At 44.2% G+C, this 71,395-nt stretch overlaps 2 protein-coding genes across 2 annotated transcripts; both read left to right on the top strand.

The window, feature by feature from the left end:
• The first annotated feature begins 5,453 nt into the window (after nucleotides 1-5,453).
• CCDC112 (coiled-coil domain containing 112) lies at nucleotides 5,454-23,269 on the top strand. The gene is made up of 10 exons (XM_001507510.5): nucleotides 5,454-5,557; nucleotides 7,244-7,365; nucleotides 9,678-9,799; nucleotides 11,350-11,439; nucleotides 12,284-12,359; nucleotides 13,311-13,701; nucleotides 16,670-17,065; nucleotides 20,028-20,123; nucleotides 22,802-22,920; nucleotides 23,013-23,269. The coding sequence occupies exons 1-10, from the start codon at nucleotides 5,534-5,536 to the stop codon at nucleotides 23,050-23,052; spliced, it is 1,476 nt and encodes a 491-aa protein (XP_001507560.3). The 5' UTR covers nucleotides 5,454-5,533; the 3' UTR covers nucleotides 23,053-23,269.
• Nucleotides 23,270-29,041: 5,772 nt separating this feature from the next.
• Nucleotides 29,042-61,963, top strand: PGGT1B (protein geranylgeranyltransferase type I subunit beta). Its single transcript, XM_029055594.2, has 9 exons — nucleotides 29,042-29,193; nucleotides 35,151-35,269; nucleotides 42,587-42,654; nucleotides 43,292-43,443; nucleotides 45,044-45,176; nucleotides 45,494-45,539; nucleotides 53,346-53,530; nucleotides 54,559-54,667; nucleotides 60,087-61,963. Exons 1-9 carry the CDS (start codon nucleotides 29,081-29,083, stop codon nucleotides 60,266-60,268), a joined length of 1,107 nt encoding a protein of 368 aa, XP_028911427.1. The 5' UTR covers nucleotides 29,042-29,080; the 3' UTR covers nucleotides 60,269-61,963.
• Nucleotides 61,964-71,395: the final 9,432 nt, after the last annotated feature.

Genomic DNA, 71,395 nt, shown 5'->3' with positions numbered 1-71,395 from the left:
ACTGAAAACCAATAATGCAGCAGGAAAATGTTCTTTCAAACAACAATTTGGCAATAAAACATCTTTGATCCAGGGCACAGGGTTGGCACCTGCGGTTGTTTTTGTATACTGCAGCTGGAGAAAGCACCAGTCTGTACAATCTCTGGAAATGACAAAGTCACTGTTTGAATAGATGACTTCTATTCTGCAAGGGAAAAAAAAAAAGAAATCAGTCAACTACTTCTGGTGTATTTGACTGGAAAGTTTGCCTTTTCATTGGAGGTGGGGGTAGACTGTGGTGGCTTCCAGAAAAATGGGTTCTGAAATGAAAAATCGGGGTTTCATTTCTGACGGTCCAAATTCAGGCTCCCCCAGGGGGAATAAAAACTAGATCCAGGCACTTGGAGAGGAAGGCATTGTTAATTACTCAATCAATCAATCAATGGTGTTTATTGAGCATTTACTATGTACTCCGAACTTACAGTCTAGAGACTGTCGTAGTCTCCCAGGCTCTTAGTACAGTGCTCTGCACACAATAAGCACTCAATAAATGCCACCGATTGAAGGATTGCTTGGTGGCAGCTCTTCTTCCCCTGGCACTGATCCCGAGTGGGTAATAATAATTGGGGTGTTTGTTAATAATAATAATAGTAATAATAATAATTGTGGTATTTGTAAAGAGCTTACTACATGTCAGGCAGTCTACTAAGTGCCGGAGGGAAATACAAGCAAATCAGGGTGGACACAGTTCCTGTCTCATATAGTCTTAATTCCCATTTTACACATGAGGTAACTGAGGCACAAAGAAGCAAAGTGACTTGCCCAAGCAGTCAAGGGGCAGAGAACCCATGGCAGACTGAATATGTGTGTTGAGTGGGAGAGATGAGTTGAAGATAATGACAAGGTTACAGGCTTGTGAGACAGAAAGGATGGTGGTGCTGTCTACAGTGACAGGAAAGTATCCTTTTTCCCATTTGGGTGGGAAGATGAGGAGTTCTGCTTTGGACATGTTAAGTTTGAGGTGTCGGTGGGACACCCAAGTAGAGATGTCCTGAAGGCAGGAAGAAATGGAAGACTGCGTAGAAGGAGAGAGATCAGGCTGGAGATGTAAATTTGGGAATCCTCAGCATAGAATTGGTAGTTGAAGCCATGGGATAAAGTGAGTTCTTCAAGGCAGTGGGTGTAGGAGCAGAATAAAAGGGAACCCAGAAGTGAATCTTGAGGGAATCCAACAGTTAGGGTTTGGGAAGCAGAGGAGGAGCCCATGAAAGAGACTGAGAATGAGTGGCTAGAGAGATAGGAGGAGAACCCGGAGAGGAGAGTATCAGTGAAGCCGAGGTTGGATAATGTTTCCAGGATAAAAGGGTGGTCGACACTGTTGAAGGCAGCTGAGAGGTCGATGAGGAGTAGGATGGAGTAGAGGCCATTGGATTTGTCAGGAAGGAGATCACTGGTGACCTTTGAGAGGGCAGTTTCTGTGAAGGAGACAGCAGCAAGATTGGAGGGGGTCAAAGAGAGAATTGGAGGAGAGGAACTTGAGACAGTAGCTATAGACAACTCGCTCAAGGAGTTTGGAGAGGAATGCTGGGGGTGGGGGGCAATAACTGGAGGGAGCCGTAGGGCCAAGGGACTCTTTTTTTAGAAGGGGGAGACATGAGCATAATTTGAAAGCAGTGGAAAAGAAGCCATTGGAGGGTGAGCAGTTGAAGATAGCAGTCAGGAAGGAAAGTAGGGAGGGGGCAAGTACTTGGAAAAGATGCAAAGGGATGGGGTTGGAGGCCTGGGTAGAGAGGGAGGATTTTGAGAGAAGTCAGGAGATCTCTTGAGATACTTCTGGAAAAGATGGAAGAGTTGAAAAGAGGGCAGGAGGAGGGAGGAACTGGAGAATTCCTAAAAGTGCTTAACTTACTCCCCTGGGGTGACTATAAGAGTTCGTAGAATACAACAGTTTGATTTGTTTTGAGCAGATAAGATTAAATGATAACTCTGCATTTATATCATTAAAACACATTAACAAATGTTAATATCGAATAACTGTTTCAGTTACCTAAAATCGAACTGTTTCTACCCAATCACAGAGAGTCATGTTTTCAAAATAGTGCAAATTCCTAACACACTATTGTATTTTTCTGATCAGCTGGAGATAAATTAGGCTGGTACATGTTAAATTAGGCTGGCATGTGTTCCATGGACCACTGACTTTTAGTTATCCTTTCTCTGATATAAACTCCTCCAGAGGAAGCTTCATTTGTCATCTCCGAGAGGTGGAATCATGTCAGTTCAGAACATGTGACTCCAGCAGACCAGAACATAAGGAGAATACTTGATTAATACATCTGTGCTTAGTACAGGCATAGCTCATGTTACAACTACCCCACAAAACATGCAACCCAAGTTTACAGGACAGCTGTAGCCACATCTGGGGCCACGGATCTCGGCCTGAAAGCGTAAGTGCTTGTGTGGCTCCATGGGGGTTAGAAAGTTATGGATTCTAATCCCGGCTCTGCCACTTGTCTGTTATGTGACCTTAGGCAAGTCATTTAACTTCTCTGTGCCTCAGTCACCTCATCTGTAAAATGGGGATTGAGACTGTGAGACCCACGTGGGACAGGGACTGTGTCCAACCTGATTTGCTTGGATCTATTCATTCAATAGTATTTATTGAGCGCTTACTATGTGCAGAGCACTGTACTAAGTGCTTGGAATGTACAATTCGATCTACCTCAGTGCTTAGTACAGTGCCCGACACATAATAAGCGCTTAACAAGAAGCATGGCGGCTTAGTGGAAAGAGCACGGGTTTGGGAGACAGAGGTAATGGGTTCTAATCCCGGCTCCACTGCTTGTCAGTGTGTGACTTTGGGCAAGTCACTTAACTTCTCTGGGCCTCAGTGACCTTCATTTGTAAAATGGGGATGAAGACTGTGAGCCCCACGTGGGACAACCTTATCACCTTGTATAATAATGTTGGTTTCTGTTAAGCGCTTACTGTGTGCAGAGTCCTGTTCTAAGCGCTGGGGTAGATACAGGGTAATCAGGTTGTCCCACGTGAGGCTCACAGTCTTCATCCCCATTTTACAGATGAGGTCACTGAGGCCCAGAGAAGTGAAGTGACTTGCCCACAGTCACCCAGCTGACAAGTGGGCAGGGCCGGAATTTGAACCCATAACCTCTGACTCCCAAGCCCGGGTTCTTGGGGAAGCAGCGTGGCTCAGTGGAAAGAGCCTGGGATTTGGAGTCAGAGGTCATGGGTTCGACTCCCGGCTCTGCCACTTGTCAGCTGTGTGACTGTGGGCAAGTGACTTAACTTCTCTATGTCTCAGTTACCTCATCTGTAAAATGGGGATTAACTGTGAGCCTCACGTGGGACAACCTGATTACCTTGTATCTACCCCAGCGCTTAGAACAGTGCTCTGCACACAGTAAACGCTTAACAAATACCAACGTTATTATTATTATTTTCACTGGGCCACGGCTGCCCCCAGCGCTTAGAACAGTGCTTTGCACACAGTAAGCGCTTAACAAATGCCAACGTCATCATCATCCTCATCCTCTGTGCCTCAGTGACCTCATCTGGAAAATGGGGAGGAAGACTGTGAGCCCCACGGGGGACAAGCTGATGACCTTGTATCTCCCCCAGCGCTTAGAGCGGTGCTGGGCACAGAGAAAGCGCTCAAAAAATCTCCTCACTCTAGGCTTCAAGGCTCTCCACCACCTTGCCCCTTCCTACCTCTCCTCCCTTCTCTCTTTCTACCGCCCACCCCGCACGCTCCGCTCCTCTGCCGCCCACCTCCTCGCCGTCCCTCGGTCTCGCCTATCCCGCCGTCGACCCCTGGGTCACGTCCTCCCGCGGTCCTGGAACGCCCTCCCTCCTCACCTCCGCCAAACTGATTCTCTTTCCCTCTTCAAAACCTTACTTAAAAATCACCTCCTCCAAGAGGCCTTCCCAGACTGAGCTCCTCTTCCCCCTCTACTCCCTCTGCCATCCCCCCTTTACCTCTCCGCAGCTAAAGCCTCATTTTCCCTTTTCCCTCTGCTCCTCCACCTCTCCCTTCCCATCCCCACAGCACTGTACCCGTCCGCTCAACTGTATATATTTTCGTTACCCTATTTATTTTGTTAATGAATTGTACATCGCCTTGATTCTATTTAGTTGCCATCGGTTTTTACGAGATGTTCTTCCCCTTGACGCTGTTTAGTGCCATTGTTCTTGTCTGTCCGTCTCCCCCGATTAGACTGTAAGCCCGTCAAACGGCAGGGACTGTCTCTATCTGTTGCCGACTTGTTCATCCCAAGCGCTTAGTACAGTGCTCTGCACATAGTAAGCGCTCAATAAATACTATTGAATGAAAAAATACCAGCATCGTTATGATTATTGTTACCAAATGCCATTTTCGAGAGAGCACTAACAAGGGGCCTTCCCAGACTGAGCTTCCCCTTTTCCCTCTGCTCCCCCTTCACCTCCCTTCAGCTAAGCCAGCGTGGCTCAGTGGAAAGAGCACGGGCTTTGGAGTCAGGGCTCATGAGTTTGAATCCCAGCTCTGCCACTTGTCAGCTGTGTGACTGTGGGCAAGTCACTTCACTTCTCTGCGCCTCAGTTCCCTCGTCTGTAAAATGGGGATGAAGACTGTGAGCCCCACGTGGGACAACCTGATTCCCCTGTGTCTCCCCCAGCGCTTAGAACAGTGCTTGGCACATAGTAAGCGCTAAACAAATACCAACATTATTATTATTATTATTATTAAGCCCCCTTTCCCCCTTTTCCCTCTGTTCCTCCTCCTCTCCCTTCTCCTCCCTTCAGCACTGTGCTCATTTGTATATATTTTTATTCCCTTATTTAGTTTGTTAATGAGGTGTCCATCCCCTTGATTCTATTTATTGCGATTAAGTTGTCTTGTTTTTGTCTGTCTCCCCGGATTAGACTGTAAACCCGTCAATGGGCAGGGATTGTCTCTGTTGCCGACTTGTCCATTCCAAGTGCTTAGTACAGTGTTCTGTACATAGTAAAGGCTCAATAAATACTATTGAATGAATGAATGAATAGTAAGCGCTCAATATATCCCGGCTCTGCTACTTGTCAGCTGTGTGACTGTGGGCAAGTCACTTAACTTCTCTGGGCCTCAGTTACCTCATCTGTAAAATGGGGATTAAGACTGTGAGCCCCATGTGGGACAACCTGATTCCCCTATGTCTACCCCAGCGCTTAGAACAGTGCTCGGCACATAGTAAGCGCTTAACAAATACCAACATTATTATTATTATTATTAATATATAGGAATGAATGGATGGATGAATGGATGGATGGATGAATGATTGAATGAATGAACGAACGAATGAATGAATGAATGAATGAGGCGAGAGCCGTTTCGCTGGGGGCCACACGGGTCCCATTGTCCCCCGTTTGGAGGAACAATAAAGATGTGGTTGTTGAAAGAGGGTTGCTTAGCAACGGCGATGGCGTCATAGGGGGAGGGGCGAGCGGGCTAGGCGGGCGAAGCGGGCAGGTGGCCAGGCACCGTCGGCCAGGCACCGTCGGCCGGGCCGCAGCCTCCCTCATGGCCGGGTCGAGGGCCAACCAGGTAAAAGTCCTTCCTAACTCCCCCCCCCCCACTAATAATAATAATAATTACGGTGATTGCTAAGCACTGTTCTGAGCGCTAGGTGAGATCTGTCGCGTGGCTCAGTGGCAAGAGCCCGGGCTTGGGAGTCAAAGGGCGTGGGTTCTAATCCTGCCGCCACTTATCTGCTGTGTGACCTGAGGCAAGTCATTTAACTTCTCTGGGCCTCAGTTACCTCATCTGTAAAAATGGGAATTAAAAAATGTGAGCCCCATGTGGGACAATCTGACTACCCTGTAGCTACCCCGGCGCTTAGAACAGTGCTCAGCACATAGTAAGCGCTTAACAAATACCATAATTATCTTCCTCTTTTTCCTCCCTCTCTCTCCTGTCCGGTAGCAGTTTACGCCTCTGTCGGGGGCCGTTCTGTCCCGCCCCTTATTCAGTCATTCATTTAAATCGTATTTCTTGAGCGATTACTGTGGGCTAAGCGCTGGGCAGAAGAGAAGTGACGTGGCCTAGGGGAATGAGCCCGGGCTTGGGAGTCAGAGGTCGTGGGTTCTAATCCCCGCCCTGCCGCTTGTCAGCTGGGTGACTTTGGGTTAGTCACTTCACATCTCTGGGCCTTAGTTTCCTCATCTGGAAATTGGGGATGAAGGCCGTAAGCCCCACCTAGGGCAACTTGATGACCTTGTATCTACCCCAGCGCTTAGAACAGTGCTTGACACATAGCGCTTAAGCAATACCATTTGTTTTGGAAATTTCAGAATACTTTCAGATTAGTTTCTCTAGACTGTAAGCTCGTTGTTGATTGATTGATTGGCTAGTCCCACCCCATGAGACTGCCTTGTTTGATGATTTTTTTTTAATCGACTTCTCCTCTTCTGTACAAGAACATCATTATCTTTGTTAGCTATCATTAGCTTTGGATAGAATTGGAGTTTGATTAGATGGGTGACCCAACTGTTCCCCGCCCTGCTTCTGGATGGCCTCTGAGCAAACGTCTGTGTTATGGTTTGTAAAGTACATTCCCGGGAAAGGGTTTTACAGATGTATTAATAGAATGATCCTTTTGAACAACTGAAGGATACGGATATCACAGTACACTCAGTTCTTCTTTAATGCAGACATATTACTTTCCAGGCAGACCTGATGTATAGGAAAACGTGCATCACAGTAGTCATGTCGTCACTGATGCCGTTTATTGTGCACAGCAGTTTCTTCCAAGGTCACATTGTGTTCAATGCAGATAAACACCAATTGTCGGAAGAACATTCCCTAATTCCCTCACAACATTCTCTCCAAAATGCAGAGTAAAAACATGCACTATGGAAAAGCTGAGAACATTATAAAATAAGTTTAGTGTCACAGTTCATATAAGGTGTCATTTGAGATTGCAGTTCATGCAAAATAGTCATTTGACATCAAGAAAACATTTGGTAGAAATGTTTACATTTCTAATATAATATAATTATATTAATATAATATATTATATATATTTTTATATATAATTTATATATATAATATATGATAATATGATTTTAATATAATTTTTATAGCACTTAATATAATTTTTTGCCTTCTTCACATTGAATTTCCTTAGATATTGAAATAATTTGCAATGGTGCCAATTGTAGTGCTGTTGATGGGTGTGTGTTTTTAGAAATGTAGGATGAGCATTTTTAATAACAGATTCTTGCTTTGCAGGGTGATCGCCATTTTCATACTTCAGATGGAGGTCCATCAGTTCTGTTTCAACCTTCTGCTCCCCATTTTGAAAAGGCTGAGAAGATTGAAGCCATGAGAAGGGTGGAAAAACTCAAAGTTCAGTAAGTTAAAAAGTAACTTTTCAACTGACCCACTGGGTTGATTTTTTTTTAAGGTTACTTACAAAGATAAGGATAACATATGATGAATATATTAAATTGCCTTAATACTAGTTTAATTCGTAGTACTAGTTATCTCCAAGAGTATATGGGTAATAGAAGAAGGTCGAGATGGAGGAACTTGAAGAAGAGGGCACAGATTGACATCATCTGGGAGAGGAAGAAAAGGTGATCACTGCCTAATAGACCGCTTGATGGAGGGTAATTATTGGTGCCTTCTGTTATGTCTCTGAATTCCCATACAGTTTCATTAATGATTGCTTATTCAACCACTTCTCATTGCAGCTCCTTAACTGGAATTGCTTCAAATAAAACATTAATTTCCCAATTATAAAAATCTGATGTTTTTGTGACCTTAAGAAACTGAAGCTTCATTATTACACTTACACAGCTTTATTAACTTAAATCCCTATTCCCTTTATCTGCAAAATTGAAAGTCCCAGATTTATCGACTGTCAACACGCCGCTGCTCTCAGGGTTTGGGCTGTTGTTATTGTGTTTCTGTGTCTGTGTGTGTGTGAGTGTTCTGAATGTTAAAATGGACTGAGCAAACGTCTGTGTTATGGTTTGTAAAGTACATTCCCGGGAAAGGGTTTTACAGATGTATTAATAGAATGATCCTTCTGAACAATTGAAGGATATGGATATCACAGTACACTCAGTTCTTCTTTAATGCGGACATATTACTTTCCAGACAGACCTGATGTATAGGAAAACGTGCATCACAGTAGTCATGTCGTCACTGATGCCGTTTATTGTGCACAGCACTGAGGGGGGGGACTGGAGAGAAAAGCGGCAGGGAATGGTAGATTTGCGCTGGGAATGAGTTTGCAAAAGAGTGTGTTCTTGTCACTCACTTTCCTTCCATTTCTGGGTTAGAAACTCTCCATTGAAAAAAGTGACTTCATTGAATGCAGAAGAAGTTAATTCCCCTCACCCCACATCAAAGGAATTGTGGCAGCAGTTAAACAGAACACCATCTTTTGTGCTCACTTAAGATAATTAATGAAGAAAAATACTCTTTGACTTACTTCTTAGGAGGTCGGGGGCTCAGTCTTCCCTCGAAAGGTTACGATGAGAACACAGGTAGAATTACAAATTGACAAAGGATTCTTTATTTTCTAAATCAATCAATGATATTTATGGAGCGCAGAGCATTGTAGTAAGCACTTGGGAGAATACCCCACACTAGAGTGGGTAAACCGGATCTCTGCCCACAAGGAGCTTAGCAGACTAAAGGGGGAGACAGTAAAATCAATTACAGATGGCTATGTCCGTAAGTGCTGGGAAAAGGGTGAATATCAAAGAGCTTAGGAGATACAGACCCCAGTGCATACGAGACAGGGAAGTGGGGAAGTGAAAGACCTCTTGAAAGAGATGCGATTTTTAGAAGTTCTGAAGCAGTTGAAAGAAGCACTACTGAAATAAGTACTGAAGCCACACTTAGATTAAAGTGTTGTTGGGATAACAAAGCACTGTTAAGAGTAAGGTATGCAAAACTTGTATAACCTTTTTTTATTGTTAACCAATAGAGCTCCAATTCCCAGATAAGCCCCACTGACAAGATAAAGGATTTTGCTTTCCTCATTGTCATCGGAGATCTTTGCTTCAGTATTGGTTACAAATTACTTAAAGTTGAATAAAACACCTTTTTTTGGAACGGGGATTTCCACCTCATTTTTCTTCCAGTTAACAATTGAAATCATGTAGATGAGTTTAAAAAAAAAAGGAATGAGCTAATGTGGGAGTATATGGTTTAAATCTTGGAATAGTAGAGATTATTTGTGCTGCCCATCCGGATGTTGAAAGTGAGTCCACGACTAAGAAATAGATGGGTTTCTTTTGGCCAGGTAGTGCAAAATTTGTGGGTAATGTAAAATTTTTTTGCACATTATATAGAGCAAAAAAAAGGCATTGAAATACATTCTATCAGTGGAATGATGAGCCATTATAAATACATTTCATTTTTCTTTTTGTTGTTTACTCACTGATTTGTAAATTGTCTGGAAGTAGAATGTTAAATTTACAAGCCATTCTTGTGATGTGAAACTCTTTGAATATCTTGGACGTCCTGTTGATTGATGAAACTAAGAACTGTATCCAGTCATCATTATCATTCAAAAACATCCACTCTAATAATTACAAATTTAGAGTATTGTAATTTGGTGGCAATAGTGATCGATTCATAATTAAAACCAATTAAAATGAAAATGACCTCAAAGCCATACTCCTGACATGGGTTTCTTTCCTTTCAGACTTGATGCTATAGAAAACAGTTTAAATAGCCATTTCTGCAACAGGAAGAATAACTTGAGGATTGAGCGTAGTAAGATGGCAAAGTTCAACTGGAAATTGACTAACAGAAGGGAACTAGAAAGTAAGTGATGTTTCTGGGCTTATTAAACTTGTCTTGTACTCTGGTGTTTTTTTTTACTGGTCTCTTTTCTTCCCTGGGCATCGGGCCTCCTTCAGGAATAAACTGGGTATTTCTGGAGGCACATTAAATCTTTTGGATTAATGGGGATCCTGATGTTCATTTCTGTACTTTAGTTACCAAAGCATGAGTTCAGACATGGGGGCAGGAGGAGGGGGTATCCAGAAATGCAGCCCCTGAAGCAGCTTGGCAGTCATGGCTGTCTGGAGAAGGTGTGTCACTGAGGGGCCATTAGACTTCTTTACTCAATTCCCCCTGAGATGTCTGCATGGGGGAGCTGGGTAACTGAAACAGATATTAAAACAGAGAAGCAGTGTGGCCTAGTAGAAAGAGCAGGGGCTTGGGAGTCAGAGGACCTGGGTTCCAATTCCAGCTCTGCCACTTGTCTACTGTGTGATCTTAGGCAAATCACTTCACTTCTCTGTTACCTCATCTGTAAAATGGGGGTGAAGACCACGAGCCCCTTACAGGGCATGGACTGTGTCCAACCCAATTAGCTTGTATCTACCCCAGCGCTTAATACAGTGCCTGGCACTTAGTAAGCACTTAAATACCATTTAAAAACTAAAAAACGACAAAAAACCTGGATATGTATTCTACACAGCCAACAGTTGGAGGAGACCTCATCTAATCATTTGGAAAAGTGGCAGTCGGAGGTTGTATCTTCTGTTGTGCGATCTCCTTATCTGCTTCGTAGGCTTTTTATGGCCCAGTTGATGGGCTTAAAAAGCTATTTTAACTGGTTCCTAGCAGATGCCCATCCTAGGTTAAAGCATGATTTTCCAGCTGGAGAGATAGGAAATTTACCCCTCGGTTTGAATGCCCATCTCTTAGGGGGTAATCCCAGGTGGTCAGATGCCCTACCCAGAAGTAAAGACTTATTACCCTATTTATTTTGTTAATGAGGTGTATATCTCCATGATTCTATTTATCTTTATGATGTTTTGTTTTGTTCTCTTTTGCTTTGCTGTCTGTCTCCCCCGTTTAAACTGCAAGCCTGTTATTGGGCAGAGATTGTCTCTCTCTGTTGCCGAATTGTACATTCCAAGCGCTTACTATGGGGCTCTGCACATAGTAAGCGCTCAATAAATACGATTGAATGAATGAAGACAACACCAGTGGGAGTGAAAACTCTTCAAACCATCATGGGAGTCAAGCCCTGGGAGTTGGGCTGGGCAAAGCTAACATAGGGGCACCCGATCACAGGGGATAAGCCCGGGAAAGTGACAGCGTAGTCAGAGTTGGCAGATTGAGTTGTGCCATTTGGGGTGACCAGTGAGGCAGATGCCTAGTGGCCTGGGAGTCAGAAGGACCTGAGATCTAATCCGTACTCCACACACGTATGCAAGTAATCCAACCTGATTACCTTGGATCTACCCCCAGTGCTTAGAACAGTGCCTGGCACAGAATAAGCATTTAACAAATATCACTTTTTTAAAAAGTAGTAAATTTTACGGTTTTGGGGATTGAATTTACTGTCTTTTCTCTCTTAGGAACTTCACTGCTCCAACAGTTGGCCAAAATACATATCAATGTAATTAACATTCAAAATCAGCTAAAAGATGGCAAACCTACACCCAAACGTGAGTAAACACGAATGCCCTCATGAAGAGTGAATATTTAACGTACCCTCTAGACTAACACAGTTGAGATCTTCCCACTAGAGGGCTCTATTTTCTTATATTCAATAAGAAAATTCAATAAAAGCTCATCATCTTTGGCGGTGGGGTCAATGACAAAAAATTATGGAAGAAAGATATTTTGTTCTTTAAACAGTTTAATTCAAAGATACTAAGCCTTCATTTCCTCTTCTCCCACTCCCTTCTGCATCCTTGCACTTGCACCCTTTCTTCACAACCTCCCTCAGCCCCACAGGATTTATGTGCATATCCATAATTTATTTCGGTGTCTGCTGCAAGCTTGCTGTGGGCAGGGAATGTACCTACCGACTCTGTTATATTGCAATCTCACAAGTGCTCAGTAGAAGCAGCGTGGCTAGGTGGAAAGAGCCCGGGCTTGGGAGTCAGAGGTCATGGGTTCAAATTCCGGCTCAGTCACTTGTCAGCTGTGGGACTTTGGGCAAGTCACTTAACTTCCCTGTGCCTCAGTTATCCCATCTGTAAAATGGGGATTAAGACTGATAGCCCCACGTGGGACAACCTGATCCAACCTGACAACCTTGTATCCTCCCCAGCGCTTAGAACAGTGCTTTGTGCATAGTAAGCGCTTAACAAATGCCATCATTATTATCATTACGGTGTTCTGCACACAGTAAGAGCTCAATAAATATCATTGATTGAATACAACAAATGCTGTTATTGATCAATGTAAAGAATTTGGATAATTAAAAAAGGCAGATATTAGCATCTCTTATATTAGTGTGATTGAAATCCAAGCAAGGGATAACTCTTTCCTACTTATTTGCAGATGTGGAAAAGGTCAGAATAATTATGACAGATATTGAAAATGCAATAGATGCTTTCAAAGAAAAGCAGCAAATCAGGTATGTTTTTTATACACTTTGTGCTCTAGACTGTAAGCCCGTTACAGGCAGGGAACTTGCCCACCAATTCTGTTGTATCGACCTCTCCCAAATGCTTAGTACAGTTCTCTGCACGTAGTAAGCGCTCAGTAAATACCATGGATTGGTTGACTGATATTTCCTCACAAAGGGAATTGTAGAACTGAGAGGGATCTTGGTAGGTTCTCTGGTCCTTTAGGCAGCTCAGTGACTAAATGATCCATGTCAGATGGATGTCTTCTTAAAAATCTTTGTGGATGGAGACTTCATAACCTGCCTTGGTGGCCCTTTCCAGTGTTTGATCACTCGAGGATCAAGAAATTCTTCCTTAGGGCCAATCAAAATATCTGCTACTTTAATTTTTCCCCTACTTTCTCCCGCTTGATTATCTGAGGGGATCATCCAATTCCTTGTTAAAAAAAAAAAAAAAAAAAATCCCTTCAGAATCCTGGCCAGCCCTTATCCTTCTCTTCCGCCTGAAATGTACGGCCTAATTTTCCATCCATTTAATCATTTCTGTTGCTCTCCTCCAGGCCTTTTTCTAGGGTTTTTTTTTTCATTTTTTTAAGAAAAATTGCAGAGACCCAATAGCCTAGTAAGGATCTGAACATGGCAGAGTATAGGAGCTTTGTGATTGACCCTCTAAACAGATCTCAGCCATCCTGATTGGCATTTTTGGATTTGGAATATGCTGCAGGGAGCTACACGGATTGAGCAGCAGCTACTTCTCTGATTGCGTGGGGGGGAGGGAAGGAGTATATTTTAGATACCATCTTTCCCTTTCTCCTCCCTGCCCCAAACCCTTAGAGGCATTAGTGGTGAGCCTTTACAGCCATAAACTTTGAGTTAAAACTTCTGGAGAGACCCAAGGTAACTTCATATTTGGAGAAGTGACAGAGATGTGTTTTTAAAAATTCTCATTCTTTCTTTTAGATATGAAGATCTTAGTAGGGAGGAGAAAAAACTTACTAAAGAGCTCGATGTTTTAAAGAGAAAAATTGAGATGTGGTCATTGGGTGATTCAGGAACAGGGAGAGCTTCGAGGGGGCCATTGTGCAAAGTTGTCATCGATAAAGGGATGCAGAGTAATCTGTCCAAAGAAGTGGTGAAGTTTGAAAAATTCCTCCAGCATACAGGCGGCCGACAAGGGGGATGGGATGTTGATGATCATCAGACTTTTTTGAAAGTGAAAACCAAATATCGAAGAAAGCCATCCTACATAGAAGAGATCCTCGAGTATTTCCCAGGAAAGACCAAAGAAGATGTCCAACAGCATGACACTTGGTATCAAGAATATCTGCTATTAGAAAAAAGGAAAAAAGAGGTAAAATAGAAAAAACACGTTTTGGTAGAACGGAGCACGTTTTAAAAATGAAACCACAATGAATGCTTTAGGCACCTACGAAATATGATGACAGCTTAAGGAGACTGTAAACATCAAGTAGGGTCCAGGTAGCAATCAGCCCAAATTCACAATAGATGTTATAGAGGGTGTAGGGGGAATCCTTTTAACGGTTGAAGGTGCTCCAAAATGAGTGCTTGTTTCATTTGGTATTCAGGGGCTTTGATATTTGGGTGTAGGTTGGACAGTCCCAAACTAGTGTCTGATGGCAACTAAACATTTTTATGTTAGAGAATTTATGAGGGCCAGCCAGTAATGTATGAAAACTTTATTAATAAAGACAATTGTATTTGTTGAGCGCTTACTACGTGCCAGGCATCGTACTAAGTGTTGGGCTGGATACAAGCTAACTGGGTTGGACACAGTCCCTGTCCCACACAGGGGTTAGAGTCTTAATCCCCATTTTTCTGATGAGGTAACTGAGGCTCAGAGAAGTGAAAGGACTTGCCCCAGGTCACACAGGAGACAAATGGCAGAGCCGGGATTAAAACCCAAGTCCTTCCGACTCCCAGGCCTGTGCTCTATCAACTAGGCCATGTTGCTTATCACTAAGGCATGCTTGTTTCCTGGCGTCGTCGGAGACAGATGGCACTGGTTAGTCAGTTTTTCCAGATAGTTAAGTGTCGAGACTGCTATACAAGAGGTGTTGCATCGTCACACACAGAGGACTCCTGTAAAGCCCCACTGGAAGCCAGCCAGAAAGGAGCCCGATAACTTTATAGGGAAGCAGTGTGGCCTAATGGATAAAGCATGGACCCGGGAGCCAGAGGATCTGGGTTCTAATCCCGGTTCCACCACTCGCTTGCTGTGTGACCTTGGGCAAATCACTTCACTTCTCTGTGCCTCAGTTTCCTCCACTGCAAAATGGGGATTCAGTACCTGTTCCCTTTCCTACTTAAACTGTGAGCTCCATGTGGGTCAGGGACCATGTCCGACTTGATTAACTTGCATCTACCCCAGTGTTTAGGACAGTGCTTGACACATAATGAGTGCTTAACAAATACTACTAAAAAGAAATAAAATCAAAGCTCCTACTAGTAGTTGAAATTCTCTGGCTTCATCTCTCAAAGATGACTCAGTTTTCATTTCAGCACAATTAGCCTGGTTCTGGTGCTTTTTAGAACAGCTATTGAAATGCCTCTCTTTTGATTCTTGACCTGACATCAGGTTAGAGGTCTGTCCTCCTAGGAAGTAGTGTGGCCTAGAGGATAGAGCACAGCATGGCAGTAAGAAGGACCTGGGTCCTAATTCCGGTTCTGCCGCTTGTCTGCCATGCTATGCCTTGGGCCAGTCACTTCACTTCTCTGTGCCTCAGTTCCCTCATCTGTAAAATGGGAATTAAGACTGTGAGCCCCATGTGGGACAGGGACTGTGTAAGATCTTATCTTGTATCTACCCTTCAATGCCTGGCACATAGTAAGCACTTAACAAATACCGTAAAAAAAAGTAATATGTAGCTGTGAGATGTGGGAAGCTGGAGGAATTGAAGAAGTCTCTTGAGGAGAAATTAAGATTGGGATTGGTGTGGTGGTGGAAGTAAACTAGAAAACATCATTTCAAAAATGAGAGGCATAACAGCCTTTCTGGTGCCCATTATTGGGAAGCATCGAGCCTCACTTCACCAGGGCCGCATCGTACTTCACGCTGACGTGAGCAGGGAAATGCAAGGCGTTGGCTCAGGTTGGCGACCAAGGGTAGCACAGGTACACTGGAGTACTCTCTGCTCCCACAGCCAGCCTGACGTGAGTCCGGGTGGAAATGCCACACTGAAGGAGGGGTCTGCTCTCTGGGGTGACATGCGAGGATGAAGCATTGATGGCGGAGGGGAGATGGGCTGGAGGTAGTGTTAGGAGTTCAAGGTGGTGCTGGATGGAGCCTCCCTGGCATGGTCTGGTTCAGCCCGGCCCCTCAGTCTCCATTTTGTCATCCTCCCTGCTCAGGTATCAAGCCCATTGCTGTTCTCCACCACCCACCCCTTCCTAAGCCTTAAACCTGTTAGTCATGTTGGTTTTTTTTGGAGCGGGGGCGGGTGCAAAGGAAGGGACAGCCTCCTCATGAACTCCCTCTGCCTGCCTGCCCTCCCTCCCAGGAACTGGGGTAGAGGGCATTCAGGAAGGAGGTGATCAGACGAATATGGGGAGGAGGAGAGAGCCCTTAGGTGTGAGTGGAAAGGGGCAGACCAACTCTCCAGCCCTTGTATGACCCCAGACTGTGGGCCGGTGCTCCAATCAGGGAGTGGAAAGAGCTGCTCCAGTTGTAGAGAAGAAGAACTTGAAGAAGAATAGCCCCGTCCTAGGCTTCCATTCATTCAGTCGTATTTATTGAGCGCTTACTGTGTGCAAAGCACTGTACTAAGCGTTTGGGAGAGTACAGTATAACAACAGACACAAAGAGCTCACAATGAGCTCACTGTCTAGAGGGGGACAGGTGGGAGGCTAGAGGTGGGGTGCCCCCTCTCCTCTTTTAATTTTTGCCCTTGCGTTGATCTGGCTCAATCTGTTATGTCATCACACTATGCTGCATGCCTGGCAAAGCATGTGTATGAGGGGATGTAGGCTCTGGCAAAATGGGATATGGTACATCCTAATGGATAAGTATGGGTGATTAGGAAAGAGTACATTTGTGGAGGAAGGGTGACCAAAGAGCACACCCCCTTTTGATTCAGTACTGAAATTGTAATGTTCTCCTTTCTCAAAGGTTAGGGAAAAATAGTGTCTATAAAAAAATATTTCAAATGAAAATCTTAACCCAACCCCCACCAGAAAAACTCTGAAGGATCCCGGTGGAGAGGCAGGACAAGAACTATTTTTTCTAGTTTTAAGTGTGTGTGACCTCTTGAAACTCATTATCCACAACAATTGAGATGCTTTCTCCTTCCCTCACATTGTAGTCTATTCAGAAGTGGAAAGCTGAGAAACAGCTAAAAAGAGAAGAAATCTTAAAACCCAAGCCGGTACTTAAGATGGGTAAAACCTGGCAAGAATTAGTTCAGAAAGAAAAAAAGGAGGCGAGAGAAAAACAAAAAATGGCACTTGAAGCTTGGAAAATCAAAAAAATGATAGAAATGGCTGTGAAACGTGACCTTAGGTTAAAAGAAGAAGAGGAGCACAAGAGAAAGCAGCAGAAAGAACAGCAGCACCAGCTTCAAGTAAAACAACTCTTGGAAAGTTATATTCAAAAGAAGAAGCAACAGGAATTTCTGAGACAAGAGAAAATGAGGGAGGATTCTGAAAAAGAAACAAAGAGAAGATCATCCGTAGATGAAATTTCCAAGTTTCAAGAGAGAGTGAGTAACTCTAGTTCTGAGCGATTTCACAGAAAAAGTTATTGTGGGGTTTGCTGTGGGAAAGTGGTGGGCAGTTGGCTAAGAAATTGATGTGTGACGTTCACCTTGGCCCAACGTAAGATTTCCACGTTTTCTAACCCATGTGGAGATGGCTAGTACAAACAGTAAAAATGTAATGTTGCACTGCTACTGCTCATCCCCTAAGGTGGAAGATTAAAATGAAATAAGTGCTTTGGGGAAACAATTCAACATAGTTCATTCATTCATTCAATAGTATTTATTGAGCGCTTACTATGTGCAGAGCACTGTACTAAGCGCTTGGAATGAACAAGTCGGCAACAGATAGAGACAGTCCCTGCCATTTGACGGGCTTACAGTCTAATCGGGGGAGACAGACAGACAAGAACAATGGCAATAAATAGAGTCAAGGTAGACACGTTCCCTGCCCACAAGGAGCTTAGAGTCTAGAGGGATGTGGGACAGATCCTCTTTCCTTGTCAGCAACTGCCTTGTGCGAAAGTGCATTTTTGCAACATTGAAAGCTGAATTAATGTTTGCAGGCCTCTGGAGAAGCACTTAGTGAATAGGAACTGCAATTTATAGTTGGAGACAAAATTTGCTCGCTGCAACTTATAGCACATTTGTCTCTAGAGGGCTGGAGGATTAGTAAGAAGATGAAGCTCTTTGAGGGCAGGGAATATGTCTTCTACTTCTATAACATTGTCATGATCATCAGTATTTACTGAGCACCTAGTCTGTACAGAGCACTGTACTATTTCCTTGGGAGCATACAATAAAAGTAGAAGACATGGTCCCTGACCTTGGGGAGTTTACAGTGTAATAGGGGACCAGGCAGACACAAACACATACACGCACATCCAGGAATGGAAGTTAAAACAGACACCGTTGTTAGCAAGAAAAGTAAGCAAAAAGTGAATAAATGGAATGAATAAGCCAAGATACGTGTTGAATGGAAGATGGAATGACCTGACCAGGGAGGTGAGGATTAGATGAGGAATGCCTCCTGTAGGAAGTGGTCTTTAGGAGGGCTTTGACGAAAAGGAGGAATGTTATTTGGCATGTTAGAGAAAAGGGAGAAGGGAATGTGCAACCGACTAGAGACTGAGAGTTAAGTTACAGCTAGGAGGTTATCTCGGGAGGAGCGAATTACGTAAACTAGAATGCAGCGGGAGAAGAGGGGAAGGGGAAGGAGACAGCTGGAAGAGGGCATTGAATCCATTGGGTGGTCATGGTTTTTGTGTGGTGCGGAAAGAATTGGGTAGTCATTGGAGGTTTTGGAGGAGGTGTGGGGTGGTTCTGTTCTGAGTAGCATTTTAGGAGAGTCATTGAATGAGTGAAGGATAAATTAAGCAGGGGAGAATTGGAGCCAGGAGGATGAGCAAATTCCCAACATTTAGTATGTTATGGGCAGGGAATGTGCCTACCAGCTCTGTTATATTGTATTTATCACTTATAAGTGATAGCACTTACCCTGTCCCACCTTGATTACTGTATCAATCTCTTTGCTGACTTCCCTGCCTCCTGTCTCTCCCCTCTCCAGTCCATACTTCATTCGGCCACCCAGATCATTTTTCTACAGAAATGTTCAGTCCACATTTCCCCACTCCTCAGGAACCTCTAGTGGTTGCCCATCCACCTCCACATCAAACACAAACTCCTTACCATCGGCCTTAAAGCACTCAATCACCTTGCCCCCTCCTACCTAACCTCGCCTCGCTACTGTCCTACTACAATCCAGCCCGCACACTACGCTCTCTAATGCCAACCTACTCACTGTACCTCGATCTCGTCCATCTCGCCACTGGCCTCTCGCCCACGTCCTGCCTCTGGCCTGGAACCCCATCCCTCTTCATATCCGACAATCACTCTCCCCCCTTCAAAGCCTTATTGAAAGCAGTCTCCTCCAAGAGGGCTTCCCTGACTAAGCCCTCATTTCCTCTTTTCCCACTCTCTTCTATGTCACCCTGACTTGCTCCCTTTATTCCCCACCCCAGCCCCGCAGCACTTATGTCTGTATCTGTAATTTATATTAATGTCTGCCTCCTCTAGACTGTAAACTTGTGGGCAGGGAATGTGTCTGTTACATTATTGTGTCGTACTCTCCCAAGTGCTTAGTACAGTGTCCTGCACACAGTAAGCACTCAATAAATACAGTTGATCGATACTCTCCCATCATTTAGTACAGTGCTCTGCACACAGTGCTCAGTAAATATAGCTATCACAGTGTTCTGCCCACAGTAGTTGCAATATTAATACTAGAGTGGGGAAATTGGGACAAGAAGAGCAGGCCCCAGTCCAGTGGCTCTCCAAGAAAATAGTCTCGGGCAACATTTTGGCAGCTAAAACTTTTTAAAATGAGACAAATCATGAGAAACTAGCAGCAACCTGTGAGGCGTTCACAGCTGATGAAAAGACTGTAAGCCCATTGTGGGCAGGGATTGTCTCCCCTTATTGCTATATTGTAATTTCCAAGTGCTTAGTACAGTGCTCTGTACACAGTAAGAGTTCAATAAATATGATCAAATGAATGGACATGTCACTAATATCAGACTTTCTGTCTTTATCTCAGTCTTTCAAGACTAGGTAGAAATCCCTCTGGTGGCTATTTGCAGCCGTGGTGACCACGTTGGAGAAACACTATACCAGACTGCCTGTGTCCATCTTAAAGGGATTTCAATTTGAAGCATGCTGTTTTTGTTAGTGACTGTAATTTAGATGGGGCCTGAGAGGCTTTAAAGAGTTAATGCACTTCCTAGTATGCCTAGACTCACTTCTAGAGCCTGGCTAGTTAGAAATAATGGACTGTAGCCTCGTCATACAATTAAATATTAACATCTGAAGTCCAGAAGCCATTGTTCATCCTTGGAAACCAACTGTATGTGCAGTTTACTTTGTCTTTTGAATGTGCTTTCTCATTTTCCATTTGGGGCTTGTGTTTCAGGATCTACATAAACTTGAATTAAAATTGTTAGTCAAACGAGCAAAAGAAGAGGAAAGGGCAGAAAGAGAAAGAAGACTTTCAAAATTAAAAGAGAAGGTAACCTTTTCTCAGGAGCCATTTAATTAACTTTCGGTACTTAAAAGAATGCCCCATTAGTATATGGGTTAATTCGAGGGAAGGAAGAGAAACTTAAAAGGAGACTGCTAATTCTGTAATGATTCTTCTCAAGCGACATGCCTAATGCTAACCTGAGGGTACCAGTGCCTGAGCCTTGCAGCCAAATCAATCCACTTCCCTTCCCCTTCCTCCCTGGCAGCATATACATAAACTGCAAATCATAAACTGCCATGGAGTTCATCTCCCATAAACATGACTTTTGTTCCCCTGGACTCTGGATTTTTATTCCTTAGTTTGAAAGATGACTCTCAACAGTAAGCTTTTGTTTTTCTCCAGTCAACCACCTCCTGTTTTTCTGGTTGTCTTAACTCATTTACAGTTCCCCAACTCCTCCTCATTTAGAGGGATCTTCGTATAGTGGACAAAGCATGGTATACCTTTCTCTGTTCCTGGCTCTGTCACTGCTTTCTGGCTTAACCATGGTTTCAGAGTATGCCATAAATAGTATTTCTGAATATCTCTTTTAATAAATGGATTCAGTCCTTTTTCATAACCTGTGGGGGAACAAAGCAGGGATACCAACTCAAAGGGGCCAGGGAGGCCATGACCCCCATGAGATCAGCACCATAATTTCACCTCCACAGTTTTTAGGGCATGGAGGACTGTCATGGCTAGCATTCCTTTCGGAGCTGGTTTGGGGCCGGAGGTTGAGCCAAGATGATGGCATTTGTTGAGCGCTTACTATGTGCCGAGCACTGTTCTAAGCGCTGGCGGGGGTGGGGGCGAATACAAGGTAATCAGACTGTCCCACGTGGGCCTCACATTTTTACAGTTGAGGTAACTGAGGCACTCAGAGAAGTGAAGTGACTTGCCCAAAGTCACACAGCTGACAAGCGGCGGAGCCAGGATTAGAACCCATGACCTCTGACTCCCAGGCCTGTGCTCTTTCCACTGAGCAATGCTGCTTCTCTATGTCAGCTTCATCTTCCCCGCCACCAGTGACCTTGGCCCTCGGTTTGACCCCGCAACATGGTGGGAGCTCTAGGGAGCGAGCCAGAGGTCCGTCTCGCACTGGTCCTGGCTAGATAACCCGATGGGACACTGGGTAAACTGGGGCCTTTTTTTCGTGGGCAGGAGCTAGAATCTTGTCACGTGCAAGTAAGTGCATCAAGGTCTAATGGATAGAGCACAGGCCTGGGAGTCAGAGGACCTGAGTTCTAATCCCATCTTTACCACTTGTCTACTGTGTGGCCTTGGGCAAGTCATTTCATTTCTCTGTGCCTCAGTGACCTCATCTGTAAAATGGAGGTTAAGACTGTGAGCCCCATGTGGGACAGGGATTGTTTTCCAACCCCATTTGCTTGTATCTACCCCAGCACTTAGAACAGTGCCTGGCACATAGAGCTGAACAAATATGACAGTTATTATTATTAATAATTTTATTCCTCCTGAGAGGACAGCCTTCAATTTGAGAGGACCTAGGGGACCAAACTAAAATAAGTGTATTCCTCCCGAGAAGGAAGTTCAATTCATCCGGTAGAATAAATTTTGCATGACTCTGCCTTTATGACTGTGGTCTCTCTCACTTTTGCCATGTCGATCCTCAAACCCGTCCCTGAACGACGGGGGACGTGAAGGGTGGCAAAGTTGGGATAGGCGACTGGCGATGGAGAGCCACGGAGTCTGCCAACCTCCCATGTGATTCCCAACTCTGTGATTGTTGGGAAGCCTCCAGGGCCAAGTAGGGGCTGGGAAAGAATGCCCTCTTTGATCTCCTCGTAACGGCACTACAGGCCGCTACACGGGACCGAGAAGGGGTGGCAGGAGGAGAAGCAAGACCTGGAGGCGAAACTAACAGAGTGCAACACAAAATGCCTCATGCTGCAGACAGCGACCGAGGTAAAAACGTTAGCGCTCTCGGCAGCTAAGGAAGCTGGCAGCGAGCGGAGGAAGTTCCCGGTCAAAAACAGGAGATCAGACGACTCATATCATTCATTCATTCATTCGACCGTATTTGAGTGCTTACCATGTGCAGAGCACTGTACTAAGTGCTTGGGAGAGTACAACAATAAACAGACACATTTCCTGCCCACAACGAACTTACGGCCTAGCTTACAGTGCCAGTTTGTGGTTGAGTATGCTTCCACTCACAAACACCTGTCCAACCGGGGAATATGTGCTACAGTTAAATAGTACTGGGAAAGAGCCGTTATTTAAAACTTTATCAATTGCGTATGCTACTGGGTCCTTCTCTGCCTTCACGATTCTGTGGGACACATTGGCTTCCAGATGGGTCCAGTGATGGGATCATCGCTAAACTGACTCCTGGAGAGCCTTTCTTCAGTCCGAGCCATGATGTGACAACATCAGAGCAAAGGACGTGTTCCCACCTGATCACCTGGTTCAGCGTGACCCATGACCCTCACCTCGTGTTTCCTGGAGATCACACCCCTCAAATCCTCTCCCCTGAGTTCAGAATGAAAGATTTCCATTTTTGGAACAGAGGGATGGGGATAGTCTTGTGGTTTTATTAATCTTTAGTCAATATTATGATTCTCTCTGGCACTTTCCCCTCCAACCTACGGGATTAACTAATATCTTGTTCAAATTTGAATTAGTAATTTAACCAGTAATGAGAAATTAAATCCTATTGACAGGTTGAAGTTAATGTTAGAAGAGATCCATCTAGGGTGCACAGACCAACCAAAGGATGGGAAGAAAAGATCAAAGGGAGAAGACCAGTTAGTGAGGGACAACTTATGAGTATCCCACACAGGTAAAAAAAAAAATATATATTGTTATTTTTATAGTCTTTTTCCACATGTTTGTAACCACTTTGTTTTGTTTTTCCCCTCCCTCCCCCAATAGGGCTCTTCCAAGCTGGAGACAAGGCTTATCAAGAAGATAATATATGGAAAGTAGAAACAGTTTGTGTTTTACCACCATTTTCTTTACCCAAATTGAAGACTACAGACAAATACTGAAATTGTCATTATGTAATGAGTTCCAAGTTCTGAAGCATGTGGTTGCCAAATGTTGAGATCTGTATTTGCAACCTGATACTAGAAGTATTAGCAATGTGGCAACGTTTTACTTTAAAAATAAAAAAATATATAAATTAAATTGAAGTTTTAATATTTCGAAGAAGTATTTCCCAGAACAAACACTGGCCTTAGTTTTTTGAGTTTTTTAAAATCTTTTCCTGCCCGTTGTCATAAGGAACTAGTAATTTGGGGGAGGCAAAAGTAAGATATTTTCTTCAGCAAAATGTCATATTGTCGTTTAAAAGTTAGGTCCATTGCTCATGTCTCAGCATTTTGGGCTAGTTTGATTTCTGGAATTAGAACCCGTGTTCTTCTGACTCCCAGGTTTGTGCTGTATCCCCTAGGCTACGCTGCTTCCTTGGGGTGTTCAACAGTATTTATTGAGCGCTTACTATGTGCAGAGCACTGTACTAAGCGCTTGGAATGTACAATTCGGTAACAGAGACAATCCCTACCCATTGACGGGCTTACAGTCTAATCACGGTATACATCCCAGCGCTCAGTATAGTGCACTTAATAAATACCACTAAAACCCCCCAGAAAACTACCTATTTCCCTCCTTTTATTTGTAGGATAGCCCTTTGGGCAAAGGAGACCTGCCTCAAATGCCAATTTGGTCTTATGCTTTTACAATTTGCATGAAGTCACTTTATCATAATTTCATTATATATGCAATGTTAAAATGTATACACCACCCCAGCTGAGTTACTCTATTTCCTAATGCTTTCCAGCCTCTACCGTCGTGCTCAAGGGTAATTGTGGGAAAAACTAGTGAGTATGTTTCATCTTAATAGGGCCCAGCCTGGCCTGCAGCCTTGAAATTTGAAACAAGTAGAATCCCTGAATAATATAACTTGAAGGGCTCTCAGGAAGTCAGTTTGAACAGCCCATCTTCCAGGCAGCTGATTAATGCCGATGTGATTCAACCAAAAGTCTGGGGACTACATGGCTCAGCCGACCTATCTTGCCGCTGACCCCTCACCCACATCCTGCCTCTGGCCTGGAACGCCCTCCCTCTTCATATCCGATAGATCATCACTCGCCCCACCTTCAAAGTCTTATTAGAAGCACCTCTCCTCCAAGAGGCCTTCCACAACTAAATCCTCATTTCCTCTTCTCCCACTCCCTTCTGTGTCACCCTTGCTGTTGGGTTTGCACCCTGTATTCACCCCTCCCCCAGCTCCACAGAACTTATTCACATATCCGTAATTTATTTATATTAATGCCTGTCTCTCCTCTAGACTGTCAGCTCGTTGTGGACAGGGAACCCGTGTATGTTATATTGTACTCTCCCAAGTGCTTAGTACAATGGCCTGCACGCTCTATAAATATGATTGACTGACTGATTATTAATGGCCTGAAACCCATAAAGTTCTCCATCCCTTAATCACACACAATCCCTCCATGCCACCTGAGTTCTGTTCCAGGGAAGGGAGCTTTGGTTATTGGTGAACTGGCTCCAGGCTCTCCCCTTTGCGGTACAGTATATCCTCTATTCACCTGCCTTGATAATCTTCCCAAGACAATTCAGAATACCAAAACCCCAACAAAAATCTCCCCTTCCTACCTGTTTCTGCATCAGACAGAAACTCCTGACCATTGGATTCAAGTCTTTCCATCAGTAGTTTCCTTACCTTTCTCTCTTACTAATAATAATAAGTGGTATTTGTTAAGTGCTTACTATGTGTCAAGGACTATCCTAAGTGCTGGGGTAGGTAGAAGATAATCAGGCACCACAGTCTAAGAAGAAGGAAAAACAGGTATTATTATAATAATTATGGTACTTGTTAAGCACTTACTATGTGCCAAGCACTGTTCTAAGCGCTGGGGTAGATACAAGTTAACCATTTTGCAGATGAGGGGAACTGAGGCACAGAGAAGTTGTCACTTGCCCATCACACAGTAGACAAGTGGAAGTGCTGGGATTAGAACCCAGGACCTCTAGTTCCCAGCCCCATGCTCTTTCCACTAGGCCATGCTGTTATGCTCCCAAGAGTTTAGAGAAGCAGCAAGGCCCCTTTTAGTACAGTGCTCTGCACACAGTAAGTGCTCAATACGATGAATTGACTGCCTGGCACACAGTAAACACTTGAGATACCATTAAAAATAAAAAGATGCTAGTAAGTGCTCTGATTACAGTGCATGCTACTGGACAATTGGAGGGGGTAAGTGTCAGGGAAGAAGTTGTCCCTCCTGTCCCTTTCCTGAGCCCTGGCACCATTTTTAGAATATGGGCTAGGGATTAGAAGTTGCAAATTGTCAGGATTGGGAGTTTGGGGGACCCCAGTTCCTTCCTTGCCCTGGGAAGGAGGGGAGAGCTAGGAAAAGGGGCTAGGAGCTGGGCAATTCTCAGTGAACCAAATAGAGAAGCAGCGTGGCTCAGTGGAAAGACCCCGGGCTTGGGAATCAGAGGTCATGGGTTCTAATCCCGGATCTACTGCTTGTCAGCTGTGCGACCTTGGGCAAGTCACTTCACTTCTCTGGGCCTGTTACCTCATCTGTAAAATGGGGGTGAAGACTGTGAGCCCCACGTGGGGCAACAGGATCACCTTGTATCTACCCCAGCACTTAGAACATTGCTTGGCACATAGTGCTTAACAAATACCAACATTATTATTATTATTATTATTAGCTGGCAAGATCATGGGTCATGCACCAATATTACTCAGAGGCAAAACCTGACCCCCTAAGTATCTTAACCCCACTCACACCCTGAGGCGCGCGAAAGAGGTGTCAGCCACAAGAGCTGGGGTATAAGGCCCCACTGAAGAGTGAACAGAGGAGCTGACAGGTTTGCTCTCGCTTCCTGATCCTCGTGCACCCTGCTCAGCTTCATAGGCTGGAAACTCACCGAAAAGTATCTGTTTGAAACTGACCTTCTGGAGTGTTAGCTTCTCCAGGGCAGGGGACAGGTTCACTGACTATTGTACTTTCCCAAACAGTACAGTGTTCTGCACCTCGCCCCCACCTGCCTCAACTTGCTACTCTCCTACATAAACCCAGCCCACACACTTTGCTCCTCTAATGCTAACCTCGCCGTACCTCCATCTCGTCTATCTTGCCACCGACCTCTAGCCCACGTCCTGCCTCTGGCCTGGAACGCCCTCCCTCCTCAAATCCCACAGACAGTTACTCTCCCCCACGTCAAAACCTTATTGAAGGCACATCTCCTCCAAGAAGCCTTCCCTGACTGAGCCCCCCTTTCCTCTTCTCCCATTCATCCATCCATTCATTCAATCGCATTTATTGGGCGCTTACTGTCGTGACTTAGTGGAAAGAGCACGGGCTTGGGAGTCAGAGGACGTGGGTTCTAATTCCGCCTCTGCCACTTGTCTGCTGTGTGACCTTGGCAAGTCACTTTACTTCCCTGTGCTTCAGTTACCTCATCTGTAAAATAGGAATTAAGCCTAGGAATTGAGCCCTATGTGGACAGGGACTGTTAGCAACCTGATTACCTGGTATCTACCCTAGTGCTTAGAACAGTGCTTGGCACATAGTAAGGGCTTAACAAATACTATAATGATTATTATTACTATATGCAAAGCACTGTACTAAGCGCTTGGGATAAATCAATAAAACAGACACATTGCTTGCCCACAAGGAGCTTCTACTCTCATCTCCCTCCCCCCTCCCAGACTCATAGCACTTATGTACATAGTTGTAATTTTATTTATATTAATGTCTGTCTCTCCCTCTAGACTTTAAGCTCATGGTGGGCAGGGAATGAGTCTGTTATATTGTTATACTGTACTCGCCCAAGCACTTAGTACAGTGTTCTGCAACGTAGGCGCTCAATAAATATGATTGCACAAATTTGAAAAACCACCTCAAAGCAAACAAGCTACTTCTGTGAAGACAAGTACTCATTTTACAACTACTCGCTGAACATTGTGATGTTATGCTAATGATTATTTTAACAATAATAATAATAATGGTATTTGTTAAGTGCCTACTGTGTGTCAAGCACTGCACAACACACTGGGTTAAATACAAGGTTATCAGCTCGGGCACAGTCTGTGTCCCATATGGGGCTCACGGTCTAGGTAGGAGGGAGTAGGATTTAATCCATTTAACGAATAAGGAATGTGAATCTCAGAGAAGTGATGTGACTTAATAATAATGTTGGTATTTGTTAAGCGCTTACTACGTGCAGAGCACTGTTCTAAGCACTGGGGTAGACACAGGGGAATCAGGTTGCTCCACGTGAGGCTCACAGTCTTAATCCCCATTTTACAGATGAGGTAACTGAGGCACAGAGACGTTAAGTGACTTGCCCACAGTCACACAGCTGACAAGTGGCAGAGCTGGGATTCGAACTCATGACCTCTGACTCCAAAGCCCGTGCTCTTTCCACTGAGCCACGGGTGAAACGGCAGAGGGGGCATTGGAACCCACGTCCTCACACTCCAGGCCCATGGTCTTTCCAGTAAACCACGCTGCTTCTCTAGAATGACCCATTAGTTTATTCAGGTGAAAGTGCGGAGCCCCTAAATAAATGTCATATTTTCCCCGAGGTTCGGAGCGGGAAAAAATACCCTCAAATAGAGCCATTAGTGACACGTGTTCTGGGAACACAACGCCGCCGTATCGCTGTCAGTCCGGGGACAGAGAGCGCACAGTAAGCGCTTAATAAATATGATTAAATAATAATAATAATTACGGTATTTGTTAGGTGCTTACTACACGTCAGGCGCTGTACTAAGCGCTGGGATGGATACAAGCAAATTGGGGTGGACATAGTCCCTGTCCCACGTGGGGCTCACAGTCTCAAATCCCCGTTTTACAGATGAGGGAACGGAGGCACGGAGAAGTGAAGTGACTTGGCCAAGGTCACACGGCAGATAAGCCCCCTCCCCCCCCAACCCCGCTCCCGCTTCCTTTGCTCCACCCCACTCCCCGCCCCACAGAACTTTGTGTATATGTACATATTTATAATTATAATTCTATTTTATTGAGAAGCAGCGTGGTTCAGTGGAAAGAGCCCGGGCTTGGGAGTCAGAGGTCATGGGTTCTAATCCCGGATCCGCCGCTTGTCAGCTGTGTGACTTTGGGCAAGTCGCTTCACTTCTCTGGACCTCAGTTACCTCATCTGAAAAATGGGGATGAAGATGAAGCATGAAGATGGTGAGCCCCACGTGGGACAACCTGATCACCTTGTATCCCCCCAGCGCTTAGAACAGTGCTCGGCACATAGTAAGCGCTTAACAAATACCACCATTATTATTTTTATTAATGATGTATGGAGATCTATAATTCCATTTATTTATAATGCTGTATCTGATGGCTGGTTACCTGTTTTGCGGTCTCCTCCCTTCTAGACTGTGAGCCCCTTGTGGGCAGGGATTGACTCTATCTGTTGCCGAATTGTCCCCTCCCAAGCACTTGGTACAGCGCTCTGCGCACAGTAAGCGCTCAGTAAATACGATTGAATGACGTGGCGGAGTCGGGATTAGAACCCATGACCTTCTGCCTCTCAGGCCCGTGCTCGATCCACTGTACCACGCTGCATGACTGCATGACTGACTGAATGGATGAATGACTGACTGACAATAGATGAATGACTGTCTCTATCTGTTACCGATTTGTACATTCCAAGCGCTTAGTACAGTGCTCTGCATATAGTAAGCGCTCAATAAATTAAAAAAAATACTATGAATGACTGACTGAATGGATGACTGAATGACTGAGAGGGTGTACGCGTGCACGGGCACGTGAGCCGCGGAGTCCGCGCGCCGAGTGGCGAGAGCGGAAGTGGGCGGTTCGCGGGGCTCGCCGCCGGAATTGAGGTAGGAGGAGACGGTGCGCGCGCGGGGCGGTGGTTGGTGGAAGATGGCGGCGGCGGCGGAGACGGCGGCGGCTGCCGCTGAGGAGGAGGAGGACAGGGAGAGGTCCATGGCGGACGGGGGTGGGGAGCGGCTCGATTTCCTGCGGGACCGCCACGTCCGTTTCTTCCAGCGTTGTCTTCACGTCCTGCCGGAGCGCTACTCATCGCTGGAGACCAGCAGGTAAGACCGGGGGGGATGACGAGAGCGGCCTTGCCGCGTTTTGTCTGAGGGAGTTGGGAGAGGCTCGGAGCGCTCAACACCCCTCAGCCCCACCTTGAGCCCGTGCTCAACCGTCTCCCCTTCAGCCGTCGCCTTCTGCCGCCCATTCCCCTCCCAGCCTAATGGGCGCCCCCGTGACTTAGTGGCTAGACCACAGGCCTGGGAGGCAGAGGGACCTGGTTTCTAATTCCGACTCCGACATTTGTCTGCTGTGTGACCTTGGGTAAGTCACTGCACTTCTCCGGGCCTCAGATTCCCCCATCTGTAACACGGGAATTAAACCTTATGTGGGATAGGGACCGTGTCCAACCCGATTTGCTTGTATCTACTCCAGCGTTTAGAGCAGTGCTTGGCACAGAGTGAAAGCTCAAATACCATAAAAAAAAAGTGGTCTCTCATATAGCCATTGCCCTGAAGAGGGCTCGTTTTCTGAAGGTTGACATCGGTGTCTGTCGTAGTTTGGGTAGGGACCAAAGTTACATTTGCAAATTTTATATTTAGGTGTTTGGGCGTACCAGCTACTACTGCCTTCTCTGCCATCCTGCCATCCCTATCTTTCGTCCCCTTTTCGGCCTACAGTAACTTTCCATTTCCAAAGTCGTTATTTCCCCCTGGTGACTTTGTGTCTTCCCTCTCCACCTTTTCTTAAGCGTATTTCTTAAGCTTTTACTATGTGCCAGGCACTGTATTAAGCGCTAGGGTAGATATAAGTTAATCAGGTTGGACGCAGTCCCGGGCTCGCTTGGGACTCACAGTCTCAACCCTCCGCTTTTCAGATGAGGAAACTGAGGCACAGAACAGTTAAGTGATTAGCCCAAGGTCACCCAGCAGTCAAGTGGTGGAGCCAGAACCCTATAGCGGTTGCACCGGGGACTCTTTTGTCAACTCTGTTTTTTAACCTTAAAAATTATTTCAGTATCCTATAAGTGTTATCGAAGGGAGCTGTGTGTACTTGTCCCCCTCCCCCCACGTACTTTACATCAGCAAGAAATAGCTGAGTTCCCATAAATTCTGTGGGGCCTGTATTCGCTGCAGTAAGGCTTTTGAAGTTTAAGTAGATTCAGATCACTAGGGATGCAACAGGAATTCAGCATTAATATATAAATGATGAGATACATGCTGAATATCTGCCAGTAAGTGATCGGCACAACATTATCAAAAGCATCAGAAAATTCAGGGTAGGACCTGCCTTCCCAAGATTTGGGTCAGGGAGAGTGAGGTCGCAGCTTTTCACAGAGGTATTTACCTGCCTCCAATTCCCTCTCCAACGACATACAAACTCAGAGAGTCGGGGCCCCTGCCGTGACTTTCACTCTGTAGGACAGAAGCAATGTGGCCTAATGGAAAGAGCCTGGGGCCGGGAATCAGGAGATCTGGGTTCTAATCCTGATGTGCGATCTTGGGTACGTCAGCCTCTCTCTGCCTGTTTCTTCATTTTTTTTTTTTGTAGTATTTAAGTGCTTACTAAGTGCCAAGCATAAGCAATGGGGTAGTTACAATCCCTGCCCCATATGGGGCTCACAGTCTCAATCCCCATTTTACAGATGAGGTAACTGAAGCCCAGAGAAGTTAAGTGACTTACCCAAGGTCACACAGAAGACAAGTTGTGGAGCCCAGGATTAGAACCCAGGTCCTGTGGCTCCCAGTTCTGTACTCTTTCCATAGGCCATACTACTCATCACCTGTAAAATGGGGATTAAATACTGAATCCTCCTCAGATTGTGAGACCCATGTGGGAAATGATCTAGCTGATCTAATTGTATTGTATCTACCCCAGTGCTTGGGATGTAGTAAGTGTTTAATAGATACTGCAAGTATTATTTATTCTACTTGGTGCTAGAAATGTGGAGATTTATATGGGGGGGTTAAATTTAGCCCAGGAAGCCGATGCGATGAAGGGTAAGGACTAGACTATTACAAGCTAAAAAAAAGTTTGAAAAATGCCAGAGTTGTTTCCTTACTGGTGTGTCGCCAGCACCGCACCGACCATGGGTAGGTTAGCTGTTTCACAATAGTTGAATGCTTCTCAAGAAGCTTGAAGCTTCTTATACATGCCCCTTCCACTCCATTTTTGCAAGATACGGGAACATGTATAATTTTTTCTGTTAAAGAAAAATCAAGACCAAGAGAGACAAGCAACTGGCGGGAATCTGAGACAGCATTGGTGACAGAACTAGGACTAAGTCTTGGCCTTCCACTTAGTTCTGATGAAAGGCTCTATATAAGAAAAAAGTTTTTTTTTTTTATTTTGGTTAAAAATTCCCTTGTCAGGACACAGATCATTTTTCTTCCAAGTATTTGTTAAAATGATCTGATTTGAAAATGAGGCAGAGCCATATGGTTCACTGGTCTCATCCCAGCTGACTCTGGGTACTCGTAAACCATCTTTTCGTGCTCTGAGCTCTAACCCCTGCAGAATCCTGAGACGCAAGACTGATGATGATAAAACTGTGGTATTTGTTAAGCGCTTACTTACTGTGTGCCAGGCACTGTTCCTAAGCATTGGAGTAGATACAAGGAAATCAGGTTGGGCATGGTCCCATTCCAACATAGGGGTCATAGGGTTAATCCCCATTTTACAGATAAAGCAGTGGAAGCCCAGAGAAGTTAAGTGACTTGCCCAGGATCACACAGCAGACAAAGGGCAGAGTCAGGATTAGAACCCAAGTCTTTATGACTCCTAAGCCCATGCTGTATTCATTCAGTAGTATTTATAGATGGCAGTGTTGGGAGTCCCTTAAGCCAATGAAGAGTCACCAAAAGGAGTCAGTGGCATAGGGGAAATAATGCCTTTGAGTCCCCATTGGCAGGTTTGTGGCAAACGCTACTATCAAATTAGTTGGATGACGTTTGAAGTGTGGTAAAGGCCATTAAAAAGCATATGAACTCTGGAAACGTTTTTATTTTGTCATTAGGTTAGCCTTGTTTCCCCAGAGATTAGAAGTCTCCTTTATGGGTTCTTGGGCTTACTCTTCTTCTCAGGCACCATTTTTTTCTCTTTCTCTGGTTCTACATTGTTAATATGGCCCCGTTTATCCAGATCCAGTGTACAGTAGTGTACAGTAATTGTGGTTTGCGATTGTTTGCACCATTGCAGGTCATTTCATGGATGTGTGAATCTGAGGGAAGCAGCATGACCTAATGGAAAGAGCACAGGCCTGGGAGACAGAGGCCCTGGGCTCTAATTTGGGCTCTGCCACTTCCCTGCTGTGGGATCTTGGGCAAGTCACTTCACTTCTCTGTGCTTCAGTTCCATCATCTGCAAAATGGGGATTCAATACCTATTCTCCCTCCTCCTCCTTACTCTCCAGGCCATACGTGGGTCCTGATTGTCCTCTAACCCAGCCCTTAGTTCAGTGCTTGGCATATAAGAAGCACTTAAATATTGTTATTATTGTTAGCTCATCCGATAATAAAATGGTCTCATTATGGCTTGGTTATGGTTCTGTGTTTTTTGTGTAGTATTAGAACCCAATTTTTGTTTCATCTGGATTATCAGTGAGTGCCGAGTGGTTTAGACAATGGAACTTCTATTGCGTTTCCACCAATGCAAATAAAACAGTTCTTCCAAGGCAGCAGCTCTTACATGCTAGGTAGGCTACTGAACACAGGGTCACAACTCTGCCTGTTCCCATCTTTATCTCTTCAAGCGAAGCATTAGTTTTATTTGTTTCTCAGATTCTGTCCCCCCAGATGGGAATAAATATTTTCACCCACTTTACTGTTCTGTTGGGTGGATACCTGAGATCATCTATAAGAAGTACGCGAATGGCACAGTAAAATGCAGGGAAAAAAGTAATGTTCTAGTCTTTTGGTTCATTTCATCGTACCTCATCTGTTTCCAAGCTTCATCTAAGAAGTATTTTACTCTGTTGTCTCCTCCTTTACAATTTATCTTTCCCTTCTGTGTTTTTTTTTTTAATGGTATTGGTTAAGCGCTAACTGTGTGTCAAACCCTTTCTAAGCACTGGGATAAATCAAAGTCAAGTCAGGCACAGTCCCTGTCCCACATGGGTCTCACAGTCTAAGTAGGAGGGAGAATCATCATTTTTGAGTTGAGGCAACTGAGGCATTGAGAAGTTAAATGGTTTGCCCAAGGTCAGCCAGCAGTGGAGCCAGGATTAGAACCCAGGTCCTCCGACTCCCAGGTGCATGCTCTTTTCCTTTACTGTTAACTGCTGTTCCCACTTCTGTTAACTACATCAGTATACCAATTGACTCTAAAGTGTGTTTGTAATACCATTTTGATGACAGAAATAACCTACTGTTTAATTCTAGTGCTAATTGTGTGCTTGTGTGGATGGAACAGGCATTTTAGAAGTGGTGAGTGTTTCAGCCACTGGTAGACTACTGACAGGAAATGATATTTATAGGCATTGGACTACAGAAATGGACTAAGATCACTGCTTCCCCTTCTTATTTCACTCATTCAGTCATACTTATTGAGCACTTCGTGCAGAGCACTGTACTAAGGGCTTGGGAAAGTACAGTACACCAGTAGTGACATTTGCTCTAGGACGTAATGCAGTATGTCTTGGACCTCAGTCGTCAAATTAGGGAATGCAACTCCCATCTTCTCCAAGGAGATTGCATGGGAACTGGGAGGAAGTCAGGCTTTATTCAGCCACCCTTCTCGAGTTGGTATGCTGCCATCCCCTCCCAAAGCTGAATGGAGATATATCAAACTCCTCCATCTGGTTCTGCCTCTCCTCCTCAACTAGAGCAGCATTTGGACTACTTACTGAGGAATTTTCTTGGGGGTGGAAGAAGGGTGAGAGAAGCAGGACACGGGTGGAAAAGGTTGAGAACCTTGTCCTCGAGGAAGCAGTTCTTAGTTAAATTAGGAATATTTGAATACAGAACAGAATAAATAGGTTAGCTAGAAAAGCTATTGTTTTGACATTTTAAAACCTAATCTGAAGGAGACCCAACTATTGAAAAAAGAAAATAGGGTTTGAATAGAGTGCAAAACTCTTAGAACTCTTTAAAACAGTTATTCCCAGTTAATTTAGTCATCTTGAAATCTTCTGGAGGAGGGAGCTGGGAATGAGTGCTTTGTAGATGACATGAGGATGGTTTTAGAAATGGTTTTCCCAGAATTTTCCACCTTCAACTCTTGGCACTCTCGAATTGTTTCCCCATTGAACTTCTGGGTGAAATCCAGTTCTCTGCTCAGGTCTCATATATTTTTTCCCCCATTTTCTTGTGTGTGGTGATTTAAATCCGGAATACGGCCTTTTTCCAAAACAAGTTGACAAGGGTGAGACTACGCCTGGGTGTTTTAACTTAGCCAGTCTTGGAGAAGTTCTAAATGCGAGCCCCTGAATTAGGCTATCAACTTCACTAGTTAGCTGGCAGCTGGCCCAGAGGTTCTTGGGTTTGGTCCTGGCTTAGAAACTTAAGTGCAGGCACATGCTTGAGGAGGAAGTGAAATGGTAGGCATGGACGGGACTCTCAGAAGTCAGCCGGTCCATCCTATCCTTACATTCAAGTGATAACTACACTGAAATTCCCTAGGACGGATGTGTGCTCTTTTTAAAACAGTTTCACTCTCCCTAAAGCCTTATTGAAGGCACATCGCTGACTAAGCCCTCATTTCCTCTTCTCCCTCTCCCTTCTGTGTCACCCTTCCTCTTGGATTTGCTCCCTTTATCCACCCCTCCCTCAGCCCCACAGCACTTATGTGCATATCCTTAATTCATTTATATTAATGTCTGTCTCCCTTCTAGACTGTAAGCTCAAGGGCAGGGAATGTGACCAGAGAGAACTTTTTTGGAGTGAAGGAGTATTTGTATCGGTGTATCTGTAAGACTAGATTATTTCTATATATTGGGTGATATCTACACTTTTTCCTCATCCAGGAGGCATTCATCAGTTTGGCAGTATGTTGGACTATTGCTATTTGTTTTTTCTTGTAGGCTGACAATTGCATTTTTTGCACTCTCCGGGCTGGATATGTTGGATTCCTTAGACGTGGTGAACAGAGATGATATTATAGAGTGGATTTATTCCCTGCAGGTTCTTCCCACAGAAGACAGTGAGTGAGTTTTTAGCATTTTGTTCTTGGCATACTTGATGTAATACCTCGGCCCTTGGAGCAAGTTTCTAACTTTGCTTACCGTTTCTAGAAATCCATGGTTTATACTTTTGCTTATGCTTATTGAAAGACGTTCACTGTGAATCGACTGTGTTAGAACAGCTTTATTTGGCGTTTTATTCATATTAGCTAAACCTGGAACTGTGGCCTTCGGGTTGGAACAAGATGAGGACTCAGACATCTTTAATTGTGCTCAAGGCATCCACAAAGACCTTGAGAATTATGAAACCCCGTCTTCTGTAAATCTTGTTATACTCTCCCAAGCGCTTAGTATAAAGTGCTCTGAACACAGAAAGCCCTCAATAAATACCACTGATTGATTGATTTCTAACTTGTCTTTGACATAATCACTTGACACTTTCTGTATATTTTGCTGATGTCCATGCTGCATCGTGGTGTGAGTTAAAATAGGTAGGGTGAAACTTGATTTTGAAGCCCACCAGCAGTTCACAAAATAATGGCCTTCCTGATGGTTTGTTATACTGTTGTACTGTATTAAGTGTGTTTGCTCTTAAGGATTTCAGAATAAGCTCCCCCACCCCAGATTGTAAGCTCATTGTGGACAGGGGACATGTCTCCCAATTCAGTTGTATTGTACAGTGCTCTGGACACAGTAAGTGCTTAATAAATACTGCGACATTGGGCAAGTCACTTAACTTCTCTGTGCCTCAGTTCCCTCATCTGTAAAATGGGGGTTAAGACTGTGAGCCCCACATGGGACAACCTGTTTACCTTGTGTCTACCCCAGCGCTTGGCACATAGTAAGCGCTTAACAAATACCATCATTATTATTATAAGCCTGTAAGGTAGCAGGTTACTATTACCTAGGCTGATCATTCACAGATCCCCAATGCTGAGCCAGCCATCTAGGAGTTTGACACACCTCCACCCCTGCCCAGCACTGTAGGGGTACAGCCAGTTTTCAGACGATGGGGATTCCTACCTTGAGGCATGGGGGGGGGGGGGGGTGTTTGTTTGCCTGCTCTCTGCTGCTGCGTTCCACTTCGGTATATCTGTTTGAATGGACAATTTGAGAGTGAGGCGATGGTGGGAAGGGAGAGCCAGGAAAGGTTGGCTGAGAAGAGACGAGAGGGAGAAGTCTGTTTGCAAAGTACACCAGGTGAAGCCTTGAGGTTATTAGGGATAGTGTGTTGTGTATTCAATCGTATTTATTGAGCGCTTACTGTGTGCAAAGCCCTGTACAGTGCTTTCCCAATAAGTGCTTGGGAAAGTACAATCTAGCATCACATTCCCTGCCCACAATGAGCTTATATATAGTTGCCCTTTGTTTTCGAAGAAGACCCCACTGATGGCGAAGTTCACTTATGAGTGTGTATTGTGTGTACCTTAAGAGATATAGTCCTAGCCATAGGTAAAGCCCTTGGGTAATTGGAGGTGCTGGGAAGGAAGCCAGAGAGGGTTTAAATACAAGGGTGCAGGGAACGTATCTGCTGATCATGTTGTAATGTACTCTCCCAAACACTTAGTACAGTGCTCTGCATGTAGTAAATGCTCAATAAATACCATCAGTTGATTGATTGGATAAGATGGTATGAAACCTTCCAAGACCCGGGATCCGGCAGATTTCTCCTCCCCCTCTGCACCCCAACTTGTAAAAATAATAATTTAAATTTGAATCGGACTGGCTAATTTTCAAAATGGTGGTGCCACAGTATTTTAGAATGTACAGGTCCTTCTGGTTGCCCCAGTCAATAGAGGGAATGTTTTTGTGTAGCATGCAGATCTTTTCTATGTTGTTGAGCAGGACTTCTAGTCCCCTAAATGGACACGTGGAATGCAGCTTCTGGGAAGAGGAAAAGGGCTAAGTGTGAATCTCACTGCTTCCTTTTGGATTCATCTTCCATGGTGCTGAGCTGTGCAAACAGTTCCCCGCTCAGCAAGAGACAGTCAAAACAAAGAATATATAAAATCTGTTTTCCTTCCCCCGCAAGTGCTTGCTGGAACCAGGAGGAAATCCTCTATCTCTAGTTGTGCAGAATTAGGAAGGAATGGGAAGAGCCCCAAATCTCTAGCTGTGCTCACTAGAATTTGAGAAAGAGAGAGAGCAGGAGAAAAAGAACAGCAATACAAGTGTGGTGGGTGGGCAGGTGGAGAGGGAAAGGACCATTCTCTGCACAGTTAAAGCCGTCTAATCCTGTACTCCAGAAATAATGACAACCAGACGCAAGCACTAGTGTCTTTTTTTCTTGTTGCAATGTCTGTCTTCAGGAACTACACAGAGCTGGGATAGAATCTCTGAATGATGAAGTTAATTTTAATGTTTTACAGGAGAATGTGTTTGGAGTGTCTTTCCGAATAGAGCTTATTCCATGTTAAAGGTAGAAAATGCTTTGGACCACAATAGATAGGTAGCTATAGTATTTATGAATAATTAAAGGTGAAGATCTTAAATGATTATCTTTTTTGGTAGATTTTTTCAATCAAAATAAAAATGCACTCCAGTAGGTTTCACTGGATTCCACGGTTTAGACTGCCATGGTTTGTTTTTGTAAATAGTGTGTATATATATTTTAGTCAAGTTGAGCTTAAAGTACACATTTAAAATTCAGTATGCACTCATTTCTGCCACAACGTGTTTTCACTACATGTTTTGGCTAGAACATAGGGAAACAGTGAATAATAATAGCAGTGCTATTTCTTAAGCACTTACTATGTGCCAAGCACTGTACTAAGTGGTGGGGTAGATACAATTTGCTTTGATTTGTTGTCTGTCGCCCCCCCCCCCCTTCTAGACTGTGAGCCCATTGGGTAGGGACTGTCTCTGTTGTCGAATTGTACTTTCCAAGTGCTTAGTACAGTGCTGTGCACACAGTAAGTGCTCAGTAAATACGATTGAATGAATGAATACAAGGTAATTGGGTTGGTCACGGTCCCTGTCCCACATAGGGCTCGCAGTCTTAATCCCCATTTTCCAGATGAGGTAACTGAGGTACAGAGAAGTGAAGTGACTTGCCCATGGTCACACAGCAGACAAGTGGCAGAGCTGAGATTAGAACCCAGGTCCTTCTGATTCCCAGGCCTGTGTTCTATCCATTAGGCCACACTGGTTCTGTACTAGGCCACTTTTGTCAGAAAAATAAACATATTGGAAAGCGGTGCGCTGTAGTGCCGGGACGAGCACTTTGGACATGTGTTCATGAACATGGCTTAGGGTGTGGTGAGTGCTAGAGCACAAGTTTTCCATAGCACACTATTTTCTAAGAATGCAGTTACTGAGTTATGGAATAATTTGGTGCAGCTGGAATCCTGCACGGCCGAGCAGAACCTTTTCCTCTTCCAATTCCAAAATGCCGGTTTGGGGATTTTTGTGTTCTGCGAAAATAAAACGGACCCAGGAGCTGGGAGCAGTCACGGTGGCCCAGATGGGATCTGAGGTGGGGGAGGGAGGGCCCTGGGTACACACAGCCGGTGGCAGAAGGTCAGAACCAGACAGAGAGCAATGAGAGGAAGTTAGCTGGTCAAACAATTTGGCTCCTGCCACTTGAGGCTTTCCTGCTGGTAGTGGTGTACAGCTTGAGTGAGGAGTCACTGGTTTCAAAAAAAAAAATACTGGAGTTCAGTGGGAGGGTGGGGCTGAGTTTGAGGTGCAGAGGGATGCAGAAAAGTCTTCAGGGACAGGAGAGGGGATGAGAACAGGAGGTGGAGAGAGATTGAGACACAGCATGGTTTAAGGGATAGAGCATAGGCCTGGGAGTGAGAATTATCTGGGTTCTAATAATAATGTTGGTGTTTGTTAAGTGCTTACTATGTGCAGAGCAATGTTCTAAGCGTTGGGGTAAATACAGGGTAATCATGTTGTCCCACATGAGGCTCACAGCCTTAATCCCCATTTTACAGATGAGGTAACTGAGGCACAGAGAAGTGAAGTGACTACCCATGGTCACACAGATGACAAGTGGCAGAGCCAGGATTCGAACCCATGACCTCCGACTCCCAAGCCCATGCTCTTTCCACTGAGCCACACTGCTTCTAATCCTGGCTCCGCCACATGTCTGCTTTGTGATCTTGGGCAAGTCACTTTACTTCTCTGGGCCTCAGTTATCTGTAAAATGGGGATTAATACTGTGAGCCCCATGTGGGACAGGGACTAGCTTGTATCTACCCCAGCGCTTAGAACAGTGTCGGGCACATAGTAAGCACTTAAGTAGCATAATAATTATTTGTCGTGCCTGAAGAACCTGGTCGTCATGTTGGTGTGAGGACCCTAAATCTTGTTTGCAGGTACTTAGAGCCCTGGCAAAAGGAGGTTGTAATTTTCATTAGTTACAGCATTTTATTCTGAGGAGTTGTTGCTTACAGCCTCTCAAAGGGTCAGTGTCCATTGGGTTTACTTCAAAAATGTTAACTTATTTATTTTAATTCTCTCTGGCTTCCATTTGCCAGATGCACAGCTTAGCTTTTTTAACATTTAATCATATGGATCAAACTCAAAGTAGGCTTCCTGAAAGAGGAGCATATCACAGTCAAAATAGCCACAGTGTGTTTGAGTAGGATATAATTTTTTCTAAGCTAAAATGGTGATGTGCATCTCTTCTATGGGACCCCAGGGTGTTTTGCATCAAAAGTCATCACCTGGTGGGAATAGAATATTTAATTTTTTACTGAACTTTTACTTTGTGCACACAAGGGCAGTTGTGGATGTTGACATTTATTGGAAGAGGACAAACATGAAAACCAATCTTATAAAATACCTCACTGGTTCAAATGAAATAAATCCAGTCTTCATCCAATAAACCCATATACCACGAATTTGTCCTCAGTTTCGTTTTTGTTGTTTTTTTCCTAAAATGGTTGTTTCCTCAACCCTATATTTAATTTCACTCTGTTATTTTTTCTGTTGCTGGCATAATTGTTGCTCTCCAACCAACATATGCTCAAAATAAAATTTAACCTTTGCACTCAAGTCATGGCCAGGAATCAAACAGTAGATTTTCTTGCTTGGTTTTAATATTTATTCTCCAAAATCTCTTAATCATTGTATAAAACATACTAGTGATGGAATCCCTGTTTACAAAAGATAATTCTACATTAAAAATACTGTACAGTTCCTCACCTGGTGACATTTTATTTTTAGTCAATCAGTTCTATTGAGTGTTTACTGTGTTCAAAGGACTGTACTAACCACTTAGGAGAATACATTATAATAGAGTTGTTAGTCCCATTCCTTGCCCACAATCATTCAATGGCATTTAGGAGCACTTACTATGTGCAGAGCACTGTACTAAGCACACAGGAGAGTACAATACAATAGAATTAGCAGATACATTCCCTGCCCATAATGAGTTTACAGTCTAGAGAGGAAGATTTTTAGTTTTGATTGCCCATCTCTCTTTTCCCCCTTTAATTTTTCTGTTTTACAATAATTATGGCATTTGTTAAGCTCTTACTATGTGCCAGGCATTGTTCTAAGCGCTGGGGGAGATAAAAAGGTAATCAGTTTGGACACAGTCCCTGTCCCATATGGGGCTCACAGTCTTAATCCCCATTTTACAGATGAGGTAACTGAGGCACAGAGAAGTTAAGTGATTTGCCCACGGCCACACAGACAAGTGGCAGAGCCGGGATTAGAACCCATGACCCTCTGACCCCCAGGCCCATGCTTTATCTACCACACCATGTTCTTAAGTAGGTTTAAGGCTTCTTCTGATCTAAATTCAGAGTATTCGAGCTTTAAAGCACACTTTCTGTCTCTAAAGACCAGTGATGCCTTTGCTAAGTACTGTTGAATTTTGTGAGTCTTGATATTTCTGAATGGAAGCACTAGATGGTGCTATTTTATCATTTCCAAAGCTGATTAATCAACATCAGTTATCAGGAATTGCTAAATTAATATGTACTCCTGGGATTACAAAATGCCTTTTAAGATTTTTAGGTCCATTTTTATATAGTTATATCAGTTTTTACATATTTTCCAAAATGTACAGTATGCCTTTCCAGTTTAGGAACATTTTGGGGTTCCTAAATGGCATTCGTTGAACTCTTACCTGATATATGCACTGTACTAAGCAGCAAGGCTCAGTGGAAAGAGCACAGATTTAGGGGTCAGGGATTAGGGGTTCTAATCCCGGCTCCGCCACCTGTCAGCTGTGTGACTTTGGGCAAGTCACTTAGCTTCTCGGTGCCTCAGTTACCTCATCTGTAAAATGGGGATTCTGTCTCTGAGCTCCATGGGTGATGGAATGTGTCCAAACTGATTAGCTTCAATCTTCCTCAGTGCCTGGCACTTAACAAATACCATTAAAAAAAGGGACGTGGCTGAAGATTGAAAATTCTGGTTACGTTCAAATCGTTAGGTCCCAGTAACCTGCATCTGAGCCTGTTTGTAGAGTCAGAAGTTATTTCATAACCCTTTGTGTTTTTGTGAAAACTCATAGAGGACAAGATGAATTGCTGAAAATGGGCAAATGCCTATTTTCAGAAAAGTTGGGGGTCAGGGACTAATCCCCTTAAATTATAGAGTGAATAGTTTAACAGTGACTCATGGAAAGATCTGGAACAAAGCAAACAATTGGCAAACATCTAAAAAAGAAAGATACTGAGTAATTAGACTTTTTGAAGAACATATACTCATAGACTAATTTAGATTTGTTTGTTTTTTTCTATGACCAACTGGCCTTTTTAGACAAGATTGTTAAACATTGCAATGGTTTAGTGAATGATTACCCAAGGAAGCTCCAGGCTCTTTACAGAGGAAAGAAGGAAAAACTTCTCTACCCACCCACATATTTGGCACATTTAAAATTGATCAAACCTTCCAGAATACAGGTCCATTGTCTTGAATGTGCAGTATTAACACAAATATTTGCTAAATTGACTTGAATCATCCTGGTAAATGAAAATGGAGATGTAAATCAACTCAAGTCCATTTTGGCAGTGAAAATGTTAAGAAAAAATATAGCTTTAAAAAATTTAATTGTGGGATTTTAGTTTTTTTCTTCACCTTATTTTTTTTTAAAGCAATTTGAATGGTAGAAATTGGGCAAATCAAGTTAAAACCTACAGAGAGACTAAAAGACATCATGTTTGGACAGAGGCAGATAGTCTCTGAAGACTGATATTTTTTGTTTGGTGGGCTATGCCAACATTTGTTGAACTCTGTTAATCTAAATACTGTCAGTTGTCTTTCACTAAGTGTATGTAGAGTTTCTCCTTGTGAGCATATTTATAAATTTATTTATGTATTTCACAAACCATATTATGTTATTTACAAAGTCAATGTGTGTACTCATTTTTTAGAATCAAATTTAAATCGTTGTGGATTCCGAGGCTCCTCTTACCTGGGAATTCCTTTCAGTCCATCAAAGGTTAGTAGAATCGGTGTTCGTTATTGTATGTGTGGATGATAGAATGGTATTATATGGGAAGCAGCAAGGCCTAGTGAATAGAGCACGGGGCTGGGAGTCAGAAGGACCTGGGTTCTAATTCCGGCTCTGCCATCTGTCTGCTGTGTGACCATGGGCAAGTCACTTCACTTCTCTGTGCCTCAGTTATCTCATCTGTAAAATGGAGATTACGACCGCTTCTTAATGCTTCCTATTTTGTCTTCAACCAACCAGCTAATTGGGCAGTTTTCAAATCTAACGTACACATCAGATGTCATTTAGCATCCCATTCGTATCTACTATGAAAGGGGTACCCATTGAAATCTGAAGCTTACCCAAGTTATTTCACAAGTAGAACAGGAAACTCTGTAATTCTTGCTCATTGTTAAAGTTAACTAATGGAAATTTTAAATTTGTGCAAGTGGCCTGCGTGTATTCAGGCAGTGAAACTGAATAACTGACGTATATAATCAGATGCTTTCCATTCTTACAAATTAGGGTGGAGAAGTTAAACTCAGTTTTGCTTTCGGTTAAAGGTCTACCATGGAAATGTTTGTTTTTTCAGTGCTCTAATCAGGGGTGCCTTCTTGGATTATGTTATGAATTTTTTTCATTTTAGCCTCCTGGTACAGCTCACCCTTATGATAGTGGGCACATAGCAATGACTTATACTGGTCTGTCGTGCCTGGTTATTCTTGGAGATGACTTGAGCCGAGTAAATAAAGAAGCTTGCCTGGCTGGCCTGAGGGCACTTCAGCTGGAAGATGGAAGGTATGAATTCATTCTTTCTCACGGGAGAATCATGATCAATTTAAGAAAAGTCATTCGTGGATTCTTGTTTTTGATTTAGCCCTGTTTTTACCCCCACATGTTCAGGGTTTTTCCCCTGGTTTTTTTCCCCCGGAATTTTGCATTAATCAAATTCAGCCAGTTCTGGCATTTGAAGTTTTGGAACTGGTTCTGTTTTGGAAGACTGAGAAAGGGAAGCAGAGGTGCCCGGGCACTGGGATTCAGGGGGATCCCCAAGAGTCTTTCTTTGGTTCTGTCAAGAGCACCAGATTTGGTCTGGGTGACTTTTGACCGGCTCCAAATCCAGTGTTGCTGGTGACACGGGGGCCCTTGTCTCCATTTCTGACCAAAACCAAATTCTCATATTTACCCAAAAATAGCTCTCCCAGATTTTTCACCCATGCCTCACCCTGTTTGGGTTGGAGTAGGAAATTCTAATAAATGCCTGAGAAAAGTTAAAGACCAAAAACTGAAAATGAACCCAACCCTTCGTAAGTCCATAAGCTATTTGCACTGATTCGGCCGATGGTGGTGGCACTCAAGGGTGCTTAGGAGGATTAGTATCTCTCACCCATTAATTTCTCCAGTTTTGGGAGGTTTTTTTCCAGTTTAAACTCAGTGAAATCGTCTGCCTCCATACCTTACTGTTACATAACAAATTCTGTAACCCTACCATCGGCCCCCAGAGAAGTGAATGATGGAATTATGAACTGCCAGGCAAATGTCAGCTTCCACCAAAATAATAATAATTACTATTATTATTATTGCATTTGTTAAGCACTTACTATGTGCCAGGCACTGTTCTAAGCACCGGGGTGGATACAAGCAAATCAGGTTGGACACAGTCCCTGTCCCACATGGGGCTCACAGTCTCAGTCCCCATTTTATAGATGAGGTAACTGAGACACTGAGGAAGTGAAATGACTTGCCCAAGGTCACACAACCCACACGTGGCAGAGCTGGGATTAGAACCCATGACCTTCTGACTCCCAGGTCCTTGCTGTAACCATTATGCCATGCTGCCTCTCACCACAAACCCTTCTTGTAACCAGTTGTAACTTCAGTGTGTACATTTGGGTCGGTTGCAGATTAGGGAAAGTCACTTAGGTTGCCAAAACAAGTAAAATCCAACAGTTTGAAAAATATCCCTGAAATTCTTAGACGGTCCTGTATTCCATTTTGGTTTTCCCAAAAGGGGGACCTTATCTGTGAAAGCAGTAGTCCTGGGTTGATCGTTATCCCTGAAGTTTGTTTTAGGTTTGGGCGGGGTATGTGTCTGTTCATTGTTATATTGTACTCTCCCAAAAGCTCAGTCCAGTGCTCTGCCCGTAGTAAGCATTCAGTAAATACCGTTAATTGTTTGGGTTACTGTTTCTCAAACTTGTCAGACATGCCATCATGAGCTTGTCATGATAGGTTAGGTTTTTTCTCTTTTCTTTTACACACTGGCCCTCTGGTGGGTGTTGTTTGATGTTTAAAAGGAAGATAAATGGAGGAGGAAAAATACAGAATAAAACGTATTTAAGGCATATATTAAAAGGACTGTTGTGGACAATGCTAAGCATAAAAACTTGTGTTTCAGTTTTTGTGCCGTACCGGAAGGTAGCGAGAACGACATGAGATTTGTGTACTGTGCTTCCTGCATTTGCTACATGCTCAATAACTGGTCAGGCATGGATATGAAGAAAACCATAGACTACATAAGAAGAAGTATGGTGAGTTACGCTGAAGAATATCAGACATTCTTGATTTGGTGATATCTTTGGGCTTGTTAGAAAAAAAAGTTTCCTTTCTTGGTAGACTGAGTTTAATATTGAGTGTCCTTCTATGACACATGAAGTTAAATTCATATATTTTAAGGATACTTATCTTTTTGAATATTGCATGCAATTTTGGGGATGGGGTGCTCGGAAGGAGAGCAGGAGGGAAAGCCAGACCCCCCACATTTGAACACCAGCAAGCGATTTTTAAGAATGACGATGACATTTAATAATGATAATAAAAGTGAGTAATGTTGCTTTTTCTTTTTCAGTCCTATGACAACGGACTGGCGCAGGGAGCTGGACTAGAGTCTCATGGTAAGATAAAATGAATGGGAAGGAACGTTTTGATAAATGCCTCACTGTTCCGTTCCCCTTACCAAACAAACAGGGAATGCATTTGGCAGTACCAGTGAAACACCCTTTAATAGTACCAGTGAAACACCCTTCCACCTTCTTTAAAATGATATGTTGGGGTTTAGAATGGGTAACCACACTTTCTGGCAGTTCGATGAGACAGACCTGAGAAGTTTATCCCATATCATGACATGAACTGCTTTTCGGCTGTCTTGTGCTTCCTCTACGGACCTCAGTTCCTTCTCTCCTTGCATACCGTTTTCTCCACTTGGCGTTGGTTTGCCACCTCCTTTAAAGCCAGCACTGGTGTGGCGTGGATCAGCCTGGTGGATCCAGGAGCTGCCTGGGCCTTGGCTTGGGCTGGAGAGCACTTCTTAACTCCCATTTCTCTCACTCCATGTTCAGAAAACTATCTGATTTTTGTCCTTCAGCATAACATTAAATGGCTGGACATATTGGTGCAAGTTAGCGAGAAGAAACACATTCTTAATGGAGAAACTAAACTCCTTGATCTACTCTCCTCTTAGTCTAAATGTGCCGTCTTCATCAAAAACAGTTCCACACCTACCTGGCGAATTTCACTTCCTGATGAAGTGACTTTGCATGGCATCCATTTTAATGGATTCGCTTGCGACCAGGTAAGTAAGCCTGGCCTCTTCCCCCACCCCCTTTCACCCCGTCTCCCACCCCCAACACTTTGAGTTGCCACCACGATGGATTTTCTGCTATCCTGAACTCAGGGCATCTATCCATTGCCTCCGCAGTGTCCCGACACTCTTCTCCCCTCAAGGCTTTTCTCAACTTTAAAAAAAAAATAAATTAAAAATCAAGAAAAAAATCAGCACTGCTTTTTACTGACCCTTACCTTCCAAGACTGCAAAGGTCGGGGAATGGGCCTGAACTGAACCAGAGTGGAGGAAGTTGGGAGAGGCCTGGGAGGGGACCGCTACTACCTACCTTTCCCACCCCTCCTCCCATTGCATTCCGTCCCAGCCCAGTCTTCCCTGGCTTTGCAGCCCTGGGAAGTGGAGGCTGCAAGCCGGGCAAGGAACTGGTGGAGGCCGTAAGTGCTGGTGCTGAGGTTAAAAAGCAAACAGAAAATGCTGCGGAGATGGGTAGGTGAGTTTGGAGTGCGAAAGGAAGGTTTGCACAGTATGCTTCGTCCTGCAGCACAGCAGAAGTCACTGCGCTGACTGGTTTCTTCAAAGACACTCAAGTACCCCAAGAGCATGATGCTGGGGAAGGTAGACACAACGCCATAGGAACCTCAGGAGTTCTGAACTCAACCCCTTTCCTGTTGAGCGGCCAGAGCTAGCCCTGTCCCAACCTCATACATGGCTTGCCTTCTTCTCCCCCCTCTCTCCTCCAGCATTTTGCTATGGCTACCACCTTACCGTGATAGGGGGAGTTTTCTTCCCTCAACCCTGTCACTAGCATGAGCTCTTCTCCTCCCTCCCCCCCGGCTACAGATGCCGTCGCCCTGGTTGAAAAGCAGGTGCCGCAGCAGTGGAACACTGGGGAGGAGGGAGGGAGGACCCCACCCCCTCCTCCCTCCACCACCAGCCTCGGACCTTCCCCGTGGTACCCCAGCAGTACCAGAAAGGAGGAGTGTCTGCTTCCTGCCCCCTGCTGTCTTACCATCCCACTCCTGAATTTAGAATGGGGGGGCACAGAGGGACCGGGGAGACCAGGGATGGCCCTGGAGTGCAGGAAAGGAGCCAAGAAACCTGCTTGAATGGGCAAGTCTGGGCTAGGAAGGATGGGGCAGAGCTTTACTTCTCTGGCGAATTTGCTGAAGCAGAGATCGGAACAGCTGTCATGTCAAGAAGTCATGGTTTTCTGCTTGACTGATGATGTGGAGGCCCACCTAGCCCTATTCCTGTATCATCTTACAGTCATGTTGCTAAAGGGAGTAATTGTCCCTGAGTAATTGGATACACTGGCCTTTCGGTCTGTGCTTGTGTTCAGGAATAGTTGAACTTTAAATGGAGTCTGTGGAGTAAAGTTTCCCCCACCCCCATGGATTTTGTTAAATACTTTGTGTCAGGCGCTGTACTAAACACTGGGGTAGATACAAGCAAATCAGTTTGGGTGCAATCCATGTCCCACATGGGGCCCAGTCTTATTCCCCATTTTACAGATGAAGGAATTGAGGCACAAAAGGTGAAGTGACTTGCCCAAGGTCACACAGCAAAGTGGCAGACCTGGTATTAGAACCCAAGTCCTTCTGACTCCGAGGCCCGTGCTCTATCCGCTAAGCCACACCGCCTCTCATCCCAGTGGATATTTTGGTGATTCCAAAGCTCCAAGTTAGAAATATATGTCCTTTTTGGAAGGGTATGGGCATATATTTTTGCCACCATGCTATAGAGTAGCAGGGACCTTCTTTAGAGGGATGTGCAGTCGATGCAAAAGGATCCAGTTGTCATTCAGATTATTTCAAATTATTTAAACATGGAAGAAGGTAAAGATATTAACTAAGTGGTGGCTCATTCTGAATCATCTTAAAAATGTATATGCCCTCACATAGATCAACAGACAATGTAAGTGCTGTTTTAGTAGGAAAATTACGGGGTTGGGATTCAAATTCTGCCAAATTGGAAAAATGAGCAAGTGAAGTAAGGTAGGTGTTCACTGGAACTCTGAATTGGGTCATTGTACCTCAGGTAATCCTATCAGTTTTTCTGAGGAATTATTTTGTATTTTTAGAAGGCAGCTTTTTCTTCCTCTTTTAATATTCTTAGGTTTGAGAATTGCATCTTGCCATAAAAGTCTGGCATTTAGCAGCGCAGCAGTACTGCAGCCTACTGTGTACCAGCTCTAGGCAGTGAGCTCGTTGTGGGCAGGGACCGTTTCTCTACTCTCCCAAGCGCTTAGTGCAGTGCTTTGCACACAGCACTCAATAAATATGATTGATTACTGGTGGTCATGACTCAGCCAAGTGACAGAAAAGCCCAAACTCTTTTTTTTAAACTGTGTTGGTTTAGAATTAATTTAAGAAAGGAAGGGTTCATGTTTTTTAACGTGATTTTATAATGTTCTTTTTGCATAATAATTTTTAAAAATCCACGGTTATTTGCAGAAGATTGCTGTGTAGAATTGTAAAGTCTGTACTTGTTAAATGCATATCACTCATTTGTTTTATCCTATCTAGTGTTCAGGTCTGTCTTTTATTTAAAAAGGCCAAAGTATTTTACTGACGATTATGAGTACGGGAAATCCTCAGAATTTCAGCATTCTGAAAAACTGCATCTTAAGTCGGAACCCATTTTCCCATAAGGACCATTGTTATAAGTAGGGGATTGGTTCTTGAATCAAGGTCAGATGCCCTATTTTTACCAAAATAATGTAGCGTCATATGTTCATTCGAGTATAGACGAGTAATGTAGCTACATTAATGTGTGTATATTGTGCATAACAATCATATTGGTGAAAAAATCACTTTTAAAAATTACAGTCCATAAAAATACAGTACAATATTGTACTATACAATGTGTATTTCCTTTATGTACAAATGATATAAAAAGCATAGACAAATCTTAAACTTTTTTTCTATATCAAAAAAAAATAGGGTCCAAGACCAAGCTTGGTATAGGCTTGGGTGAGGTCTCCAAAGAATTTGAAAATAATCTGGAAGGGCGTTTTGAAGGATTCCTGACTGGAGTCTTCTCAGGAGCCTTGATTGTTGTCTTTTTGCATATGGCAGGGATCCACAACAGTGGAGCAGTCTTTTTACTGGAAAACTTGTATGGCTCACTGATGGTGTAGTGAGAAGCAGCATGACATAGTGGATAGAGCACAGGCTTGGGAGTCAGAAGGTCATGGGTTCTAATCCTGCCTCTGCCACTTGTCTGCTGTGTGACCTTGGGCAAGTCACTTAACTTCTCTGGGCCTCAGTTACCTTATCTGTAAAATGGGGATCAAGATTGTGAGCCCCATATGGGACAGGGACTGGGTACAATCCAATTTGCTTGTGTCCACCCCAGAGCTTAATACAGTGCCTGGCACATAGCACTTAACAAACACCATAATTATTATTATTATTCTCTTGTTGCTAGACTGGGTGGTCTTTTTCAGGATTGCCACTTCCACAAGGGGTGAGTTAGAGGGTGGAGCAAGGAGGCAGAAAAAAACAAAGACCGGTTAGGGTCAGTAGCCAGAAGAGGAAGAGTTTCAATGTGTTTAGAGCCTGTCTCATTCATTCATCCGGCTTCACTCTGTGTGTGTGCGTGCGTGTATGTGTGTGTGTGTGTTTTGTGATTAATAAAGAATGAACTTTATTTCTGGTTGTGTGTTTATTCAGGAAGCGGGGAGGGAGAGTCAAAGTTCTAGTGGCCACGCATCAGAGGAACAGTGCAGGGAACGGCATCAAGAAATGGCTTTTGTAGACCTTACAAAAGCATTTGATACCGTCAGTAAATCTGGTCTTTGGCGATTACTTCTCACATTTGGCTGTCCTGAAAAGTTTCTCAGGGTTCAGGGACTACTCCGTCACGGCACGGCTGACTGGATCATATCTGAGGGTGCCTTGTCAGCTCCGTTCCCCATCCCCAGTGGAGCAGAGCAGGGATGTGCAGTAGGTTTAGTCCTTTTTATTTCTATTCAGCCATGCTGGAGGATGCGACGAGAGACCTGGGTGCAGATGTTAGAATGCACTTCCGCCCCTCTGGGAAACTCTTCCAACTCAACAGACTTCAGACCTCATCCACAGTCCTAGAAAGCCACATTCAAGAGATATTATGCGCAGATGATTGCGCGCTAGAGGCCCATACCCAGAAAGACACACAACGGATTGTAAACTGCATTCCTCCATCACCAAGCCTTAGGGATTGTCAATAAATCTAAAGAAAATGAAGTGATGTATCAGCCATGCCCACAATCAAAAATTTATATTGGCCACAAAGAGCTCAATGCTATTGAAGAGTTGGATACCAAGCCAAGACACCGACCAACGGTGCCGTGATAGACAAGGAAGTAGAACGTCGAATCAAGAAGGCCAGCACATCCTTTGGGAGACTCAAGCAGAGGATGGCAGCGGTGCGGTTTTAGGCTACAGCCTAAACTATAGGCCTACAGATAATAATGTTGGTATTTGTTAAGCGCTTACTCTATGCCAAGCACTGTTCTAAGCACTGGGGTAGACACAGGGGAATCGGGTTGTCCCAGTGGAGCTCACAGTCCTAATCCCCATTTTACAGATGAGGTAACTGAGGCACCGAGAAGTTAAGTGAGTTGTAGTGACGTCCAACCACCTCTATGGCTGAGCGATCTGGACGCTACATGAACACCGCCTTCTACCCTTTGAGCAGTTCCATCAATGTCATGATCTGCGTGCAGTGAGGATCACAAAGAAGGAAGTTCTAGGATGAAGCCAGTCTTGCATCGAAGCTCACCTCAACACAGCTACCCTGAGTGGAACACGTGAGGAGACTGGATGTCGGCAGGATAGCCGAACAGCTGCTGAATGGTCAGCCGAAGTCGGGAGGCCAAAAGCAAGGTGGAAGGAGGAAAGTTTTAAGGATGCCATTAAATAAACCCTCAGATAGTGCCGCGTCCTAGCTGGCAGTCATTTGCTGTGGGTGGACCCGCAAACTGTAATCAAGAAATGTGTAGCTCTCTTTGAGCAGAAGCTTTGTAAGGATCAAGAGACGAGGCGGAACCAAACGTCAAAAAGTGCTAGCCCAACAACGGATAGGCTCTTCTTATGCACTGCGTGGGTGGAACCTTGGGTCTCTCGTGTTGGCCTTTTCAGTCACGGTGAATTTTACCATCAGTGGCGTTGGCTTTGAGTGCAGATGATAACTATGCCTAGTCACAGCATTGTCTTTTAGGTGCCACTGCTACATTTTAACTGAACCAAGTAAATTGGCTTGTGTGGCTCACAGTACAGCCACCCGGCTGCAGGGGAAGGGGCTAGGGGAGCGGGGTGGAGGAAGGCAGTGTGCAGTAAATCCCACCTGCCCCTGCTACCACCAGCTCCCTGCCCCATCGTTGCCTTCTTTGGCTCTCTGACTTCAGGAGTGACCTAAAGCAGAGATGGAGTGACCTAAAGCAGGGAGACAGGATGAGCGGGGAGAGCAGGAGGAGAACAAGAAAGCCAGGAGGATGTGGAGGTGAAGAAATGCCAAAAGCAGAGTGTGACTCCAGATGTGTCAAGTGCCATTTGTTGTAAATTGAGGACTTCCTGTATTGTGTTCAGGATAGCTTTCTCTTGGTTCGTAACCACATTACCAAAGGCAGCTCTTCTACCAAGGTCCTGTGCCAGGTAGTTGGACCCCAACTCTTTTGTTGTTACTTGGAAAGCTTTCCAGTCCCTGCATGAGGGCAGGAATAGCAGGGTAACCTAGCTGGTAAATGCTCTCCAAACCATGCCAGAGACCATGAAGTACAAGACCCCCTGACGTGTTCAGGTTGAAAAAAGTATGTGAGTGCAGAGCAATGTATTGAGCCCTTGGAAGGGGACAACAGAATTAGTAGGTGTGATCCCTGCCTTCCTGGGGTGTAAAAGATCAGGCTGGATCTACTCTGGTGAGAGGTGCTACAGCCAGGACAACCCAAGGGCCAGCTGAACCAGTACAGCTTGATGTGCATGAGTAGTTGAAAAAAAAAAAATGAGCCTGTAATGGAATCCTAAGAACTAAGTTCTCAGTTAAAGGAAGGTAAACACTGGCATTTGCTTAATGATAGGTGCCTTCTCCACTCCGGTTTCATTTGGCCATGACTAAAGGCACCTCAGAATTAAATGTAGAACTTCAGCAGCTGTAACTCCACAGTGACCCAAGGAGCCTAAACTGTAGCTTAGAGTTTGTGAGCTCATTATGAGCAGGGAATGTGCCTACCAACTCTGTTGTAGAGTACTCTTCCAAGTGTTTAGTACAGTGCTCTGCACACAGTAAGTGCTCATTAAATGCCATAGATGGATTGATCATTCAGCTCCTCTATGGCCAAAAGGGCTGAAACCAGGAAATGAGATGCAAAGAAATCATGAATCTAAGAGTGAAAAGGAACATATGGGGGGAGAAATGGCTCTCAGCAACAGTTAGTGATATTTATTGAGCACTTACTGTGTGCAAAGCATTGCACTAAGCATTTGGGAGAATACAATATAGTAGGTAGACATGATCCCTGCCCACAAGGACCTTACAGATCTTTTTCGTTTGCTGAGCGGAATAAACAAGGTTGTTAGGAAATAAATTCCAAGGAAGGTTTCTTTCCTATAAAAATGTTCTTTCTACCGTTCACTTTTTGAAAAAAGTCTGACCTACCTTCCATGTGTCTGAATTGATTTTGAATCCACATTTCTCCAAATGTGGCTTTTATCCCCCCACCACCCAAATAATTCTCATTCGTTAAGGGAACTTAGCAGCATCTGGCAAGCTGGTCTGTCTGTCTGTTTAGCTTTGGCACCCTCACTGCAGGCCAACTCCTGGCTTGTTCTCAGTTGGCTTGGGTAGCGCTGCATGTGAAATTAGTCCACAGCAGTGGCCAATTGGACCCAATAAGGAAGGCAAGCGCTGCAGCATAAATGGAATCACTTGCTGAGCACCTTAGGAAAAGTAAGCTTGCAGCTCCTACTGGTGGGTAAAATCAAACAGTGTTTTGAGTCTCAGGGTTTGAAGGTGGCAGCCGGAACAAAAGTTGCCTCTTCAAGTTCAAATCAATCGTTCGCTCTTCCTCTGTGGAATTGTCTGACCACTTTTCTCATAGCCTTTTGCTGCACAGGCCACCAGTGTGAGGCTTGAAGTGTATTGTGGTTATTATTGGCAGGTGGATCCACTTTTTGCGGCATTGCCTCACTCTGTCTGATGGGCAAGCTTGAGGAAGTTTTTACCGAAAAAGAACTGAACAGAATAAAGAGGTGGTGTATAATGAGGCAGCAAAACGGCTATCATGGAAGACCCAACAAGCCTGTTGACACCTGCTACTCCTTTTGGGTGGGAGCAACTCTAAAGGTGAGAAATAAAAATGGGAATAAAACAGCGGGGACAGTGAGCAATCAGTAGTATTTATTAAGCACTCTTTCTATGCAGAGCACTGTGCCAAGTGCTTGGGAGAGTAGTAGAAGGGAGAGTATATGTGGTGATGGTTTGTTTTTTTATGGTATTTGTGAAGCGCTTATTATGTCCTAAGTACTGTTTTAAGCGCTGGGGTAGATACAAGGCAATCAAGTTGTCCCACGTGGGGCTCAGTCTTTATCCCCATTTTCCAGATGAGGTAGCTGAGGCACAGAGAAGTTAAGTGACTTGCCCCAGGTTACAGAGCAGACAGGTGGTGGAGGCAGGATTAGAATCCACGTCCTTTGACTCCAAACCCGTGCTCTTTCCACTAAGCCACAGTGCGTTTTAAATACCCTCTGTCATCCAAGGGTGATCTTCAGGGTTTTCAGGGCAGCTCAGTTACTTCTGACCCTTCATTGTGCTTTCAGATTCTAGAGAAGGTACCCAAACATAGAAGCAGCATTGCCTAGTGGATAGAGCATGGGCCTGGGAGTCAGAAGGACCTGGGTTCTACCTGGGTTGTGCCAGTTGTCTGCTGTGTGACCTTGGGCAAGTCACTTCACTTCTCTGGGCCTCAGTTACCTCATCTGTAAAATGAGGATTGAGTCTGAGTAGTATGTGTGATTATCTTGTATCTACCCCAGTACTTAATACAGTGCCTGGCACAGTGTTAAGTAAGGCCTTAACAAATAGCAAAAAAAAAAAGGTAGTACTACAATTTTGACTAAACCAACAGTACTCAGACTCTTCTTCCTTCTCAAGTGCTTGATACAGTGTTATGCACACAGTAAGAGCTTAGTAAATACGATTGGTTGACAAGAAGCAAGAAAAGAATGTTATCCGGGGAGGTTATGTTAAAGAGTTATGTTTCTCCAGCCCTAGAAACACCAGTCTAAACTGTACTGTAATTAATTTAGAAGTGAAGTTTGTTCCTGAATGATTAATCTCTAAAAGGAAACATCTCCACTGTGCTCTTGTTTCAGCTTCTGAAAATATTCCAATATACAAACTTCGAAAGAAACAGAAATTACATCTTATCGACTCAAGATCGCCTTGTGGGTGGATTTGCCAAATGGCCAGATAGTCACCCAGGTAAATATGGCTTACCCCCAATAGCCGGAAGAGTCTTTTGTGTGTTTCCCCCAGAAAAATAACCAGAAAATACGTCACCCCTCAGCCAGGCTGCTCCCCAGTCTCTTTAGACCTGGTTCCAAAGTTTGGGCCGGTGCCAAATCCATTGCCACCCCTCTGGCAAACCCCCCTCAAGATTAGCAGTAAAGCAAGTTGAATGGAGGCAGGGATGAGAAAGGGAGAGGAGGGGGAAACCACTGGGAGGAAAGAAAGGATTTGGTGGCATGGGTCAGGATGAAGGGGGTCAGAAGAGAAGGTAGATGAGATAGATGTATTAATTGTAATAATAGCATTTTAAGTTCAAATGTAATAAGTGTGGTATTCGTTAAGCACTTACTGTGTGCTAAGCACTGTCCTGGTCTGTCCTGGTCAGACACAGTCCCCATCACACATAGGGCTGATTGTCCCAGGAGGAGAGAGAACAGGTATTTAACCCCCATTTTACAGGAGGCCCAGAAAAGTGTAGTGTCTTGCTGAAGATTACACAACAGACAAGTGGTGAAGCCAGGATTGGAATCCAAGTCTCTGCTCTTTCCACTGGGCAGTCAGTCAGTGGTAGTTATTGTTTACCGCATGCAGAGCAGAGCTTTTGAACTGCTAAAACTATTGCGGGGACTTGTCCCCAGGGCCACCTTTGCCTGTGTGTGTAAGACCGGTTTGCTCCACTGTCGTATTGTCAAAGCCGTGTGTTCCTCCACAGGTCCATTGTAGTATCTCTGAGCCCAGTGATATCAGTTTTGTGAGTTGGGTGGGACAGTATAATAGCCTTTAGAGGAAAATTTTCCAAAGGGTATTTTCAAGAGTATTTCCACTGCCACAAAATGCATTTTCCTGTGAAGCAGGCTTTTTACTGTGTTTAAAAAGTGGGGCATTTTTAAAGCTCAGGTGTAAACAGTATTTTCATGCATTCATTTAAACCCTGTTGGGAAGAAGCCCTTGTCCGGTTTTCTGTTTTTGGTTTTGCATTAAGGAGCCATGTCAGTCAGTGCCCCAAAGAGAAAACTGGAAAAAATTTTGGTCTTGAAGCCAAGATTAATTTTAGGGTGGAGAACTGGAAGAGAGCAGTTGGTTGGAAAGCACATCTGGATAAACAGGCTATAAATATTTTGATGAGTCAAAACAGCTTTTTTCAAAGGAGGTTCTTGAAGCAGAGATTTTTGAGGAGCCGGATGTCCCCCGTCTATATGTTCGTGGGAGTCTCTTCAAGTCCTAAACAGAGCAGGTCTTTGGAAGCTGAATACAGTGCTCTGCACACAGTAAGCACTCAATCCCGTTGTTGGGCAGGGATTGTCTCCATCTCCTGCCGAATTGTACATTCCAAGTGCTTAGTACAGTGCTCTGCAAGCAATAAGAGCTCAATAAATGCGATTGAATGAATATGATTTAATGAATGATTTTCATAATAGGTTAAAGAACAGGATTCTGAAAAATTACTATATCCTTCCCTTTCCTCAATTGGGACAGACCAGCTGAAAGAGGGGAAGGAGTGTGTTGAATTTGCTATAAAAATCACAGAAAAATTCACGTTGAAGTTTGGCTTCAATATTTGTGGCAGCTTTTGGGGAGTTTGTTTCTAGAATAAATTTTCATAGATAAAGAGGAAAGGGTTCTATTTTTGAAAGTCAAATAGTGTACTGTGTATTTTAGTAGAATTACAATTTTGGCCCTACCCATCTTGGTAGCATTTCTCTTTGGGGGAAAGAAGTGGGCTTTTTTAGTAATCATCATCTAAGAAATGTTCCTTTTATTCTTTTTATCTGTTGTGTAAATTAATTGTGGCTTCTCGAGTCTAGAAGTAAAGCTTAATGTTAAATAGCGCCTTTGAAACCTCTGAGTGACTTTGTATTTAATTTGGAGGTCTGTCTTCCCTAAGTGTAAGAAAGGTGAGCTCCCAAATTGTTTTCGGCATAACTTGAACAGAGGTCTTTTAATTCATTCAGTTGTATTTATTGAGCACTTACTGTGTGCAGAGCACTGTACTAAGCACTTGGGAAAGTACAGTACAGCAATAAACAGTGACATTCCCTGCCCACCACAAGCTTATAATCTTCAAACCTCAAAAAGGGCTGATGCCCAGGAGGGCAGCACATTAAGATAAGGGATTCTTAAAAATCACAGTGGAAACAAAAACAAAAATGCGTGACTGCACTACCCTGTTAGAACCCAAGATGCAATATAGCTACACAATTCTACCTCACCTAATATTCTTAAAAATAAGCTTGGTATAATTAAGTAGCCCTGAAATACTTTTCTCAGGGCTGGTCACAGGTTTTGTCTCAAATTCCTGAACTCAAGAAGCCTTTTGACCTTTAATAGCCTTTTAAGCAACAGTGCCTCACTCAATTCAAATAGCAAAAATCATCCTTCTGCCAAATTCTGCTTCGAACATTCTACACTGTTCCCACATGACTGCAATATCTCCTAAGTGAGCATTTCAGATTTTCAAATTTGCCACAGAGAGGCTTGTTTGTCACGTCAGGAACAAGAAAATCACAAATCACATTTAAGGCTGTGGGAAAATGTCTCCCACAGTACAGTGGTTCAGACTACATCCACATTTTCCAGGAACATATTAAGTATGAATCCTGGGGTACCCAGTTATAGCGGTTGGGAAATGGTGTTGGCTCAGAGGACCTAGTGAAATAAGCTTAGTGGCAGGTTTCCTGTCTCTGTGAACAATGGGTATTATTAGTGAACATGGCCTAGAAGAGTGGTTTATGGAATCCTGTTTGATACATTTCTTTAGCTGTCAGGTCAGTTATTTGGAGAAAGCTAAATTCTTAGGAAATCAGATGTGGTACGTTGCACCTTGACTACAAAATGGATTACCAGTCATTTTCTTCCCTACTATCCAGAAGTCATCCATTTTTAGAAGGACTGAGTTGCTCTCTCAACACGTGATGGAAGCAGAAAACCTCAGGGAGATAGAAAAGGAAAGATACCCTAGAGAGTTGTGCGTTACTGTATCCTTTCTGGATATGCAGTTTACAGATTGAAACTACTGGATTCCAAAGGGGAAGAGACAAAATTTCCACTCAATACTTATTCTCACTGGAGGATAAGTATATAATAATAATAACAGTAATGATTAGTAGATACAAAAGAAGCAGATTGGACACAGTCCCTGTCCCACATGGGGCAAAGGAGAGGGAGAACAGGTATTCTATCCCCATTTTACAGATGTGCCTTTCCCAAGGTGATGAAGCAGGCGGGGGCAGAGCCGGAATTAGAACCCGGGTCCCCTGGCTCCCAGGCCCATACTCTTTCCAGTGGCCCAATTGCTTTTCATTCAGTTTAAACGACTTCCCTGAAGTCAGCCCCAAGAAAATGCCCTCTTGTTCCTGTTGGTTAAACTGTAAGATCCTGCCTTATTGGAGGAGTAAGTCATCCTTCAGTTCAGGAGCTCTCACATTCATTCCAGTTTAGCTATTATTGACCCAATTTGGAAGTAAAACACTTCAGTGCACACTCTGTGGGTTCCAGAGTCCTACATACCGGTACAGAGCCCCAGGGAGGGTATCGAAATGAAGAACAGAACAATTTGTGGAATTGAACTTCAGGGTGGAGGAAATTCATCTGTGCGTGGCTGCTGCCTCTCAGAGCCTTTGCACTTAATGCCAAAATCTCAGATGACCTTTTTACGAATAGAGTTCGGGGTCTGATTTTGGTTAACTTTGACCTAAGGGTTTGCTTGTGGGACTGTGAGGAAAAATATACAGGCGATGATGGGTTGCACATCTCCTTAAGACAAAAATCTGCTGTAGTGCCACTCTTGAGAATCCTCCCAGTTCCTGGGAGACATAAGCATTCACCTTGGTAAAATGTGGTTTGACACGCAGTCTCCAGCAGCACTCATATTGGCAGAAGATGAAAGGTCCCAGCATTGTTACTAAATTGACTCAGGGAACACTTGAGAATGTGTCGGGCGAGAAGGTGGGGATTTAATGAGTGGAAGCTTTTTTTCTTCCATCTGCTGCTCTCCGCTGTATTACCTAAGCAAACGAGAAACCTCTCAGAAACAGATGTGGTCCAAATATGAGACGGCTGGCTCCAGGATGACCCCAGGCAGGCTGGTTTTAGCTAATGTCTACGCATTTACTAGATTGCCTTTGAGGCTTTTACTGAGCGGTAACATCGTGAGAGACTTTTTCTCATAAAGAGGAGGATTCTGGAAAATTTATCTGGATGACCTTTCCTTTAAATTAGGGCAGACCAGTGGGAAATGGGGAAGACACTTGTATCCAATCAGTCAGTGGTATTTGTTGCCCACTATACTAAGTGATTGAAAAAAATGCAATAAGAGCTGTGGACTGGCGTGAGTATCAAAGTGCTAAAGGGGCACACGAGCGCATAGTCGATTCAGAGGGGAGGGCTTAGGCAAGGCTTCTTGAAGGGGATGTGATTTTAGGAGGGTCTTGAAGGTGGGGAGAGTGATGGGGAGATTTGAAGGGGGAGGGGGTTCCAGGCCCAAGGGAGGACGTGGACAAGGGGTCAGTGGTGGAATAAATGAGATCGAGGTACAGAGAGTAGGTTGATGTTTGAAGAGTGAAGTGTGCAGGTTGGGTTGTAGAAGATCAGTGAGCTAAGGTGTGGGGATAGCTGATTTAGTGCCTTAAAGCCCAAGGTAAGGAGTTTCTGTTTGATGGGGTGGTGGATGGGCAACTGTTGAAGGATCTCGAGGAGTGAGGAGATGGGGACTGAACTTTTTTTAGAAAAATGATCTGAGCAGCAGAGTGAAGTATTGACTGGAGAGGGGAGAAACAGGAGGCAGGGAGGTCAGTGAAGAGGCTGATGCAGTGGTCAAGGCAGGTGGGATAAATGTGCTTGAATCCTTTTATTGCACTGGGTCTCATAGCCCCTTGGAGATCGGAGAGCAGGCTCCCCTGGGTCCTCATGTTGACCTTGATTCTCCCTACAGCTGCTAGGAAGCAAGATTTTTGACTCTGACTCCTCTGCAGCTCTGATATTGGAGGTGAGGGGGAAAGAATAGCCCCCTCTCCTCCCTGTGGCAGATCTTCATGGGAGTCGGTGTCCATCTGGGTCTCCTTTGTCTTTTGGAAACTGGCGTGTGGATCACCAAATCAGTGAGAAATGAGGGGTTGCACCCCTTGCCCAGTCATCCAAACTTCATATCCCATTTCCCACTGACTTGAGCCATAAAACAGAACATTTTCCAGGGATGCAAATCCATGCACAGAGAATACAATACCCACCAAAATTAAGCCCAAATTGGCCCACACTAAGAGCTGTTTTATTTATCAGTTGTGTTTTGGTGGTTATCTAATACTTGACTATTGGGGAATAGAAATCTTGGAACTCTGTTTGTAATAAACCCCGGGAAGAATTTGCATTGAAATATTCATGTCCTCTCATTTTCCAGATGCTTTGCATGCATACTTTGGGATCTGTGGCTTATCCCTAATGGAAGAAAATGGCATTTGCAAAGTTCATCCCGCCCTGAATGTAAGCACACGAACATCTGAACGCCTTCAGGACCTCCATCGGATCTGGAAGTCCAAGGACTCTAAGCAGTGTCCAGAGGATGCGCACATCTCTTCATGACTGATTTAGGCAAAAACAATTGGTAGCATACCTGTAGCCCAAGGTTAAAAGCCATGTATAGCCAAGTGTGCTCTTTCTTTAAATGGTGGAATCATACAATCAAATCACATACTGGTGTCACTTCGGTATGGGGTATGGTCTTTAGCCAGTTCCTCTGCACTGGGATACAAGTAAGTCTTTCAGTTGTTTTGCCATTTGCCTCCGTGGACTCTAGTGATTCTATGGTTGGCTTATTTTTCCAAGAAATACCCAGAAGCAAATTAGTGCTGGGGGATGTGTGTGTTTTAACTTTTTTAGTGCAAATCATATTGAAGTATATTAATGGAAAAGGATCTTGGAAGCAAGTTTACATTTTCTAGATCATCAGTCCCCCTTTACAGTGTGACTCTACCAACTGTTCTACCTGTTGTTTAGAACCCCTTAACAGTTGCGTTTCTGGGGATTATTTCGTGAGACCAGATGGGAAAATTCCAGAGTGTTTATAAAATAAAATTTAAAAAACCCCACAAATGATTGTCATTTTCATGGGTTTGTAGCTTTGGGTTACTTCTAGCCGCTGGAATTCTAAGGCAGCGCCTTGTGTTTGTATCTAAGGGAGTAGTGCTTCTGCTATCCATCTGATGGTTTCCTTCCTCGATGTGGTTTGAGAGAGCTAAATTGTAGAATTTCTTCAATCAAAACCCAAGGTATTAGCAATTTGCCTGCTCTCCCAGAGCAAGTAACAATTTATGTTGAATAAGCGAAGAGCAGAGTTGTCTTCTTTCACTTTTACGCTGTGTACCTTCAGGAAAATTGTGTAGGTTTTCACTCACCGAGGGGGGCTGGGATGATCTGTCATGCTGTCGATTCAGCAGTGATCAGGTTTGCTGAATTTCTGTCTCTGTTGTGCCTGGGTGCTCAGAGATAGGGTGGTTCAGTCAAAATTTGAATGCCAGACCTTCAAACCAAATTGCCCAGATGTCGTATTCTGTCCTGTTTTTAATCCTCCCCTTCCAATTTACATCACACCTCTCCCTGGCAAACTATTAAACCAAAAGAGCAAGTGATTTTTATGTTGCATCAACATCCTGCATCACTTTTCAGTTCCCTCAAAAGGTTTGCCAAAATGCACTCTACAGCTCATCTCTTGAATGAATGGAATGCAGAACACTAGTCAAAGACATCAACACCACAAACCACTGGAGCCAGAATTCCCACATCTTTCGCTTCGATCCCAGTTGGTTGCTGCTGGATCAGTTACTCAAGACATACTATTTTAGAGCTATCTTTTCTGCACCAACAATCGAGTTGATGTATTTTTTGCCACAGGGGTGTAGTGTGTATTCGTTCACCTGCGAAATGTAGTTAGGAGAGATTTTTGTGGGGAAGATCCTTTAGGCCTTTTGTTCTCTGGAGTCTCTTCCAATCCCTGTTCGTTGTAATTGTCAGGCTTATGAGTTTTGCAATGTCTCCATTGGCGGGCAGGGGGGGCTTTATTGTTAAAGGCTCTTTTTGTGATTTCAATGTTTAATGTATGGACCAGTGAATGTTTGCTTTCCACAGCAATGTATTACAGAAGCACTATTTGACTAAAAACACTGAGCCAGTGTGAAGTCTGCAGAGATCATTTCTAACTTTTTTCTAAATTGTCATTTTACAAGGAAACTTCATGAATAAAATAAACTGTAAGCCAGAGTGCTTACATGTATAAACAAATTTGCTTCTTTAAATGCTGGCGAAATAGCTGGGTGGGAGACTGAAGGTGACAGATAATTGCAGCTGCCCGGCAACAATATCTGGAGAGAAACAGGAATTCAAATTATAGCAGAGGATGGAGGGCTCACCCCGCATCTTGGAAAAGGTGAGATGGTTAAGCAACAAACTTGTTTTCAGAGAGAGAGAGAGAGAGTGCAGCAATATTCAGTCTTACCCGTACTTCCCAATGAGTTGAGCTGGAACCCAACCTCAATCAATACATTATCCTCAGGAACTCCTCTACTTCCACTGCCAACCCAACCACATCCCCTGAGAACTACCAAGTTCTGTAGTTTAGATCCGGCCTGGTCTTGGGTCTGGACTGCTACAAGAAGATGGATGTAAACATGAACAAAATGTGGAATATTTTTCACCAATGGGATTCGGTGAAAGAAGGTAATCCATCTGCTCGTGAATTATTTGAGCATGGAGAATTGCAGGTGATGCATTTGGTTGATAGTCTGTGTTTGAACTGGTTGAAATTGTTTTCAAGTTAACATGCCACAGGTACAAAGTGTGGGAATCCGGCCTAGTATAAATGTAAAAATTTAACAATGGTATCTATTGAGCACCTACTCTGTTCTGAGCACTATTCTAAAAGCGTGGGAGAATACAGTCTAATTAGTAGACATGATCCTTGCCCTCAAGGAGCTTACCCTCTAGTGGGTGCGGGAGACGGACACTAAAATACATTACAGATGGGAGGAAGCAATTGAGTATTAAAATATGTCTGCAGGTGCTTTCAAAGTCGTAGATCAAATAGGAGATAGGTCTTGCTCGTTTAACTACAGGCAAACAAGTGTCAGCGTTCCAGAGCCTACGATAAAAATCAGCCTCCATTCTGCATAGGGATGAAGATTAGTCATTTGGTGCAAAAATGAATGATATTTACAAATATGAAAATATTCTTCGGAGATAGTCTTCCCACCTATCTGAGTCCAGGGGACCTGGGGAGGAAAGTGAGCAATCGAACAGTCCCTCACTAGTTTGAACCTAGGTGCTAATTCTGTGGAGTGTATCTCACCCATGGGAGTGGCATGGGGGGTGAAGCCATTACGGAGGCAGTCACAGCTGGTCGACCTTGTCTTCTGGTAAGGAGCATGGCTCAGTGGAAAGAATCCGGGCTTGGGAGTCAGAGGTCATGGGTTTGAATCCTGACTCTGCCACTTGTCAACTGTGTGACTGTGGGCAAGTCACTTAACTTCTCTGTGCCTCAGTTACCTCATCTGTAAAATGGGGATTAAGACTGTGAGCCTCACGTGGGACAACCTGATTACCCTGTATCTACCCCAGTGCTTAGAACAGTGCTCTGCACATAGTAAGCGCTTAAATACCAACATTTATTTACTTATTTATTCTGGCGGTGTTACGGGGCCCAGTGGAAGCAAGATACTGATGGGAGGGTGGGGTCACAGCTGTTGCCCTCCTTACCAGACTGAGCTCCCTTACCCTCAGCACCCTGTGAGGGTGAGCCAGCCATCTATCTCACCCCAAATCCATCCTTCTCTTTCCTCCCCGCTCCCCTGGCTGTCTGGGTGATCCATGGGGGTTGCAGCAATGATGGCAATACATTCTGGGACCACCCCTTGCCTCATCCTCGGCGAGTGGTAATGATCGTGGTGCTAAGTGTTTTCAGGTACCAAGAACAGTGCTGAGAGCCAGAGTACATAGGGGATTATCAGATTGGACGCAGGCCCTGTCCCCCATGGGGCTCACGTTCGGAAAGGAAAGAAGAGCATTAGAGCGTCTTGAGTATGTGGTCTGAAACGCTGACATTTGTTTGCCCATAGTTAAACAAGCAAGACCGATCTATTTGATCTATGACTTTGATAGCACCTGCAGACATATTTTAATACTCTATTGCTTCCTCCCATCTGTAAGGTATTTTAGTGTCCGTCTACCCCACCCACTAGAGGATAAGCTCCTCGAGGGCAAGGATCATGTCTACTAATTCTTATGCCCGTTTTACTGATGGGAAAACAGGCCCAGAGCGGTTAAGTGATTTGCAGCAGGCCAGTGGTAGACACGGGACTTGAATCCGGGTCTCCTGACTCCTAGGCTCACACTCTTTCCATTAGTCCAGCCTGCCTGGTCGACCAGGTCAGGGTGAAGTGGGCAGGTAGCTCCTTCTCACAGAGCCCCAAGGGTGAGACCATCCTGCCTCGGAGCCTGAGGGGGTGAAGGAAGCAGCCTTGCCCCCTCCTCTTTCCCCTCTTCTCCCCACTTCCTCTTCTTTCCTTCATTTCTTCTCTTTTCCTCTTTCTCTCCCTTCCTCCACTGCCCCCTTCAAAGCCACGTCACCTCTGCTCCACTCCCCGATGACCCCGCGGTTGAAAGGTAAAATTGGCCCCACAGAAGTCTTGTGTCCCGGCAGATCCAAAGTTAACAATAAGCATATCGGGTGCAGAAATAGTTACCCGTCGTTCTCCAGGTCTCCCGTGAGAGGTGGAATGATTTAGGTAGGGCATCAGCTACCCGACCTGAAAGGGCCATATGGAAGGAGGCACTAAATATTAGTAGGAAAGTATTCAACAGCTGCTTTTAAATGAACACTCTGACTGAGACTAGCTTCTCTCTCTACATGTCAGCTGTTCTTCCAGTCTGCTCTTTTTCATCACTGCCCACATCAATTTGGTTTAATTGTAGCTTTTCTGAGAGTCATTTATTAGGTCTCTGGCAGTGTTTAAGGACTCCTGCAGTGAGTAAGCAAGCAGGTGAGTAAATCATGGAGCTGGGAGAGACTTCAAGAGCATCTGGTCCAACCCCCTCCCTCCAGGCAGGCATGTGACAACCAACCAGGAGGGTTGTCGCTCTCAAAACTTTTTCTCATAAGACCAGTTTTCCATCCCCATAAATTATGTTTGTCACTTCACTGGGCTGTTCTGATTTTCCATATTCTTTCTGAAAATGTAGGAACCAAAGCCGATCAGCATGGCTTAGTGAAAAGAGTTCGGGCTTGGGAGTCAGAGGATGTGGGTTCTAATCTCAGCTCTGCCACTTGTCTGCTGTGTGACCTTGGGCAAGCCACTTTACTTCTCTGTGCCTCAATTACCTCACCTGGAAAATGGAGATTAAGACTGTGAGCCCCACGTGGGGTAACCTGATTACCTTGTGTCTACCTCAGCGCTCAGAACAGTGCTTGGCACATAGTAAACGCTTAACAAATTATTATTATTATTCCAAGTAACGGCTCTTTCATATCCCTCCTCATAAAACATCCTTGCATTGCTGAGTCATATTCAGCTCTTAGGCAACGGTGATCCCCACCCCAATTCCTTTTCTAACATACTTGTGCCTAACAATATATTGTTATAGTGTACTCTCCCATGTACTCAGTACAGTGCTTTGCACACAGTAAGCACTCGATAAATATGATTGAATGAATAACTCATCTGCTTGTTCGTTTTTGGGGGTGGGGGTGGGGATCTTTTGTAGGATCATTTTCCCAATTAATCAGATTTTATTTCTGTCTTCCAAAGTGTTAGCAACTCTACCCGTCTGCAGGAGCCCGGGCCAAAGCCCAATTACCTCCTTATGGCCTTGGGAGGAAAAGGTGGAGAGTTTTTAGGGCTTTGTGAAGCATCAGACAGAGTGAAGGAGGAGCTCACTGAAGTAATCCATTACATAAAGTGCTCATCAGTAACTGTGCTTTCCATTTGAATGGACTCTGCTTTCCATAATCTAAGCATTTTATTGCCACTTTAGAACAATCCCAAATGGGGTAGATTTAAATTCTTAATAAATCACCCTTTAGCTTTCTCTCCTTTGGACTGGATAATCCTAGTCTCTAACTGCAAGACTGTTGGATTTATTTCCTCTCACGTTAATGCTATTCTTATGCTGTGTGCAAGAAAATGTTTTTGTTTTCCAAACTCGCACCACCCCATGCCCGGCATAGATGAGGCTAAACCCGGAGGTCCAAAATGATTCAGTTCCCAATTAGATTTGGACAAGCCCCTGCACCGTTGTCATTTGGGGAATTCTAGGCCAAAGGGCCACAGCCCAAGCATGAATATGGATGGTTGTCCCTGGAGCTGCTGGGACTAGAGCTCTCCGCAGCCCCAGGATCACTACACAGATGCAGCAGTGCTCCCAGAAGTGAACTCGGATCTGCTTCAAGTTTGGCTTGGAGTTCAGACAGAGCCAGAATCAAGGTGGAGTTGGTGGGGGGAAGGCGAGGGGAGGGGGAAATTCTGGGCTCCAACTCAATTCAATCATATTTATTAAGCGCTTACTGTGTGCAGAGCACTGTATTAAGTGCTTGGGAGAGTACAATAGAACAATAAACAGACACATTCCCTGCAGAACTGTAGCCTGTGCAGGGGTCTACCACAAAGTCAAGCTTTAGAGATCCAGTTTCTCTACCCAGCTCCAGGCGCTACGTGAATGGAGGCAGGGGAAAATATACTGACCACTGCTACTCGAGCTTGTTCTTTTTTGTTTGTTTTTTGTCTAATGGCCCACGGTCAGAGATGAATTTGAGAAAACACCCTAGGCTCAGAGATTTTGAAACCAGAAATTATCCAGAGCCCTCTGACCCAGAATATATTCTGTAACCCCTACTCTGCAGGCATTTCAGGAAAAGGGGTTTTGGGGTAAAATTATCTGGGTAATTTGCTAGTATAGAGCTTGTCTTGGTGCATGGCCCGTTTTTTTTTTTTTCTTATGGTAATTGTTAAGTACTTACTATGTGCCAGGCAGCGTACTAAGCGCTGGGGTAGTAGATCCAAGCTAATCAAATTGGGCACCGTCCATGTCCCACAAGCAGACTCAATCCCCATTTGACAGATGAGGGAACTGAGGCCCAGAGAAGTGAAGTGACTTGCCCAAGGTCACCCAGCAGACAAGTGGCAGGCCAGGGATTAGAACCCATGTCCTTCTGACTCCTAGGCCCATGATCTGTGCACTAGGGCATGCTGTTTCTCATTCTTCTTGTTTAAATATTCAATTCCACTGGCTTTGGCAATAAGGAAGAGTCCACCCTTTTGCTTCAGCAGCAGAGTTTATAAATTCTGGGAAACATCTTCACATCACACATGTTGTGAGGTGACCACAGTCGGGGAATGCCTGCATTTGACTTAGGTTTTGCTATCAGCTTTGGTATCCCTTGCACTTGCAGGGTGCTTTTTAGCCCATATAAATTTCTATTTTTCCCTGACCTGCTATTCTTTATGGACTTTCCTGTTCTCACTCGAGTGAGATTTCCAGTTATTAATGGTTGGCCATTCCCCTGCGATGTCCTCTTATACCCTGCCAGTTAGCCATGCAGGGTTTCCATTTGGTCGCTGTATTATTTTGTTGTAGTTCTGTGGCATACATTTTACCTGGCCCTCTAAAATAGTAGTTGTTAATGGCCCCTAGGCTTCTAGGAAGTTTCTTATTGCTTTAAACTACCCCTTTCAATATCTTCCCAACTAAGGTCTGCCTTTTTCAGCTTTCTTTCCTGAAAGAAACTATGTTAGAGAGGGTGGGGGAGGAGCCAGTGGTCACAGTGCTGGCCCCCTTTCCTGCTTGTAGCCCCACTCCCCTTCTCCCCACCACCCCCACCCCAGCCCCAGTGTTTAGGGAAGATTAACAGCAAGATCCCGGAGGCCAAAATTTGGTTGTCAGACAGGAGACTTAAGCCCAGTACCTCCAGGGCAGTGTTCTCTGAAATTAGACTAGTCACTCAATCCATCAATTGCATTTATTGAGCGCTAACTGTGTGCAGAGTACTGTATCAAGTACTTGGGAGAGTACAATATAGCAATGTAACAGGCACTTTCCCTGCCCACGACAAGCTTACAGTCTTGAGGGGGAGACAGGCATTAATATAAATAAATTACAGATACGTACATAAGTGTTGTGTGGCTCAGGTTGGGGGGCGGTGAATAAAGGGAGCAAATCAGGGTGACGCAAATCAGGAAATGAGAGCGTAGTCAGAGAAAGCCTCTTGGAGGTGATGTGCCTTCAATAGGGATTTGAAGGTGGGAAGAGTAATTGTCGGATATGAAGAGGGAGAACATTCCAGGCCAGAGGCAGAGCTTGGGTGAGAGGTTGGCAGCGAGATAGACAAGATCAAGGTACAGTGAGTAGGTTGACATTAGAGGAGCAAAACGAGTGGGCTACGTTGTAGTAGGAGAGCAGAGAGACTGTGAGCTTGTTGGAGGCGGGGATTGTCACTCTTTATTGCTGTACTGTACTTTCCCTTGCACTTAATAAAGTGCTCTGCACACAGTGAGTGCTTAATAAATATGAATGAATGAATGAGGGGGCAAGGTGATTTGAATGCTTTAAAGCTGATGGTAAGGAGTTTCTGTTTGATGCGGAAGTGAGTCCCTGAGGCAGGTCCAAGCCTAAAATAATTCTCGAAGGGATATCACATCTGGAATGCAGTGAATAACACTGGGGATCATTGGGCTGAGATCATGCAAACAGTAGTGATTGAATCTTGGAGGACATTCTGCCCACAGTTAGATTTTCAGGGCATTGAAGAGACTTCTGAACAGAGAACCGGACAAGTTTTTGAAGAAGGGAGGCAGTTTAATTTAGAAATGGATGATACAGACCCCAGAAATTAGTACAGTGCTTGGCAAATAGTAAGCACTTAACAAATACCATACAACAACATCGCTGAGTTCATTGTTTCTTGATCAGAGGAATTGTTGCCGGACGAGGATCTCACTGAGCTTCTACAAGCCAATGCATCATTACAGAACACCGAAAAGATGTAGTTAGGGTCTCTCCACCATCAGCTAAAGTTCTTCAGATGAAAAAATATTGCATTAATTTTTAAGAAAATGGATAAATTTATGAATATGACTGCAGAAGACTCTTCTATAGAGAAGAGTTCCAAGGTGTTCAGGAGGAGATTGCCTCCTACAAGGTGTTTTGTGAAAATATAAACCTAAATTGGACAAATCTTCACTGAAGGTGAAAAATCACTACCACGGATGACAGAATGAGTTTCTACCTCTGCAGCCTCCTGCAAAGATTCATCATCATTTAATGAGTCCTCATCAATTTAATATGATTTCATTTGCTTTAATAAAGATCAATCAATTTTTTAGTCGGGTTTATGATTATTGTGACGGTAAGGGATGAAGGAGTGGGTTGGCACAAAAGCGGCACTTGGGGCCGGGGGTGGTGAGCAGGGCAAAGAGTAGTCCAGCTCTCATATTACCCTTCCAGAGGTTCTGGGATAGATCCTTATTTATAACTAGTACATCTATAGGATCCCCCTCAGGGACGCACCTGGAGAGTTTCCAGTACTCTACCGGTCTCGACTATGGGAGGGAGAGTCAAGCAAAGACCTGTCCAGTTCATTCCATTCCTAGCTTGGGCAGTGGCTAATGAGTGGAAGGCAATCTGCTACAAGTCAAAACTCCCCTGTGCTGGGCAGCAACTGTGTGGGAGAGAATCGAAGGCGAAGACTCAAGTTTACTGGGTGGAAGGCGGCAAAGGTAAACCACTTCTGTATTTTTATGAAGAAAACTCTGTGGATACACTACCAGAGCAATTGCTGATGGAGGCAGGGTGTTCCGAGAGAGACGTGTCCATGGTGTTGCTATGGGTCGGGTCAGAGGTGACTCGCCGGCATAAGACAAGATGAGACATCTATAGGAAAAGCTATTCCCGCAATATGGCCGATCAAAATCCCCTCACATCCTCAAGGAACATAACTCTGGTGATACTCCTATGCCTCCACAGCTGTATTTTTGAATCATTTTTGCCAACACCCCTAAATGATTCTAAGAGCCTGGACCATAACTATGTTCAACAGTTATATATTTATGGAAGGCACACTTTGGTTGTTCCTTTGTACATGTATACTAAGGTTAATGGAAAGAATTCATGAAATATTAACATCAGTCTACATACTTAGCCTGTATTTCTGGGATGTCTTTTTCCCCAGTGGTATGTAATGGGGTAAGATTTATTTTGAGAGGGGACCATTGTGTGGAAATGCTCAGCTGAGAAAGAAATCAGCTTTTTCTTTGGTCGGAGTGTTTCTCGATCTGTCCCCTCCGTAATGGTCTCTGAAGCTAAGGCAGAACCTGGCTGTTACAGACCCCAATGGGTAGTTGAAATTCTAGCTAATGTATCTCCAAGAATAGTAAAAACAGTAGAATGGGGATTCAATACCTGTTCTCCCTCCTCCTTAGACTTTGAGTCCCATATGGGGCAGGAACTGTGTCCAATCGGATTTACTTGTATCTGCCCCAGCACTTAGAACATTGCTTGACACATAGTAAGTGCTTGGCAAATACTATGATAATAATAACTTGCTCAGGCAAGTGGCAGAGCTGGGATTAGAACCCAGGTCCTCTGATTCCCAGGCCCATTCTCTTTCCACTAGACCACGCTACTTCTCATCTGCTGCTTCTCATGCTGTTTCTCCAGATCTTCAACTGAAAAGTTGGATTTCCTTGACTAAATAGCTCCGAGTGGATTTAGACTCCAGAAAATCCTTAAAAGCTTTCACGGGAAGCAGTGTGACCTAATAGAAAGAGCCTGGGTCTGGGAGTCAGGTTATAATACTGCATTATAATACTGGCTCCACCACTTGTTTGCTGTGTCATGTTGGGTGAGTCACTTAACTTCTCTGTGCCTCAATTAATTCATCTGTAAAATGGGGATTAAAAACGCGAACTCCATGTGGCACATGGATTATGTCCAACTTTGTATCCACCTCAGTGTTTCATACAGTGCTTAGCACATAGTAAGTGCTTAACAAATATCATAAAAAAGACTTTCCTTTCAAAAAAAATCTCAGAACGTAATAATAATTGAGGTATTTGTTAAGCACTTACTTTGTGCCAAGCTCTGCTCTAAGCAATGGGGTACGTACAAGAAACAGCATGGTCTAGTGGATAGACAAAGGGCTGGGAGTCAGAGGACCTGAGTTCTAATTCTGGCCCTCCACTTGACTGTTGTGTGACTTTGGGCAAGTCACTACACTTCTCAGTGCCTCACTTACTTCATCTGTAAAATGGGGATTGAGACTGTGAGCCCCATATGGGACAGGGACTGTGTCCAACCCCATTTGCTTGCATCTACCTTAGCCCCAGTACAGTGTATGGCAGAGAGTAAGCATTTAAATACCACAATTATTATTATTAGTCCTCCTGGGTAGCAAGGACATTTGACTTGAAATCTGTTAGTACTTTGCCTCTATGGAAACTGCCACAGGCTATAAGCTTGTTGTGGGCAGGGAATGTGAATGTGTCTGTTTATTGTTATATTGCACTCTCCCAAGCACTTAGTACAGTGCTCTGCACACAGTAAGCACTCAATAAATACGATTGAATGAATGATTTCAATCTTCAAATGCTTAATGACCAGGAGAAAAGATGACACTGAGGCCAGAGGTTCCAGCTCCTTGGAGTGAGGGGACAGTTATCCACCTTCTAC

The sequence above is a fragment of the Ornithorhynchus anatinus genome, chromosome X5, assembly GCF_004115215.2.
Source record: "Ornithorhynchus anatinus isolate Pmale09 chromosome X5, mOrnAna1.pri.v4, whole genome shotgun sequence".
In the NCBI taxonomy this organism is placed as follows: Eukaryota; Metazoa; Chordata; class Mammalia; order Monotremata; family Ornithorhynchidae; genus Ornithorhynchus; species Ornithorhynchus anatinus.
Note: the sequence above shows the minus strand (reverse complement) of the source record. Positions and strands in the feature narration are given on the sequence as shown.

Excerpts from the sequence above, each read along its gene's own strand:
- CCDC112 (XM_001507510.5), top strand. The coding sequence starts at position 5,534 with ATGGCCGGGTCGAGGGCCAACCAG. Across the intron at positions 13,702-16,669 it reads TAGAAAAAAGGAAAAAAGAG|TCTATTCAGAAGTGGAAAGC; the intron begins GTAAAATAGAAA and ends CTCACATTGTAG. Across the intron at positions 22,921-23,012 it reads CTTATGAGTATCCCACACAG|GGCTCTTCCAAGCTGGAGAC; the intron begins GTAAAAAAAAAA and ends CTCCCCCAATAG.
- PGGT1B (XM_029055594.2), top strand. The coding sequence starts at position 29,081 with ATGGCGGACGGGGGTGGGGAGCGGCTCGATTTCCTGCGGGACCGCCAC. Across the intron at positions 35,270-42,586 it reads GGTTCTTCCCACAGAAGACA|AATCAAATTTAAATCGTTGT; the intron begins GTGAGTGAGTTT and ends CTCATTTTTTAG. Across the intron at positions 42,655-43,291 it reads TTCCTTTCAGTCCATCAAAG|CCTCCTGGTACAGCTCACCC; the intron begins GTTAGTAGAATC and ends TTTTCATTTTAG.